Raw genomic sequence first — 72,089 nt, forward strand, 5'->3', positions numbered from 1 at the left:
TAATTACAGCTTATTTATGAATGTATACATATATACATACATACACACAATATGTAGGCGTGCGTGTTTCTCTCTGGTACGCGTGCATGCTGCTCTGGGAAATTTGTCAATAAAATCCTGAGGAGGCAGGACAGCAGAAATGAGGGACAGATGCCTGCTCCAGGACAGGAACAGCAATATGGGATTAGTGAAGCCATCCAGCGATGGCGGCAGAAGGTTCCTCAGAAGGAGATGGAGGAAAACTCATAGTACAGCATGTCATCAGGAGGGCAAAGTTATTTCATGTGTTGAACCTTACACTTTTTGCTTAAAAAGAATCACTGTTACCACTTTGACTACGCTCTTCACACATGAAAATGAAAAATAATGACGCAGCTCAGCACCTTTCCCAGGTGTGTGAGCTGACATGGCAAACTCTGCTCCGATAGATCAGTCTGGAAAAGCAAGACCAACTTCATGCTGTTTTCCATGACCTGAAGAATTCAGTTTTAGGCAGTTAATCCAGAGGCGACTTTTGCAGTCACACTAACAGGATGGTTTGGAGCACAGCAGCATCCAAGGAAACATTCAGAGGCAGAGAGTACCCTCCTGCTCCTTCCAGAACATTACACATAGAAACTTGGGGGTTTTACTCAGACTTTTCCTATCCTGCTTAGTTTTAGATGTTTTTTAAAAAGTTTGCCTTTTTTCTCATGAAAGAAACCAGCAAAATGAGAAACTATTTTTTCCTTTAAAAGGCATGATTCTGTTTAAATAGCTTTTTGAATAGAAAATTCTTTCGGCTTTACTAAGTTTCTATATTGAGTCAGTTCTAATTTCTGTCTAAATGGCAACACTTCAGTGTTTTTTCAGAGTCCCTCCACTGTTTCCTGAGACCTTCGGGCAAATGCAAGGTGAAAGGCCTTGTCCCATTGACTGCGCAGTTCGCTGGGAGAAGTGGGAAGAGCCATCCCTGCTACACCGTTGGGCTGGTGGCTAGCTCTGCGGCCCGGCTGGCCACCAGGACCCCCTGCACCCAAGTGCCATTTTGGTGATGGTCCCCTAGCCCAAACACCACGTGTACCAGGCGGCCGTCTCCTACGAACTTTGTTTCCGTGTCCAGTTCTGGGCTCCCCAGTTCAAGGGGGACAGGGAACTGCTGGAGAGGGTGCAGCAGAGAGCTACCAAGATGATCAGGGGACTGGAACACCTCTCTTAAGAAGAAACACTGAGGAATTTGGGTCTCTTCAGTCTGGAAAAAAGACGACTGAGTGGGGACCTTAGCAACACTTATAAATACTTAAAGGGTGGGTGTCAGGAGGATGGGGCCAGGCTCTTTTCAGTGGTGCCCAGTGACAGGACAAGAGGTAACGGGCACAAACTTGAACATAGGAAGTTCCACCTAAACGTGAGGAGAAACTTCTTTACTTTGAGAGTGGCAGAGCACTGGCACAGGCTGCCCAGAGAGGTGGTGGAGTCTCCAACTCTGGAGACATTCAAAACCCACCTGGACGCGTTCCTGTGCCACCTGCTCTAGGTGACCCTGCTCTGGCAGGGGGGTTGGACTAGATGATCTCCAGAGGTCCCTGCCAACCCTATGGTTCTATGATTCTTCCCGCATGTCTGCAGTGACGCTTTTGCGGCTTGTGGCGGTCGCCGGGTTGCGGATGCGGGGTGGCCACCGGGCGAGGGGCAGGGACACGCGGCACCTCGTGCAGGGGCCATGGCGACCCTCTTCCCGTGACAGAGGAGCTGTGTATGTCGCCCAGCGTGACCCGCTTCTCGGCCGTACCCCCGCGGGGGCGGGCGGCCACCCGGAGCCCGGGGGAGCGGGGGGCCGGCTACGGACCCCACCGCCGCCCCCCGCAGCGGGGGCAGGAGCGCGCCCGGAGGCGTTCCCCACCCCCGAGCTCCTCGCATGCCCTGCGCGGCCCGCCCCGCCCCGCGCCCCCCTCCCGCCGCCCCCGCCGCCGCCGGGGCCGCCCCGCGGCAGAGGGCGGGAGCGGCCGGAGCGGCGGCGGTAGCGGGAGGAGGTGCGGACGGAGGCGCGGCGCGGCGCGGCGCGGTGCGGGGAGCATGGCCCCGTCGGGGCGGCTGTGCGCTGCGCTGCTCTGCGGCGCCCTCAGCCTCTGCAGCCTGCGGGCCGCCCCCCGGCAGCCCGACACCCTCTACATGTGGATCGACGCCCAGCAAGCCCGGGTCCTCATCGGTAAGCGGGGGTCGCTCCCCCCGGGCCGGCTGCCGCGGCGGCGGGTGGGCGTCCGGAGCGGATCCCGGCGGGGCTGCCGCCCAGCTCTCTCCCCCCACCACACACACCCCCCCTTTGCCTTTCGCAGGCTTCGAGGAGGATATTCTGATCGTGTCCGAGGGGAAGATGGCCCCGTTCACCCACGACTTCAGGAAAGCCCAGCAGAGGATGCCCGCCATCCCCGTCAGCATCCACGCCATGAACTTCACCTGGCAGGCGACGGGACGGGTAGGTGCGGAGACGGGGGAGGGGGCCGCTCTTTAAACCCAGGCAGGTGGTTTGGTTTTGGAATAGCTGAGGGAACCCTCTCCGGGGCGTGCCGGGTGTGGGGCGCTGTGTGGGGCGCCTGCCATCGTGCCCCTCGCCCCCCGGGCGGCAGGGAGCAGCCAGAAGCACGGCCGGATCGCTGGGGAAGTGCGTTGGAAGGTGGGATTGTTGAGTGCGTGGGAGAGACGGGTGTCTCGGGCACTGGTGGGGCATGAGCAGATAGCCAGAGTTAACGAGGGAGACACCAGTTGCCTTTACTTTTAATAAAATTTTACCTGACAGTAGTTGGATGCAGTTTTCCCTCAACTTTCTTTAGCTTACGGACATATACTACAGGTTATTCATCGATCTCTATTTACTATATGTGCATGCTTAGCACATAGTTCTGGTAAACAACAATTCTCTTCTGTAGGCTTAATTTTACCAAGTTGAATTGCCAAACCCCGTAAATCTGCAGTGTATTGATTCCCTTGGATTCTTTTGTCGAAAAGATAAGAATGCGTGACATATTTTCATGAAGAAACATATGCACGATTTGACACACTGACAACATATGTTGGATTTGCATAAAGCTGAAACACGTTAGCATACGTTATCATGGGTACCAAAAAAAATCACTGTAACATAAAAATGACAGATAAAATGAATTCATTTTTGCAATGCTGAACATTGACTTTGTACAATAAAGAGCTTGGTGAAGATGAAACAATATTTACCTTCAAACAGTCAAGTGAAAATTGGTTGTATAATTCAGCTAATTGCAGCTTCACAAATTCAGTTGTGGTTTTGGTCGTTTTAAAATACACTTTATAACTACAGGACTCATTTGGCTTTGAGGTGTTGTTCTGAGGCCCTTGTAATTTTTGCTGTCCTCATAAAGCCTTTAACTTTAGGAAACACTTTACCTCCTCTTTTAGAGAGGGAGGGGAACGTGGAGAGACTAAAGTTACTCACAAAGGCTAAGTGACTTGCTCAAGATCTTTGGCGTTCCAGTCCAGCTTCACAGAGAAAACAACTTTGTACGTCAAGACTTGGCATTTAAATACCTAGAAATAATTAGTATGTTTTGGGGTTATATTTCCTGCTCCATTTCTCTGCCAGCTTCGGTTGCTGTCCTCTTTTTGGAAATGAGGATGAGATGTCAGGCTGAACTCTATCCCTCTTCTCTTGTCCTTCTTTCTTGTGCTGGCTTCTCCCTCCTTTGCTGCCTGCAGGTAGCTCATTAGGGAAAGATGATTGTAGCACTGATTTCAGTGAGAAGAGTCACAGGCTTAAAGACAGCATAGGCGAGTGTTCCCCTTGATGCAACTTGCAGGACAAAATCCCTTCTGAGCAGGGGCAAAGGTGTTTAACCCATTATTCCTCCTCCTTTTTGCTGAATTCCCGTTAGAGAAAACCTAATTAGTATGTGAAATACCTGAATGGCTAAAGTAACATCATCGCATACTGTGTTCCAAGAACAGCAAGTGTTAACTTTCAGATATTTATGGGTCAAACAAGTGTTAAAACTGAGAGACCCTGCATTTGGAGGTTATAATCCCATCTATCTACTCCTTACAAGTTCACCTGTGTGTACAGTCAACATAAACATTGGCACTCCAGTCTAGTGGCTGTGGATATTTAAGTACTTATGCAGGTCTGCAGATGAAGAGTGGGATTTCAAACAGCAGCCTAAGCTAAAGCAGAAGTTTCAACCCTCTGGTGTTTTAGGAGTTTGGGGGAAAATGGACGTGTTTAACAACCTAGCCAAAATGTCTACTTTTTCGTGGCACAAACAGTCCTGTTGGTTTTTTGCATCTCTCAGAGGTGTTTGAGTAAAGCGGTCTGTTATCCACAGTTCTTGTTATCCTCTGTGGAACCAGGGCACTTACTGTCCCTGTGCCACCCAGACTTTTTCCGGATGAGAAAGGACTGGAAAAAACATGAGTATTTCTTCTGTAGCCCATAGGGCAACAAGATCATTGGAATACCTTTTTAATGGATTTTAACTGAACAATGCCCACAGTAGTGTTGCAAATAGAGTAGGATAAAAGTTATTTGTGGCAAAAGAACGCAGTTTCTTTGTCGCAGAATTTCTGATATTTTATGAGGGGTGGAAATGAGTAAGTTTTAACAGTTTTTTTTCAGTGTTCTGTTTTGGTTTTAAGCATACAGATTCTTAGAAGTTTCCATTGACAAGTCCAGGAAAGTACTAAATACTTCTTGCCTTTAGTCTGGCAGAATACTTTTGTCTGGGAATTTCTTGAGTCAGGGAAGGGGAAAGAGAAGAAGAGGAGGAGGAGGGGAGAAGGAGAAGAAAGGTGAGACAAGAGGAAAGGGGAGAAGAGAGGCAAGAAAGGAAGAGGGAAAGGAAAAGGAAAAAACACTAGCACTCTGTGAAAGAAGAAAGGCATTCAAGATATTGAAGTACTAGACTACTTTCTGTGAAACAACTGTTAACTAGCATACAGTTGTCTCCTGGTTGGATATAACAGAAATAATTTCCTCTGTGAGTCTTGTATCTTGTGTCCTATAGACCTCTTATCCTTGTATCCCACATGAGATCTGAAGATGTTTCTCTAGGGCTGCAATTTTGAGGGGCTGTGAGTAGTATATGGCACAGCCTTTAGCAGTAGCATAGGCTCCTTTTGGGTCTGTAGATATAAGACTTCTGAGCAGATGGAGGAGATCCTGTCTACGTCATTATGTGGTTGCTAGCCCTGATACCAACAAGACAGGAATGAGAGAGCGGCTGGGTGGGTGTCCGGCAGCCAGCCAAGGTCAACCCACCACACCTGGGATCTCCAGCAGGGTAGGGCTAAGTCTCTCCTGCCGTGTTTACACCTGTGGAAAGAGGATATAAATACCCTGTGGGTAGATGCCATCTACCTGCTCCTGGGATAAATAATGATCCAAGTTGTAGGTGAGTAAGTAATCCAGCCCAGGGAGTGGCAGGCTCTGAGGGTTGGCCATAGGCCAAGATTTTTCCGCCCTTGTTTCCAGGGAAATATCCATGGCCTGAGTTTCAACAGTTTACTAGTAAGTTGTTAGGGGGCTCTACTGGATTTTGCAGCTTGTGTGGGCATGGGTTTCTTCCTTTAAACCACCTCTAAAGAAGGAATGGGGGGAAAAATATGGAGAAAAGCCTTAACAAGGAAAGACAGACCAGTGCATTCTTCCTTTAAACCACCTCTACAGAAGGAATTGGGGGAGAATTATGGGGAAAAAACCTTAGCAAGGAAAGACAGGCCAGTGCCTAAATTGCTATTCTGACCCTGCTGTGAGAACGCTTTTGCCACAAACCTCCCAGTAACTCACTGGGATGCCTACTGATCAAATGAGTTCAAGAGTATTTGCCTGTTTATCGAAGGTCTCCTGCACTGGACAGTGCTGGGTTAACGGTTGGACTCAATGATCTTGAAGGTCTTTTCCAACCTAAACGATTCTATGATTCTATGAATACTTCTCAGTCCTGCGCTGCTGCGTATGTCCATATTCCAGTTCAAAAACGTCTGTTGAAAGGAACATTTTAAGGATTCACTTATACCTGTATTCTGTCTAAACTGAAGTGGTAAAAGCCCCCTACATTTAGATGTTACCTTTCTAATACAGTGGCCTTTGTGCCCTGGAGACATTTTCTGTGGAAAAGATTTTGTATAGTAAACATACAATTTAAGCCATTTTCACTAGAAAACATTAAGCAAAGAAAAGCATCAGTTGCTTCTAGTCCTTAGCCCATTAGTCCTAATTAATTATTAGGAGAAACCCCAAATTTAAGGGTCTGAAGGTGCTGAATACTTGCTTTTTCTGGTGAAGTCCAGAAGAGCGAGGATTTACAGGAAGGCTAAAGTACTGCAGAACAGGATTGTTATGTTTTTATGCACCTTATATTTTTACCTATGAATTTAAACTTAAGATTACAGATGTTCTCTGTAGAAAAAAAAGGTGATCTGGGTAAACTGCTGGTTACAAAGATTGCTCCTTGCTTCACAAGGTTTAACAAAGCAAAAATCGGTGGCAATATGTAGCATACAATAGGCATCTGTGTAACCACTAGAACTTACTGGCGTGCTTCTTGTTCTTATTCTGTATGTTTTTTTGCAAAAGAAAGAATAATGGCTTTTGGAGGTCTTGTCCTCTGGGGAAGATTGCACTGAAAGACTTCCCAGTGAGAGAGGAATAGAGCCTATTGCGCTTGCTAATGCTGCAGCATGTTCCACTATGTCCACCAGTGGAAGGTACCAAAGATTGCGGTGATAACATCATCTCTACAGCATTTAGGAACTTATGACAGGTATTTAAGCTCCAAATCCACAAACACCAATACATATGCTTAACTTTCAGCGGGACTTCTGACAGCAATAAAATTAAGTTCACATGTGAGTGAGTATTGGTGGGAGAGAACCATATAAAAAAAAAAATAAATGGTTGACCAGTGCAGAGGAAGCAAGTGCTCAGTGACAGAGCAGCAGCCGGGTTGATTTAGTATGGTTTAGTAGACGGGACATGAAAAAAGAAACCAAAAAGCAAGTTGGAATTTTAGTTCTGCAGCAATCTCTGGTTTGATCCACAAAACCAATCAGTCTGGGCCACAACCTGCCCTGGCTGCTTTCTTCCTTTCACATACCGGGGAAGTACCTGGGGTGAGACGAATTGTTGCAGCAGCTTGCTTCCTACTGCCAACTGTCATGCGTGCCCCACAGGTCCGCTCCTGTTGTACGGTTGAATGTGTGCCCATGGTGTGAGACCTGAATGCTCCGTCCTGTGCTGGTGCACGGATGGGATTTGACCCACGTGACTGGAGGATGCATGTGTATATCTCATGGTGCCCGGATGTTGCACGTAGATTATGTGCCAAAGATGTATCTAGCCTTGTGCTGCTGGATGCATGCCTTCTTGGGATATGACAGTGGTGATCCTGCCCTATGACAGGAGAAGTGCACGTGTGCACAAGGGGATCAAGTGCTGGGGAAAGGTCTCTGGTCTGGGAGTGCTTCTGGTCACAGGAGCACAAGTGTCAGGAGTCAAGGGGGCATCCCAGAATGTAGTCCCTGGGGCCCTTAAAAGAGGCAGTTGGACCCATCCCTACTGGGAAGGCTGGGTTACTTCTGACCAAAGAGCCTACCTCTTAAGAAGAGGGGATATGTGTCATCACTGCATTACCTAGCATCATTTCTATATTCTAAAGTGGAGTTTAGGAATGGTATATAATTACAGCTCCTGGAGGCAGATTCTCATGTGACCATTAACACCAAATAGCTGAGTTGATTTCTCTGGAGTTACCATATATTGCTGAGACGTAGCCTGACCATGAAGATAAAATGGAATATCCAGCTATGCTAGGAGAAGTTTTGTTTCCTTGCCCAGAGGAAAGCTACGAGACTACCAATTTTAAGGCATTATTGATGCAATAGGGTGCTCCGTTCAAACATCGCTATTTCTCTGATGAACTGAACGAAAACAACCCAGTGAATTTCAAAACATATAATTCTTCAAAGGAAACTTTTGTTCAAAGAAACTGCTGAACTTTTTGTAAATATCTTATTCATACCTAGTGATTACAGTGATGCTTTTCAGTTTAAAAAATGTCTCACGTGCACAATTCAATTTTTTTCCCAATAAAAGTATGTCTGTTCTGGAAGTTTGGTCAAGGCAATCGCATAAACTCGCACTCTTGGGATTTACAGTAGTACCTTCACTGCAGTTTCATGTCACCAAACAGAGGAAACACTTTGTTTTCTGACCTCTGTACCAAAATTTCCATGTGGAATGTGAAGATGTTTACATACTGTGAGCATGATTTTTAGACAGGGGGTTCTCATATCGAGAGCACAGCTCCAAACCTTTAATATTTAGGTTCTGCTCAGCTGTGGTATTTTGCGTCTCAGTGTTGTAGACATGCCACCAGGGATCAAAGTAATGCTGTAGAGATCCCACTTTCTTAGTAAAGCAGGCATGTGCCAGCCATCTGTTGTATCTGCTGATAGAAAACAGCAGTAAAGTTTCTCAAAGTTCTGCCAAGAAGAAAAGGGGGGGATTTATTGCTCAGCAGAGATGAGTTACAAGGCACCTTGTAGTGTAAGCTACATCTGGTTTCCATAGTAATTTACATGGAATATGTGTAAACTACACAATTATTCTTTTTACACAGCAGTGTAAAGCTGCGTTAAATAAAGCATTCTTCAAGATTTTCATTGTTTATCCTTTCTATAAATATGCTAATACATTTTTAACAAAAAAAAAGCTTAAGTAATAAAATATTTTCACTGCTTTTACAGTAGTAGCTGCATTGTACAACATAACTGTTGAAAAGCACTGTAACTAACAGGACACCTCAAGCTTCTTGACTGTATTTTGTGAAAATGTACAGATTTCTCTCCTCATGTTTTTCTGAAATACAACATGCAGGCTGTGTTGCTCTCCTCTTCTTTGTGGAAGTGAAAATGTTCTCTGTCAACATCACCTCTTTTTTACAGGCAGTTTCCCAAGTATGTTCTTAGTGGTCTGAAGTTAATGCCATTACAAGTAATGCCATGGGGTAAAAAGTAAGAACTAACCATAACAAGAACTAACTAGAAGAATTTTTAATGTATGTAACTTCTTCTGTTGGCATCATGCTTTCCAAAGAGGTTTTGTTGGGTAGCTAGAAGTATGAATGACTTGCTTCTGGCCAAGTGAATTATGTACATATAAAACAAATGTAAGAAACCACACTTTTCCTAGGGCATGCACATGTGTAAGGAATACGGTGTGACCCAGAGCTTTCAAAACAGTGATCTGTAGTAGGTACTTGCATCACGTAGAACAGAATTTTAAGTATTGTATACCTTAGCTCAGAGCAATGAGTTCTTAATTAGTATTTTTAGGGCTTTCAAGAAAATGCATCTCAACCTTTTTTGTTTCACCTTCCTGTGGCTTGCCAGGGTTTGTTTTTCTTTTTTCTTTTTTCTTTTTTCTTTTTTCTTTTTCCTTTTTCCTTTTTCCTTTTTCCTTTTTCCTTTTTTCCTTTTTTCCTTTTTCCTTTTTTCCTTTTTTCCTTTTTCCTTTTTCCTTTTTCCTTTTTCCTTTTTTCCTTTTTTCCTTTTTCCTTTTTCCTTTTTCCTTTTTCCTTTTTTCCTTTTTTCCTTTTTTCCTTTTTTCCTTTTTTCCTTTTCCTTTTTTTGTACAAGTTCCACCTTTTGAAAGATGCTACCTCACTTCTACTGGTCTCTTTTATTCTGCTATTCATCTGTGTTAGATTTTTTTGTTTTGCTGGGCTTTTTTTGTTTGCTTTGTAGCTGTTTATTTGTGGCCAAACTCTTCACTACATCAGACTGTAGCCCAGACATGGTGGAAAGTGCGGTCACCCGAAATGCACAGCAAAGAACAGACAGTTGCATTGCAATACTTAGTCTTTCCATAACAGAAGACACAGTGTTCTTTGCTGTGAATTATACGTATAAAATGTAGTAGATGTGCTGCAGGTGTATGTTTCAGTAAAGGCAGAAGATAGCTTTATTGGTATTTTCTGTTAAGTAAATGGTTTTTTTTCTTAAATTGTAAATGGAAGCAACACAGAATCAATCACATTTTGGATAGGTTGTTGAATGCACAGTCAATTTTGCATTTTTTCCCTTCTGTTTGGTTTGTGGAAACTGACATTCTGAAATCTTAGCTGTAATAAACTGTGATTGTAATAAAATATATGTAATAATGTATGTAATAATGTAATGAAAGACTGGCTCTTCTTATACAAAATAAAGTTGAGAACCACGTACAAAAAGCACCTGGCGTATCTGTGACACTTTGAGCTGAGCTAATTGTATAAAGTAACAGTAGTCCCGCTCAATGAGTATGCGAGCGCTGAGATTAGATGTGTTTTCCCCTTGGGTAGCACTCTAGCAGATGATGTGTGTGAGCTGACAGTCCTACAGGGCCTCTGCCTGCACCACTGGTTCTCCCAATCCCTAATGAGACCTGTAGAAGAACCTGCAGAAGATTTGTCTTTTCCCTTACACTTACTTCATAGAAGAAAGAGCTAAATAAGGGAAAATAGACATCTCCTCAAACTTCTGTGAGGCATGTTCCCATCCTTTCATGTCCTGGACTTGCTCCAGTCAGTGAGTTCACTTCCCTGGACTCACTCCGGTATGTCCATGTCTCTCTTGCACTGGAAAGCCCAGGACTGGACCCAGCACTCCAGGTGTGTCTCACCAGGGCTGAGCAGAGGAGAAGGATCACCTCCCTCCACCTGCTGGCAGGGCTCTGCCTGATGCAGCTCAGGAGGCTGTTGGCCGCCTTTGCCACAAGGGCACATTGCTGGCTCGTGGTCAACTTGGTGTCCACCAGGACCCCCAGGGACTTTTCTGCCAAGCTGTTTTGCAGTGGCTTGGCCCCCAAAATATACTGCTGCGTGGGGTTGTTCCTCACCAGGTGCAGGACTTTGCACCTCCCCTTGTTGAACTTCATGAAGTTCCTGTCAGCCCGTTCCTCCAGCCTGTTGCGGTCCCTCTGGATGGCAGCACAACCTTCTGGTGTATCAGCCACTCCTCCCAGTCTTGTATCATCTGCAAACTTGCTAAGGGTGCACTCTGTCACAATGTCCAGGTCATTAATGAAGATGTTAAACAGTATGAGACCTAATATCAACCCCTGAGGTACACCACTAGTGACTGGCCTTCCAGCTAGACTTCATGCTGCTGATGATAACCCCCTGAGTCTGGCCGTGCAGCAGTCCAACTCACTTAGGTAAATTCTACTTCCTCTTCTTCCCCCACTTCTTCTGTGGGGATGTCACGGGAGACAGTGCCGAAAGCCTTACTGAAGTCAAGGTAAACAAAATCCACTGCTCTCCTCTCATCCCCCAAGCCAGCCATTAACAAAAAATGGGCCAGGCAGGAACAGAAAACTGAGACTATCTTGTACAACCACAGCGAAGCGGCAAACCAAAATCTACCTCAGAAAAAATAATATAAATAAAGCAAAGACAGTGATACTGTTGTACAGAGGCACTGAGAAGACTTTATCCAGTTATGATATCTGAAATCCACCACAGTATGTGGTTTCATAGTCCGTTCATAGAAGACCCCTCAGCTGCACGAAAATGCTGAGGAGGAGTTACCTGACAAGTCTGTCTGACTTGGAGAAGAGGACGTGTGAACAGAAATGCCTTAGTAAAGGCTTACAAAGATTTGGGGTGGATTTTTTTCAGCCAAACAACAAGAAGACCCCTGGGTTTTTTGCATCTAGTATGAAAGTTTGCTTTGTTTTACAACCAGCTGGTGGAATCCAACTGCTTCGGCACTTGCTGCCATCAGTGCCAAATACGTCAATAAATAACTTGGACACCAAACACCACTTTCAGAGCTGGTCCCACAAATCCTCTGAAGTTACCCCTTAGCCTGGATAAACAGCTAGCGAAACCCAGCCGATCCTAAAGGAAATTAAATATGCCTGAGATCGAACCTGGCAATTTCCCAGCCTCAGGTTTTGGCCCATCACCAGGGAAAACAAACTCCCCAAACAGCAGCCCGCTAATGAGAAGACCTGTCACCAGCTCTGAGCACTGAAGCACAGAAACCGGTAGCGAGAGTAGCAGAGCCAGCCTTCGCAGCGATGGCTGGCCAGCGGAGGAGAGGAGAGGAGGGCAGGCTCTTGGACCATCCTGACCATCAGAGAAAGAGTTCAGAGCTTTCAGTACTGCGATTATGAACCTATTTTTTTCTGAGATCACAAGGAAGACATGGAGAGATCACAAGGAAGACATGGAGAGATCACAACTTGTTGATGAGCAGGAGAAGATGGGCTCTCCCTGCAATGTTTTCTACTTGCTCTCAACTTGCAAATGTGTGAATATTGATATGGTCGATGGGAATCTGAGACTAAAAACCACATAGGCAAATAGTCAAGTCCACTGAACACCTTCAGTAAGGAGTACAAGTACCAGCTTCAGCCTGTTCCTTTTAAACTGCAATAAACACTGCTTTCATTTTTCCACATTTGGGCCTTAGCCAGTTCTCTTTCTTGCAGAGGCTCTGGGAAATAAATTGAACTGTTGAAACACAGTCCATTTGAGTGACCAAGTTGAAACAAATTTATTCTTTCCTTGGGAAGCCACAGATACATCAAATAGAGTCAAGCAGCTACATGCCTGCAGTATTCCATGTGGGACTCCGTTCCATTCAGGGAGAGCAGGCCGGTTGCACAGCAGAGCACACCGGCATCGGCCAGAGAGGGAGGAGAGGCAAAATGCGGTTACCCGGCTCTGTAATCACAAGCAACAGATGAAATACATAGCCATATTAAGAGTTGGGAAATAATTTGCTAGCAGGGCATGTTGTTCATTACCTTGGTTAATTTTTCTTTTGTGTGATTTTTTTTTTTATCTCCTTCCTTCCAGTTTTGCACAGGAACATCTATTCAGATTGTGTAGGCATGATCAGATTTCTGTGTTGGCAAAGGAGCGCAGCTGAAAGCTTCTGACCCAACATGTTGCTCCCCTCCAGTCAGAGCTGTGACATGTCGGTACAGGGTGGAGAAGCTTATATTGTCCCCTACAGACAGAAATTAGAAGCCTTCATCACATCAAGAACGACTTGGGTTTCACATTTTTTCTTGACATGCCAGTAGCTTTCCTTTGATGGGACAAAGTCTGTGCCTTACGCTGCCTACTAATGAAGTTCTCATTTGAATTCTACCAGTGTGAGTACCCTATTTAGTTAATGGACCCTTTTTAATTGTCCTGGCAAACATTTGCAGTCAAGTAGACTTTATAATTTATACAGTTGGTGCCATGATGCCACGGTTACTATGATTTGTTTAGACAGCAATTAATTGAAACCTAACAGTAGAACTACAAGATTTAAAACATTCCTAAGTATGTAACTTACATAAGGCTTTTATTCAACCAAAAGTAAGGTTTTCTCATCCTGTAAAATACAATCAAGCAGTATAAGTGCATTCAATTAAATTAATGGGGAAATATTTAAAAGGATGATGAATCTGAAAGTTTGCTGGCAGGAGGAATGGTTACCTGGAGGTATAGAGCTCGCAGCCTCTGCAAGTACTCGTGAAATCTCTGTTTTTCCTCCTCTCCCCAACCCAAACAACTCCAACAGAAACTTCTGTCTCTAAGTTAGTATATGTTTCTTGTCCTTGGCTGCAAAGATTGAGGTGACTGCAGTAAGGTCTTTTCCCTGCTTCTTGGTTTAGAGCAGGTGATGGAGAATAGCCGGGTTATCCAGGATTTCTTCCTTTCCCCAGGCCAGAGGTCTCATGAAGAGTGGGAAGCAGAAAGCCAGTTTTGTGAGAGATAGAAAGAAAGGGATGGCCATTGCCCTTCTGTGAAAGTGGTATTGTGAGAGTCTTCCCTCTCCGATTCCTTTATAACCACCCCCCGTCAAAACAGAAGAGGATCCCCAAACTAACCCGCTCTGCTCTGAGGAGAGTCGTGCCCGTCTCCTGCTCGGGCTGTGTCTGGTTATTCCACCCATGAGAGGGGAGGGTGAAGGAAGCAGCTGGTCCGCAGGGTCTTCCTTAAGCGTGGTGAGACATAGAAAGGAGGGCTTTTGTTATAACCTGAGCAGAATTTCTTGAAGTCATATTCGATTATGAGAGTTTGTAACACTGTCTCACGCATTATTATTATGCCTTGACAACAAATCTGGTTTTGCTACCCCAGCCACATTCACAGGACAGTTTACTTTAAATGCATAAGCATCTGCTCTGACAATAATGAAGCAGTAGAGACATTTAGGTGAAGCTTACTTTTTATCTCTTTATGATTATAGACTTCCAGGTAAGCCAGATTTAGTGGTGGTATAGTTGAATTATTTCCTGTGGTAAAGTCGAAATTATATTTCTGGCAAGTGCAAGACGAGCTACTGACCACTCTCAATGCATAGAAAATATTTGAAGACATTTCTTTCAAAAATCAAAAATCCTTGGATTAAAATTTGGACAACCTGCATGTTGAAAACTCAACCCTTAACTAAACAAACCTTTCAGGACATCATGGAAAATTAACCTTCTAACTGAGGTGCGTTGTTCACCTGTTATCCTTTAGGAGTATGTTTATAGCCTACAGATAAATCATATTTTTTCTGAAAACAGATTTCTACTGCTTTAAAAATCTGCATTTGAAAATATACGTGGATATTTGCATATGACCAACATGGTTTGGGCTTCCAAGTTTTTTCCATACATATTTCCCCAAAAAAGATTTCTAATGAATCTTGTGGTCAGCAAGTTGTGGCGTTCCGGTTTCTGCCACCCCTAATTCATACGCATCTCAGTTTTTTAAATGCAATTGAAAGGTTACAGCAACAAACTGTTACATTAAGGTAGCTGGCCTTCATGTGCAAGCATATTTTCCCTAGACCTCTGCATGTCTTGTACTGCGCAGCTTGCAGCTCTGTGGTTTACTGTGTATCTGCATATTAATGTGTCCAGTTCACTTAATGGGACAGATTTTCGAAGGCTACTCAGCGTTTGTGACAGCCATTGACCCTGAGGAAACCCGCAGGACCTCAGCACCAGTTCTTTGGTTGTGTCAGATTCACAGTTACAGAAGCAGCTGAATGATGTTATGTCTGGTAGATGAGAATTAGTGTGGGCTCATATTCTTGATGAGGTTTTAATGTCCTGTAAAAACCGAGACAGAGTTAAGTCTGCCCATACAGCATTATTCACTGGTATTTCCTGATTTTTGACTGCTTAACTGGATACCATAAGGCTTCTTGAAACTTTTTTTTGTTAACGCAAGTGAATTTTGTATAGCATTTCCTCTGTTTCCTTAAAAAAAAAAAAAAAGATTGTAAGGTAGAAAGAATTAGGAAAAAACCCCACTTTGTTCCTTCAGAGATTTAAAAGTTTGAAAATAGTTTCCATGTTGCAGAAACCTAATCCCATTGTCTAGACAGCAGTGTGTCTCTTCACTCTGAGCGGAGCAGGGACGGGATCTCCTTCCTCGCACGCCGTGGAGGGTGTGGGACAGTCCCTCTTCCGAGCAGAGCCGAAGGGAGCAGGTTGTGCGGTGTCTTCCTCAGCTGTGCTTGCTCCAGAGCTGTGCTTGCATGGTCCTTCTCTGGTACATCTTAGGAGATCCACAGGAGGGAGCCCATATGCTGTGTGCACCACCGCAGCGGCAGAGGCTGTTGGCAGAGCGTCAGACTGACTTGATTCAGGAGTGCACATGTTCCGGGCTGGTTTTCCTGAGCACCTCATGGGCAAAAGGAGCAGATCGTGGGCCTCACCTCTGCGCCAGAACTGCATCATCCTTGGCTGAGACAGGTCATACCCTGACCAGTGGGTTTCCTCAGTGGCAAACCATACGTGTGGCTAGTGTGATCACAAAAGCCTCCTGGTGCAGCATCCTTGTCCCACCTGTTCTGTAAGACCCTGTACAACATTTTCCTAAGACGTTCAGCTGCACAGCACACCTCAGTGGCACGCCACAGTCAGAAAGGCATCACTTGGCACGTCTCGCACTTTCCTGAGAGATGCGTCATGCTCCATCTAAAGAGTAGAGCTCCCTGGTCACGTTTCGGAAACGTGTTTGTAATCTGGTGTTGCTCCAAAGAAACCTGTTAACATGAACTGCCTCAAGCTTAAAAACATGACAAACCTGAGTCAACTTGAATTATTCCCAGTGTATAACCTTAATGAACAATAGCCAGATACTTCTGAGGCATCACGTGTTTGGATTTTTCATTTTTCTCAGAGATGAAAAGCGTTGTGTCCACATGACGGCTCTGGCAGTGCCATTGGGAATGTGTGTGCCCTATCTGGGTGCAGGTTCTGTTGGTTTCAGCAGTGCATCGGAGGAACTGTCTTCTCGCTGACGATTCTCAGCTTAGCTGCTTCTCCACATGAGGATAATGAAATTTGGTGTCTGCCAATGCCCCACTTCCAGTGCCGTTCCACAACAGCTTCAGCCAGGCTAGCAGCTGACACTGTCCCATCTTCCTTCCCATCCCTGGTCACACGTTTCCATTCTCTTTCCAGTGCCAGTGCTGATGTGGCCGCTCAGGGAGCTGCTCTGGCTGAAAATTATCCCTGCAGAAAGAAGGGATTAATTTTTAACTTGATCTGCTGTCTTGGTTAGCTCATCACACGGCCACGGCTGAAGAGGGTAGGACTGCGACAGCACAGTCTCAGGCTGCCTTGATGCAGTCCCAGTACTGCGAGCTACAGAAAATGTGGCAAATCGAATCAAAACAGAGAAACAACTCCCAAACCCTGGTAGAAATTCAAGCAGAACCGAACAAAATTGACTCAGCTGACTGGTATCACAGCGAGTACCGCTGCAGGCGACAAGGAGGGTTTGACCCAGAGGCTGCTGTGCTGAGCACTGCGTTTCTGTGCCCCGTGGTGATGCAGAGAGCAGACCTGACAGCTCAGCAAAGTCTGCAGTGCGGGATGTCGTTCTGCTCCAGTATTTCCTTCTTCCTGAAAATACCGTGGACCACACTCAGCCCAGAGCTACTCACTTCATTTAGTTTGGGGGATTTGGAGAACCTCCAGCAGCCTTTGACTCCAGCAGAAGTTAGGGATTGTCAGCACATCTGGGATGTATTGAGTGACAAAAAGGACAATTTGGCCTCCGTCTGCAAGAGCAGAGCAGACTTACCGTAGCTGTGCGTCAAGGAATAAATTACATCTCTGATTTTAGCACAAGTCTTTAATCCCAAAGGGGGCAGTTGTCTCAAAGCAGAGTATAGACTTCTGCTGTCCTCAGGCTCCCGCTCTTTTTTCATCAGAGGTAAATTTGGTCTTGGGGAGGTCCACACATTCATGTCTGAAGCTGAACTGCCCCACTGGCATTTTCTCTAATAAAGATGAGATTAGAGTCTCTGCAAAACATTCTTCTGGGGAACTTCCAGCTGCTGTCCCGCCCTGTCAGGATTTATACTAACAGATGGTAAGTCACATTATCCAGAGTAAAAAAAACCCAAAACAACAGAAGGATGTAGCTTTCCCAAAATAAACTTCATACCTTTCTGCGTAGGACTCATTCCTACAAGTGTGTGCAAAGGGTTTGTCTGGAAGGTCAACCTGACCCTGATTGTCTTAAGTCTTCCTAATTTCTTTCATCTTCCTCGAATAGAGGATTGCCCTGGTCGTGCCAGCACTGCCTGTATCAGAACACTACTTTTGTCTTTGTCTAAGTTCATCTGCGCAACGCTTTTAACCTAGAAAGTGCCAGGACTATTTCTTAACCCCATTGAAGAAACGGACCATAGCAGAAGGAGAAAAAACGAAAACCAGGATGGCTGTTTGTCATGTTCATCATCTGAATCCCCTCTAAAGAAAGACTCTGAGAAGAAGAAGGGAATGGCAAAAAGGACAGGCCTTGAAGAGTAGGAAGGGATTGGTACACTAGCAGTGGCTAGGGGCAGAATGAAGACATTTTTGGTGAGCGGATTGCTTAAACTAGGTGAGAGGATTGCTAAAACTCAGTGAAATGATGCCAAGTGCAGAGAACTGTCTGTGTTCTGCAGTGCAGCCCATGAGCTGCAGTGGCATTCAGGACTTGCCACCTCTCTGAGATGTGATTTGGACCTGTTGGAGTGAGTCCAGAGGAGGGCCATGAAGATGACCAGAGGGCTGGGGCACCTTTCCTATGAAGACAGGCTGAGAGAGTTGGGGTTGTTCAACCTAGAGAAGAGAAGGCTCCAGGGAGACCTTATAGCAGCTTTCCAGTATCTGAAGGTCACCTACAAGAAAGCTGGAGAGGGACTTTTTACAAGGGCATGTGGTGATAGGATGAGGGGTGATTGCTTCATACTGGAAGAGGGTAGACTTAGATTGGATATCAGGAAGAAATTTTTCACTATGAGGGTGGTGAGGCACAGGCACATGTCGCCCAGAGAAGTTGTGGTTGCCCCATCCCTGGAGGTGTTCCAGACCAGGCTGGATGGGGCTTTGAGCAGCCTGGTCTAGTGGAAGGCGTCCCACTAGACTGGTTGGAACTAGACGGTCTTTAAGGTCCCTTCCAACCCAAACCATTCTATGATTCTATGACTTTGCTAGCAAACCAAACCAGCGCAGAGAAAGTCAACAGAGTCCAGGCCACGTGAAGATGCCAACACTGCGAATACACTCCATCTGCACCCAGGGAGAGTGAGAAAGGCAGCTCAAGACAGCAGGTAAATCAGACTCTGGCTGGGCTGAATTTTCTTCTGCAAGTGCTGGTCTCTCTCCTCTGAGTGTGCAGGAAGTCGAGGACGAGCTGGGTTTAAAGAAGATACTTCCTTTAAATGCTGGGAAATACACTGGACCGTTCTGGACCTTAACTGAAAAGACTGGACCCCGTGAGACTGGTACCGTAACCCAGGGATGAAGCTGTGCAGACCCTGCCTATGCAAACAGCCGGAAAAACAGAAAAGTTGTTGGTAGAAACTGTTCAGTTTCTCATCAGAAACTGGGGATGAGGTAATACTTCCTTGCTTTACTGTGAACATAAGTCCATCTTGCTTTGAAAAATTCAAAGGGTAGTTACCTAGGACATAATGATATGGAGGCCTGTGTGGTAAGTGGAAATATTACAGTAATATGTGTCCATATACCGGGGTCTTGTCTCAGTAGACAAATCAGTGTAATTTCAGGTACAACCACAAACACACAAATTTCTTTTCAGATACACTGATCAAACATTCTATTTAAATAAGAAATTTAGTCCTTCTTTCACGGTCACATCTAGAATTTGCTGTGGTCAATGTCAACCTGTAAAACAAGAACAAAATTACTCTGGATAGTCACAAAAAATGGCATTTGAAAAATCCGTGCAGCAGATGTTAAAAAGAGAGCAGTGTTAAGAAAGTCTTTGTAACAACTAGTCAGGAAAGAGTTGATTTTTTTTCAAAGCCTTTTCACCACAACTTTTAAACACTCTTTTGCTTGGAATACAAGACTAAAGACCATTATCTGCTTGTAAATAAAAAGCAGTAAATAAAGAAACTCTCACTCAGAGGCGTGCTGCAAACTTTCTGTCACTTGGGTATACAAAAATGGAAGCATCCCCCTTTTGAGACCCTAGAGGGACTCCAGTCTGACAGAAGCTGCTGTGAGGTTTCATAACTTTTGAGAAAGTGCATTGCTTACATTTTAGGGAGAGATATTTATTATACGGGAGTGCCAGTTAAAGCCAAGAGTGAAACACATGGACTCAATAAAGGCCCAATTACGTGACCTTTGCCGTTTGCCACGCTTTTAACTTGTGTAAGTTATTGATTACACTTTCATGAGATCATAATCAGAAGGTTGTTCTTTGGTAATGGTGTGCTAGAGGAGCTTTATCCTCAACTTCAAAGCTGTCCTGTGAGGCTTAAGAACAAAGGGTTGGAAGTTTGAAGCACGGCCAAAATGAATCTGTGTGCATTATCCATGTTTACCACCATGCAAGAGGTGGATTAGCTTATTCTTCGGCTGTGAACTTTCTCTCGTCACGTCAGATGAGCCACCATCTCTAAGGTTTACATTTGTGCTTTTAAAAGTATTCTGTTTAATTAAACGTAGTGTCTCCTCAGACCTCCATCATACTGGTCTAAATGCTTGTTAGTGCAATCATTTCCCTAATTGTAAGGGTTTTATTGAAATTATTTGACATTCTCTGAAAAGAATTTTCAGGCTACCTTATTAATTACAAATAAATCTATCCAGATCCTGAAAGTGCAAACAGTCCGTCTCTGTACAGACTGTACAAACTGTATCAGTCTTAATCTGTGTAAAGCTGCACTCCCAGGACCAGCCAGCCAAGGTTTTCACTTATTTTACAAGATGTGAGGGGAAGCAAATAACCTTGCAGTTTATTCTCAACGTAGATAGAGCCACATAAATGTGTTGCAGGTGCTGGTAGTAGACCTGTACAGCATTGTTTTGTTAGGAACTAACCTGATGAGACAGTATTTTAGGTTTTTTCTCTAAGGTGCAGTAACAGTTTCCCCCTTTTTTGTTAGCCTTAGGAAATTGGCATTTTGAACATCCCTGATTATGAAATCTCCACTGGAGAGAGCACTGATCTTTTGCTGAGTGACAAAAGAATGAATTAGCCCTTCCTGTGGCGGAACAAGAAATAACTTTTCAAGAGAATCGCTTTTACCAAGTCTCAGGATACCAGAACAATATATTTCATTAAATATTTGAAGATAATGAAGGCTTCTGTATCTTCTGCTTTTTTTTAAATCTGAACTCTTAATGCTATTTCTCTTTTTGGTGTATTGCTTGTTTCTCTTCCCTTCCCTAAGGCAGAGTTATCTAATTTTCATCTGCAAGAAAGCAATTTAAAGGAAACTTGTGCACCGCATATACATTCCAGCCCGGTTCATGCTGAGAAATATAATTTCTTGCTAGAGATTTTCAAGATGTAATTAAACGTGCATAGTTGTCAAAACCCTAATGATTTTGTCCCTTTTTAGCTTAATTTTCTCAAAAGTAACTCTAGTGAAGCAGTAATAAAATATGTTACAAAAAATCTGTTAAACAAGAAAATGTCTAAATATGGGGAGTTGTGTGCTCTTGCTTCCTCTTTTGTTTCCGAATAAAGGAAGGTAGAGAAGGAGTGGGAAACTCCAAGACTTTCCTCAATGAGGGGCTGTGATTTTGTTGTGACTGTTTTTGAAGAAATCCTGCATGCCACATGCCTTTGTGTCGGTGTGCTTGTACTTACCTGGAAATAGCTGTGGATCTGTTTGCCCGTATGCTGCTTTCCAAGGCTTTAGCCTTGTGGAATGGCCCCGCCGCCCCCATTGCAGGTACCTACTGCATCAAGGGATTGACCTCTGATCTAAACCCAAATTGTATTTTCATTAGCAGGCTGACAATGGAGAGGAATGTGCAATAGGCAGTTATTTCGCCCTCTGTTTCAGGTAGCCTGCTTTTCCTGCATGTGAGGAAGAGTTTCAAACTTAACACTCTGCTGGCATACTTGGATTTTTCTTTTTCACTGGTATCCCTCTCAAACCCCACTCTTTCTGCCAAGCCCTTCAGCTTCCAGTCTTGAGTCGGTTTCAAATGTCCTCTTCAAATGCTAGAGTGCTTCCAGTGCTCAAGGTCCAGTTAAGAGAAAATATCAGCTCAAAATGACCAAGTAGCCGGCCTGTTTCCCATGTCTCCCAAAGAGCTGACAACTGCCAGAAACTCAGTTGCTAAATGTAATCTAAATCTTATACTTTCTGGCCTCACCAAGCTTCCTGACAGTGATTTCTTTGTATTACTTATTTTCACAGAAATTCTTTTCTCATTACTTGGAGGAAAAGCTAATGTATTCTGCAACGATTTCTGTCCATCTCTCCTGTGCAAAGCATTCTTGGAAGCCTGCAGCGTCACCTTTCAAAATCCGAGGCTCCTTTTCATAGCAACCAAGAAATTTCTGTTTTCTACCTTTCTAAATCGTTCTGTTGGAGAATCTGATCTGCCATCCACAGTCATATGCCACAGGAGACATTAAGCACCAGTTAGTCATCTTCCATTGATAAAATCAGAGAGTTTTTGTAGCATTCTTATTATAAAACCATTAAAACCACAAGTGGTTATTGTTGAAAGTTGCATGCAGGGATTCACTCCATTGTTAAAAAAGTCTTCTTCCTCGTGCATGGATTTTGTTCAGTGCCACAGGTTTCTTAACGTGAAGAAAGCAGACATAAAGTGGAGTTGTGTGTATTTCTCCACAGCATTGTGTAATTAACACTGTCACATAATACATTTTTCTTTGAAATGGCTCATTTCGCTGAATTCTAATTTGGGCCCTTCTTTTTAGGAACACCAAAATATCTCTATTTTTCCTTTTGCGTTAATCCTGCTGCTTCAGTTCATTCCCATACCCTTAGCAGCTGCTACTGGAAAACGGGCAGGTTATCCTCTCTTCTGCCTAAGTTGGTTTTCTCAGAGCATGTTTCTGTATCACTGCGTATTGTTAAGCCTCCCACTTTGGGACTGCCTCATGGGACTGATGGCAAGTCTCCTGGAGTGTCACGCTAAGGGGCAAAAAATGGCTTACCCACAGTTTATTATCTGCTTGTCTAAGGAGGCATCATTATGTTGTTCATTATAGACTGCGCTGTAGTAACAAAACGTGCTGCTGACAAACATTCTCATACTTTGGCCAGACTCCTTCGACAGCCTGGTACGCGCAGTGCGGCTGCGGCCTCCCCTTTTTGTTGAAATGCATCTCGTTTTGCTTCATGCTTCGTCTTGGAACATAGATGGACCAACTTCTCTGACCTAATGCAGTTAATATCTTGGAGAAGCAATGGTCCATGCTGTAAACACCTAACGAACGCATACATTGCCTCCTTTTGTGATTTTATTTGTGACATATGCAGCTGTGAGCATCTGCTATGGATAATGCATACTAGAATCTTCCAGTGCGTGCATAGCCAGAAATATCCATGGATCTGGGATAAAAGGGAACTTTTTTGATGAGTTTCTTTCTTTAAAAGTAAAAAAATGGCATTAGGGTGTATTTTTCATTTAACTGATAGCAGAATAGAACATTCAGCGCTGATCTCTTTAAAATAATGAAAAGAAAATATAGTTAATTTCTTACATCTACTTGCAAATCTAACACACGTTCTCTTTTCTTTGTTAGAAAGGCTGCAGATTTCATTAGGTTATTGAGCTGTGACATACAACAGTTTAAGCTACTCTGCTTTGCTTCAGGTATTACCATTACCTCTAACCCTACACCTTTCCTGTAAAATGAAGAAAACTTAAAGCACATTCCTGTGAATGCTTTGATTAAATATGAAACAAAAACAAGGTAGGCACAACATGGCATCTGAGTGATAAGAAAACTCTAACACAGTAGATCTTGTACTGAGGATTGGAGTTCTGTAGGAATTTTAAGTGTATATAATTTAAAACCAAACTGCCGACAGATGTTTGCTACAATACTTGTTACAGGGCTTCGTTATTTTTATAACCTTTTAAATTCCTCTGATTTATAGAAAACAGCCATTTAAAGTCCATAAAAGTTAATCCCGACCATGGAATTATTTGCCTAAAACGAAATTTCCTCCCTTTGCTGAGGGCTTTGCCTACATGGGGAACTGTTAAAGGGCAGCTGCATGGGGCTACCTGCTGCCTGAAGGCAATGAGTCCCCATACTGTTCACACAAGGTCTGCAGGGGCCCTTGCCTCGGTTTCTGAGGGTCTCTAACAAAGTCTTTACACAAAAACAAAGCAAATTCTTCCTTGGGTGCTTCCTGAAGTCAAGCCAAAACCAGAAAGTCTTCCATACGGGCAGAATGTGCAAAAGTCAAAGATCAACGATTTATCTCAAACCCTGTTTCCTCCATTACCTCTGATAATACCATTTCTCCAAGACTCATCTTAACTACTGAAGTTTGCCCCTCACATACCAGACAATTCGTAGGCTGGTTTAAAAAAAAAACAGTCATAAGAATGTTTTTATGATGGAAAAGGGATTATAGATTATGGGGATTTTGCCTGTATCTCTCAACAATATCCAAGGAAATGTTGTTCTCACTACCAGGTCACTCACAATGACCACTCACAGCACACATTATGGTAGTATGGTAGTCGCTAAACAATATTTTAATTGCACAGACCTATCTCTTCAATCAACCATCATGACTAAATTTCATGCTAGGCTGGAGCGTGGTAAATATTTGCTGAGAGCGTGTTGTTTGCTTTTCAGTCATGATGATTAATGCAAGTTAATTGGCAATCAACTCAAATTACAGCAGGACAATGCTGGATATTGGATGTAGGGATTGTGTCAAGACAGATTTTTTCCAAACAGATAGGATTTATGGCAGCCAAATCTTGCTACAGATTCACAGGTTTGAGGAATTAAACTACTCTGCTAGACTGTGGTTTTTGTATCTAACTTTGATATCAAAATTTAACCAACTCAGTCCAGCACACATGATTTGCAAACATACTCTGCAGCACATGCTTCATAACTTTGAAGTCATGCTAGCTGGATCTACATGGGGTGTTTCAGGTCTTTGTAGATACTATCGTCTCAAGCAGCCCAGCTTTTGTCAACTCAGCAGGTGTACGAACCTTTGTACAGAAATGGTGAGAGCAGGTATCTCCCCCGGTGCAATGTGTGGCTTTCCTCCGGAGCAGCCTGTTGCTTGGGCAATGATGTCTCTTCCCATCTTTTGAAGGTGTGAGCAGAACGTATTCCTGCCTCAGGCACTAATCACTGCTACGCCTCTACTCTGGTTAGAGGAATTCCTTCCTTGGAAGGCAGTGAGGATCGTGGCTTATGCAGCAATCGGTCCCCTTTCCCACAGCGAACCTTCTTTTTTGTCATTGTCCTTAAGGCATTGTTTTGACTCTAGAAAATGGGATTCCAGTTCCTTTCCTGCAAATCAGGGCTCTGGCTCACAAGCTGACCTGCTACAACAGTGTGGATGGAATGGAAATAAGGGAGTGGAGCTATTTGGTCTAGTTACCAGTTGTTTACTAGAATAGTAAGAACATAATGTTTTAATATCTCAACCCATTATGACCTGGTTTAGATATAACCAAACATCAAAGCTAACCAATGAGAAACAGACAGTATGGCATTGACTCACTCACTGTACTATTCTATAGATGTGTGGAGACATATAATTATTTTTCTGAACCAAAGTTTTATTTGAAAACAAAAATGTTCACAATCTGACTTTATGGCTTGTTTTCATATTTTGGCATGGTATATTGTATTGGAAAAAAATATCTTTAATTAAGAGCAGGCTTTTGAACATTACCCCAGACTTCAATTTTCGTCTCCTTTACTGCTTCTCTCCACGTCCCCTCTCCCTCTCACATATACTCCATGTGTTTAACCCACCCTTAAAAACTTTCATCGCTTCCCTCCCTATTGTTTTGTGAGTCCTCCTCTGAGGTCTCCGTGCCTGCACAACACCTTCTGAAGCCTGTCTGTGTGGAGTGTAGCCCCTGCATGCTGTTTGGGCTCTCCTTGCCGTCCCCACGAGTGGATGTGCTGCCAGGGCTGATCAGGAATTTCATAACGACCTTTCTACCCAGCTCATGAGTGCTTTGCTGGTGCCACCAGGAGCTAAAGGCAGATGGGCTCTCACACGCTGCTGGGGCTTCTGCTCAAGTTAGCAGAGCACAGCGTCACAGAAGGGATGAGGCTGATCCTAGACCAGACAGCCTGGTCTCGAGATGATCTGCTCCACCTCTCTGCTGAAGCAGGGTCACCTAGAGCTGCTTGCCCAGGACTGTGTTGAGTTGGGTTTTGAACAGCTTCACAGATGGAAGCTCCACAACCTCTCTGGGCAACCTGTGCCAGCGCTCAGTTACCCACTCAGTAAAAAGGTGTTTTCTCAGGTTTAGAGGGAGTTTTCTGTATTGTGCCCATTGCCTCCTGACTTGTCACTGGGCAGCGCCGAGCAGACCCTGGCTTCATCTTCTTTACAACCCCTATCAGCTATTTATATACATTGATTAGATTGCCCCTCAGCCTTCTTGAGGCTGAAGTGTCCCAGCTCGCACCAGTCCCTTGATGATCTTTGTGTCCCTTCACTGGTGTCACTCCAATAAGTCCACGTCTTCCTCGTACTAGGGAGCTAGAATATCACAGAAGAAAAAGGACAGTTGTCTGGCTAAGGACATTGACTGCCATCTTGTAGACCTAAATTAACTACCATTTATCAGCCCAAAGTTGATAAGTGATAAACCCAAAGTGATAAATTTTGGCTTTAATCTCACTTTGTTTCACTGTTTTAGCTAAAAAGCAGACGTAACAACACTGTCTACTATTAGTGAGTTGCTGGATGAAGAAACATTTTTGCCAGTGCCCATGCTAAGGTCTCAAGTGCTTTTCTGAGAGCAGCAGGTACAATTACCTGTGATCCCTCATAAGCTTTAGAGTAAATGGAAGCCAGACTTTAGGGAAAAGGCTCATTTCCACTTGCTCTGCACACCTGCAGCCATGCCATTGACAGTAGTGGAAGTCTCCAGTGACTTGCTAAGATGCATACATCTCAGCTGTACGTGGTGTGTACAGCTACGCTGCAGACACATGACGTCACTTTGCATCAAATATGAAGAAATATTGAACAGATGACTTAACAGAGAGGCCAGGATCCCATGGAAGAAAGTACCAAAGCCTACGATGTGTGCCACAATGCAGGTGCATATTGGGAGAAGGATGAAGGTAGTGGAAAGTAGTTTTTTAATCATGCCAACGCCTTTTGGGGATCACCAAAACAGATCACTTACGTTGCGGTAAATAATGAGTGACATGAAGCCAACTCTGTAGGAAAGTTCTCAGCTCCACCCTTGGAACAATCTAATGAGCTGAGGTTGAACAAGGCAATGTCAGAGCTGTAAGCAAGATGTGTGTCCTGGCCTAGCACTCCAGTAACGTGGCTATTCGTTGCCTGGCACTGTTTCCCTGAGGCAATGTACCGTGCTGTGCAGATAAACCAAGAGCGAGCTGAGATAGTCTCATGCCACATTGGTGTCACACGTGTGAGTATGTCCTTTAAGCTGCGCTTGTGGTGCGGGCGGGTCATCCAGGCTCACCAGTCAGTTCCAGGAGGATTCTGCCCAAAAAACAGCTTTAAGAATTATTTTACTGTTCATACAATTTTTGTGGTCTGCCAGATGAAAGGTGTGGGTTGTAAAAAATGTCTTCTCTGTATAGCATTTGTTCACTGTATGCATGCCGTTTTCCTGGCTGTTATGCTGCGTCCTGATTACTGTACGGTCACTTGCAATCTCTGAAATAAGAGGAAATTATCTGAAAATTATGCTTAGGTGAAGAAGCACTCAGGGAAATAATAGAAACAAATCCAGTGAACAGCACAATGAAAAGTGTTGTATTTTTCTGCTGTAGTTTGTATGTTAATAGTTTGCTTCTGTGAATGCAATTAAAATCCATATCAATTTTTAATTTATTTCATCATAGGCTGAGTACTTCTACGAGTTCCTGTCTTTGCGCTCTTTGGATAAAGGCATAATGGCTGATCCAACTGTAAATATCCCTCTGCTTGGAACAGTTCCTCATAAAGCATCAGGTTTGTGCTGTTGATATTATGAATTGTGTTCCTGTAAAAAATATTCCACGGCCAGTAAAGTCTAAATATTTTATTATGAGTTGCAGTTCTGAAGTTTATTGCTGAAGAAATGCTTGCCACGGTGCTTGACACTGAACAGTTTGTGAGAGCCTTGCCTGACTGCAGCAGCAGATTTGTCTGAGCCAAGTCACATACAGCTTTTATGTGTAGATAAACCAGCAGAAACTTGTGCAAAATTGTTGCATAAAATTCCTGTGCATGAATATTATTGCTTAAATTGTGCAACTTTATAAAAACAAAATCTTTGATCGCTATAGGGAATGGTTATCAAATTATTCTGTTTCTCAGAGGCTGCAGTTTGTGGACGTTTTACTTTCAGTTGGGGTCAGCTGTTGTCATCAGGTGTTCAGCTCAGACACAAGTTCTCATTTAGGATATCGTCATTTACCACTTTTCCCTTAGTTGTGCATTCTTAGTCCTTCGCTGGGGCTGATAGCTCCACAGCAGAGGCTGAGCCCCAGCCAACATGAGTGCCCCAGAAGCACCTCGGTGCATAGTGAGCCGGGTGGAATAAAAAAGCTTTCCATCAGAGGTTATTGAATCCGCTTTGCTCTGAAGGGGATGAATAACAGACTACGTGATCTGTTCCAGGGCTAATACGTGATAGTCTCTTGCAGAAAGGGAGAAATGCACACTTGGTGATATAGTAGTGACTTAAGTGGTGTAAGTAGTGACTTAGAGATGGTGGTTTCATGATCAGCCTTAGCCACCCTAAGACCAAGTGGGATAAAATGGGAAGGAAATGAGAAATGGAACAGGAGGGTGGGACTGCAAGTGGAGCACCGATACACAGGTTTACATCTATGACCAATCTTTCTTTCTCTTCTCTTTTTCAATGTATAAATTCAGAAAGTTTGTGTTTGATATCCTCCATTTTCGGCTTGTAGTAGAATGGCATTGAAGTAATGTTGCAGCACAGCTTTTAGCTGTGGCACCTAGAATTTAACGTTAATAATTGGTCTCTCCATTCAGTGTGGATTGAATGAGTGGTATTGGGAATGGATTTGGGTGAAGAGTGCTGTAATATTTGTACCATAATTGCTGCAATTTAATTGCTTGCAAGCCCGATAAATTGTCAAGTAAAGACATTTTAAAATAACTAAAAAGCCACAAAGGCAAAGTTCTTGTTAAGCATTTATTTCCATCTCCATACAAAGCAGGTGAGATATGTGGGAAGCTCTGCACTCGGCATCTTCTAATAAAAGCTAGTTTCGCCTTTTATTTTTAACTATCTAGAAAGGCTGGACCAAAATGACCCCCTTCTGGCTGTGTTTAGGAAAACATAATCTACAAGTGCAGGGAGGCCGGAGATGAGGTCTCATCATTCCAGCAGAAGGTCTGTTAACCATCATGATGGGAGGTCTGATTAAAGCCAAAAAGGACTTACCCTGTTTGCAGCACTGGTGCCTCCGTTCCAGGACTAATACGGGCATGTCCATGGTGTTTCCTTACGTGGATCATGTGCAGCGCACCACCGCACTTAGTATATATAAGCTGTATTTAAATCCTGTTTGGCATTATAGTGAGTTCGGTGTTTAACAGCAGCTGATAATGAGTACACGTACAGTATTTGAAGCATGTAGACTATTTAGCAGTGAGCTGCTAGCATGGTGATGGGTTTTTTACATTGCCTGCTAGCTGGCCAAAATTATCTAAGTAGCCTTAAGTGAATACATGCTATAAAAGTAGTGAATGTTTGCTACTTTGTAGTTATAATTTATATGTTCATAAAACAGTTCTGACAAACCTAGTCTAGTTTGCCTGGATCTATTGCATTACCAAATAATTTTTTTACATATATGCATGTCAGAAGAAATTCAATCACAAGCTCGTATTTAGTAACAAAACAACAGTAGCAAGTTATTTCTTGAAAAAACATTTTAGCTCAAAAGATTACACTAAAGACAAGTAAGGAGGAATAAAAGAGGAAAGACAGCTGTATTTAACATGAGAGTGGGAAACATGAATGAGGATTAACTGTTAGATATCTTACTCAAAGGTAGTTTAATGCAGTGGTCTTGTCAAAATCAGTGGACTTTTAAACGTTTTTGCGGATATTTGCCTACCACCAATAAAGCATAAGGATGGCTTTATTGCTTTGGGTCCTACTTAGCCTGTATTTTGTCTTATGGCCAACAGTGGCCATAAGAAGACCTCTGGAAGAGCAAAAGGAGGGCAAGCATAGGTGATACTTCTGTTTACCCTCCAGCTCTGACTAGCTTCAGGTTGGAGGATTTCCTGAGTCTTAGGAGATTTATCATTTTTATAACCCCACATGGGTTACAGATCTCTCTCTCCAGTACTCATCCATCCAGGCTCTCTTTGAGTCCATATTATCTTCTGGTATCTCCAATTGCTTTGGCAAGGAGTTCACTGCCATTGCATCAAGATCCCGTCCTGTTGTTTCGAGTCTGGCTGCGACAACTTCGTCTGATGGGAACTAGTCCTAATTTTTCTCTTTGCCAGGCAGAAAAGTCACAACCTCCTCAATTACTCCTCATTGGATGCAACCTTGTTGTCCTTCTCTCAACTTTCTCTAATCCAGTATATCCTTAATGAGATGAGGCATCAAATTCTCCTCACATTTAAATCAGATTTAAACCACTTAGGTTCCTTAGACTCATTTGGAAATCCCGTTTCCAAATCCCAGGACTGCTACCCGATTCAGTGCTCACAACACAGGTATTGTTACAACTGGACATGTGGTAAGATGTTAAGAAGGCTGGAGAAGATGCATTTAAGTGAGAGCTTAAAGAGCTAAGACCATTCAGCTTGTCCAAAAGAAGATGTTTCAGAAAAGTGTGGGTACCTGTCGGATGAGAAGAGTCTGGCTGCTCATTTCACAGGGTAAAACCTACCAAGATCTGGTGGTTCAAACTGAGGTCAGCAAGTTCAAAATGAAGTCAGGCATTGTTGGTAGTGCCAGTGATTAACGTCTTGAACATCACACTGAGGAAAGTAAACCCAGCTATTGGTCTGTGCCCAGAAGGAATGTAGTGGCCTGTGACTGAGAAGGAGCTGGCCCCATAAGCAACCTGAGATGGCCCCTCCTGTCCCTGTCTGCACCAGCCAGCGCGGCGCTGTGCCGGTGCCACCGGCGCAAGCTGGCATGCCAGGGCTGCTGACACAGCACTGCCTTGTGTGGGTCACACAGTCCCCAGCCCACTGGCCAGGCTCAGGACACCTCCTCTCCCTGCCCACTGCTGGTGTTGACACATCAAAATGTACGTGCTGAGCAACCAAAGGTGCTGAAACTCTCTCCAGGCTCAGTTGGAGAAACAGGTGCCTTCTCCGGTTGCAACAGCACCCCGGCTCACCCTGCCACGTTGATAGAGAGGGACAGTGGGCTGCAGGGCTCTGCATGGACTTCCACTGGGGCTGGTAATTCAGAGATGTCCCTGAAGCAATCCCACACCTGAGACGGTAGGTGGCTCTGGGTGGTGGCTTTTGTGCATTAGACAGGTGGGTAAAGCATTTGCCTGCAGTGGTGAAGGCCTGTGCAAATGCACAGGAGATACTCTCATCCTGCCTCTGCTGGAGACAGTTCCGTGAACCTTGTTTTCCTGAACAGAAGGAAAAGGCATTGGCTCCCAGGCAAAAGGGATTAGACCTGCATTCTCCACATCCCAGGAGAGCTTTCTAATTGCCAGCTAAAATTCATTTGGATATAAATCACTAGGTTTCCTTAGGTTCCTTTTCAAATTAGTTAAATTTTCCTCACTCCGGCTGGAGCCCTCTGCTCTGCAGCCCTGGGAGCAAGCACTCCAGCGGATGCAGAAGCATAAATGTGCAAAAGAGGCAATTCTGTGGCTGATGGGATGATGGCTAGCTGTGTAAAGCCCTGAGCCGTGATACCCTCTCCTTGTTTTTAGCCAGCGATGGGCAAATGTAAATTGCATCTCCAATTTGGGAAGCAGGGTCCAGACCTGAGGTTTGCCCTGGTGCAGCCCTGCTCAGTGCTTCGGGAGCCCACGGGAGCTCATGGCTGTGGTTCTGGATGAAAAGGACTTTTGCTCTGTGCTTTTTGACTGTAGTGCTGTCGCTGCATGCTTAGCACCGTTCAAACAGGCATAAAAAAGCAGGGATTTGGGCAGAGTTTAGGGACTTTATTTCGTGTCTGAACCACCACAGAGCTCAGCCAGGATCCAGGTGCTTGTTGCTCATAGGAAGGCCCTTTACTTCATTTCCGTGTGCCTAGGAGTTCGGACATATAGAGAGTTCAAAAATTCAGGTGCTTCCAGGGTGGGGAGTGCTGGAATAAGGGGTTTCTGACTTGCCCGCCTCGGACTTTAGCCCTAAGAGATGCATGCCTGGTCTTTGCCTTAGGCATTCAAACCCACAGCCAGATCTCAGGGGAAATCAGGAGTTTGCCACCGATTCAGTGAAGTCTAGATATGACCATCGTGCCACCATTAAATATCTGCCATATCTTCCCGTAGCAATTTGCTCGGCAAAGCGACACACATCTGAATACAAGCACCGATTTCCTGCAGTCGTGCTGTAAGAAGGTTACTACAGTTTAAGACGTTCACTGCATTAAAACTGCATTTAATCCACTGTAAGAGTTTCCTTCTTGCCACACGGTTACATGGTTTTTGTAATGGTCTTTTAAAAGATTGGTGTAAAAGTGCTTGAACAGTGAAATTGCTTTATAACGAAAGCTGCAACAGACCTTTCCATCTGTAGGACTTACCAGAAGCTGAATGTGTTTCAGCAATAAATTATTCTGTATTATACCAAGGCAACAAATAACAAAAATGGCCCAATTATGACTTGCATAATATTTTATAACAAGCAATTTAAAACAAACCAAATGTAGGGCTGTTAGCTCAATATTCAATTCTGAAATCTCAGGCCAGCTTCAGAAGAAATGAATAAACAATTTCTGTTAGCTGGATCTAACTTATAAAGCAGCTAGGAAGAGCCAATTTTGAAGAAAAGAGATAAAATCGTTTCATCTGAAGATTATTTAAGTTCACTTGTGACAATCACAGAGGAGCATTCCATAGCTCTGAGGTATCGGGCTTGCTTCCTCATTGAAATACTCCAGATTTACTGGCCTTAATTATTTACTTGAACTCTTTGTAGTTCAAAAGTGTTTGAATATTTTTCCTGGAAAGAGAGTCTCCAAATGTCACTACACTTAACAAGTTCTGTCAGAGTGACGTGTCTCTGTCTTCTTTTTAAATATTTGTACCCATGATCTTATTTATCAGGTGTACCATCTTGCCAGCACTTTATGGAGTAAGTTTTGATTAAATCAGTATCTCATTTAAGTGTTCATAGCAATATCCAAACCAGCAAAACATACCTAAAGTAACTTTTTTTTCCAAAATGTGTAAGGTGTTTTTGCAGAAGGCGTATGAGGGCCTGCAAAATTTACACACAGAAGTGATCAACCCAGCTTTGAAAATTAAACGTAGGCTTCCAGCTTGTTTTGGTGTGTCCTTAGATACGTCCACATGAATAATCGCCTCATCTAGAAGCAAAAGTATGTTTGTGTAAAGATCGTTGTCTGTGCTGCAGGCTGTTGGGGTTATGTCAGGAAACGAGCACAGGCTCATCTGTGCTGCTGTACTTCCAGTCCTGGAGCCGCCTATGAATAAGGTGATCTATGTATCTCTGTGTTGCAGGTTTTCATCAATGGCATTACTCTGAGGCTTAAATATAAATATTACGTACATATTTTAGTATTTCAATGTATGATTTATATGTATATAGATATATACGCATGTAAATACCAATATTATTATTACTATTCTCCTTTAAGTTGTTCAGGTTGGATTTCCTTGCCTTGGAAAACAAGATGGGGTCGCCGCATTTGAAGTGAATGTGATCATAATGAATTCAGAAGGCAATATTATTCTCCAGACCCCACAGAACGCCATCTTCTTTAAAACCTGTCAGCAAGGTAACGTTAAAGAGAGGACATGCTGAAGTACTGTTAGACCTGGTCACCTAACTTTCTGATGTTTCATTCAGGATAGTGACTAGAGAAGACGGAAGTGAAGTGGTCACACAATGTGTAGCAATGGTGGTGAATGCCAGGCTCTTCTGGCTCTGTCTGTGGATCTGCTGTATATTTACCACATGCTTACTAACCTTTTTCTTACTGTCATCTACTGCTCCCTTAGCAGACTGGTTTGGAGGTATTTCTCCTCCTGTTCATAGCTCATCACATCAAGGACATTAATAGAAATGTATCATACAGGAAGCACCTGTTAGCAAATTATGTGAGGTGCTCGGAGGAGAGCTAGTCCCGTGAAAACAAGCTGAAGCTAACATTTCCAGAAATGGCACATAATTTGGAGAACTGAAATTCTGGGATCTGCAGTGGGGACACTGTCTTAAATTAATACTGGTTGGAGCCTTAGTTCAACGGTTGCTTAAATCTCAACTTGCACATCCAAACCAAATGTGAAAATCCTAAATCAGAACATTTTTGCGTAACATTTTACCTTCTGCAGAGCTCAGATGGCAACCTCTTGGTTTTGGATACAGGTAACGTGGTGGAAGCTGGTCCTCAATACTTGCGGTCATCAAGCAATACACAGGATCCACTGGTAAAAGAAGGGCAGCATGAAGTTATTGCGGTGATTACTTGGAAAGGAGGGAATCTGTTTAATCAACCAGTCTACAAAGCATAAACACTATGTAATAAGACTTTCTGGATTAATTTGATACGCTACATGCAACTATAATTATCACATTGAACTGAGGCTGTGGATATTGAAAAATCAGTATCTCAGATAAGGCAGTTCTCCCATGTTGTGTGCAATAGTATCAAATTAAGCCATGACAGGACTGATGTACAAAGAGAGAGTTTTTTATTCTTTGCCTATTAGATCTTCATTCCCATCCCCACGCTTTCTTCTCTGCACTCTTTTCTCTGAGCTAATAGGTGGTGGTGGGGCTTCAGAGATCAAGCAGCAGGAGCCGGAGCTGTTTATTCTTTGAAACCTCACTACACCTAAATAGCAAAGCTGCTTGTCTCCTTTGAAGCCTTGCTGCTGCCAATTAGCCCGGGGAACGTGGAGGAGGGGGAGAAGTGGGCAGAGAAACAGGAAGGAAAATGGGGGCTTAGTGGAAGTAAAATCAATCAGATCTCGTGTACCAAGTTGGGTGTCTGATGTAAATACAACACAGAACATTTGCTATCTTTTTTATTTTCAGTTCAGTTCAAAGATACTGAAATTAATAAACTTTGGAAATAGTGTTGGGGTAATCTAACAGAGAAAGCAGAGTTACAGGTCTGTATTGTGGAGAAATGTGGCTTAAACACAGCTCCAAACTCAGTTTAGTAGTAGCACTCATCCACGTTATTGTTTCTGCGCTATTAGTCATCGTTACTGTTGTTACTGTTTTGATATGAGATGTAACATTTAACAATTTAGCAGTATTGCATCATATGGCCTCTCAGGAAAGCTGGGGGTGATTATTGTCCCGGTGCTTTGTGCCTGGAGCCAGCTGAGAGAGGCAAGGAAGATTTCCCAAACTCTAGAGCTGGGCGGAGGAGATATTTTCTCACCTCATCTCTTCCAGCTTGTACTGGGATAACTCCCACTCTTGCCCTCTCTCCGGAGAGGTGGACACCACAGTGTCTTGGGACAGATGCTGAGGAAGATGAGAATGTCCTTACTGGTTGGTGTTAGAGTAAGGGTGAGTTTCCGTCCTCTGGAACATGTTGTTCATGGCAAGGAGCTCCGATTCCTCCTGCTGGGGCCCTGGTCACTGTTTCCAGTCATTCATGGCCATCCAGAAAGTCCCCCACCAGAGGAAGTGAAGGGAGCGAGGGAGCAATTTTGTGGGAGAGGAGAGGCTTTCTTGTGGCTTAGAGGTGGCCACATGAAAAATTATGTTTTCCTGTTTTTCTGTTTGAAATGGTGTGTATTTAAGTGTACATTTTCTGTAATGAATAGCAGCTCTGCATTTGGGTACAAAGCGAGAAACATTTCCAGAAAGAGTCCTAGAGTACAGTGTTGGAACACAGTAAGACCAGAAAGCATTTACTGCTATTGCTAATGCTGCAAACAGCTTTACTTTCAAAGCAACAATTTTTGATTCATGTATCTATGGCCTTGGATAGAAGAGCATTTTAAAATTACATCTTTCGTCCTCCCTCCTTCCTGTTTGTTTGTCAGTTGTACACAATATCCAGCCACCTGCCCAAGTACATCATATATTCTTTCCTTTTGTTTAATCTCGGAGTTGCCCTTCATATTCCACTGAGTAGAGAGTGCAGCAGAACACTGCGCATACTTACAGCAGCCATCATGTCCTGTGGCTCTAATCAGCTGTTAGATAAATTTTAAAAAACAAAAGTTTATTTGTGTATGAGCCTAATTAACAGATATGCCATCTGCCTCAAATATTAGAAGAAGGGAGAATCATTCCATTTTTTTGAGTCCAGGTTTATGTTTTCCTCTGTGTGAATAGGAGATACAGTTTAAAGAATCTCTGTGGGCTGCAAAAATGTCTCAGGAACCTGGCCCATTTGGGTTTATAGACAGCCTGCTTCTCCTTGCCAATTTAAACAATGCACCTTAAAGGTTCAAACTGCTTCAGTTTGAACTCAGGTATTATTCAGTCGGGAATCGGTGTGAATTCCTGGTATATCTTTACAGCCCAGGTCTGGCGGGTGCCAGCACTTCCTGATGAGGCAATGGAAAAGAGGTAAGGATGCTGTTGGCAGGTGTTGGCAGTCGCATATGTTTACAGCACTGTTATACTAAAGGAAAATAAAAAGACATGATGCCAACGTTACAGCCATTTGCTGTCTAACAGGTGGCCTTTGAGTTTGGGTTAAGACATATTGGTCTACCTCAGAGTTTTTGAACCTTGTCACTTGGAGTGTCATCCAGCGTAGCATCAAGATGAGAAGGTCATGCCTACTCTGCTAAAGCTGCCCTGAGGCCCTGGTGCCACTGATCCCAAGTGATGTTCACTTTTTCTAATGGGAGTAGGCAGCCTCTCCTGCCTGTCGTCTTCTCTGTGAGAGGTCCAGGAAGGTATTTTTGATCCATTGTTTTTCTAGCCAGCAGTCTTGTTTTCATGGGGTTCCATAGGGTTCAATTTGTTTTGCTTCTTCTTTGATGGACTCTGGTGTTTTGAGGATGGTGATGGTACAGAGAGGTATTTTTCATCCTTGCATAATGCAACCAGTGTTGCCAAATGCTTTAACCAGTGTTTGATTGGTAGTTGAGGTGTGCATGAGTTGGATGATGATATAGGACCACTGTGCAGGAGTGCTTTCATCTTCCCTTCTGACCTTCTTTCGTCTAGCCTTGAAGCTGACTCTGTCATTTGAATACAGATTTCATCACTTTGTCACCTCAGGAGTAACAGATGTAGTTATTAATTCAATGCAAGTTGCAGTGCAGTCTAATTAAGGCTGAAGAAATTGAAACTGGTCCTGCATATTAAGGGCAGGTCTAACCAGCAATGCAAGTCCAGCATTGGCTTCCTGCTTGTTTCCACACAGAGGAGAAAGTGCTGGATTGTGCAGAGCATCCACGTTGCTCATGCACTTGCAGAAGAGCAGAGCAATGGAAATGCACGATCTGTCATCAAGTACATCGTCCATTTGTATAAATGCGTGATGAAACCTCTATTTGTAGACTAACAAAAAATAAACTCATTTCTCTTGAGGAGGTCTTAGCTGAACTTCCATTCCTGTCAGCATATGCCTGTCTGTCAGCAAATATTTTTACTGTTGTGTCAAAGAAATATATTGATCCTACCAAAAGTTGGCTGACAGTTGAAGTATGTAGTACCCAATTAAGATTGTTGTTATATTTTATGAAGCGGAGTGTCCAGGAGGATGCAGAAATGGAGGTTTTTGCAACGAAAGACATGTCTGTGAATGTCCAGATGGATTTTACGGGCCTCACTGTGAGAAAGGTAATTTTAAAAAAATCTACTCAGATGTCTTCTTTACCATAATCTCAACAAAACTGTAGCTACTGCACCGTAGCCTCTCCTAAAAGAATGGCCTATTCCAAAGATTTCATATATTCTGAGTCCACACATGTAAGAGAATTAATGTCATCATCCGTGATCAACATGAACTGCTTACAAGAAAGATGTTTTCTCTCTAAGAGATTGCTTTTAACAAAAACTGACACAATAGTTAAGTGATCCTTAATCACAGGGAATCCATCTGGCAAAAAGATTAAATAAAATTCTTCTACTAATGGGAAACAAAGTACGGGACTTTTGTTGTTCAGCATTTGTTTATTTGGAGATAAGATCTAATTTGGAGGCAGGCTGACAACAAAGATGTGGAAGATGAAGGAAAGAGTCTCCTTTTCCTTTCCATTAGTGATTAAGAGCCCCAAACGACATTTCCAGGAGTGAGGGACCAAGAAATTGAGTGACTTGGCAACAGAATTAGCTCTTCCTCCTGTCTCTTCCTCACCTCCCCCAGTGGGAGACCCTCCGGGGGGTGACTTGAGATGGAGCAAACCATCCCCATGGGCATCCTATTCCAATGGCATCCTTCACAGAGCTCCCAGATGCTCTGGCTACATCCAAAATACTAAGTCCAAAGGATGAGTTCTCTGGCCTGGAGGCCAACTGGGATGGTGCAGTTTGCATGCATATGTTTAATAAACTCTCTCACCTTCCAAAAAAAACACCCTCCAAACTCCCTGCTGGGAGGAGCCCATGGCCTCTGCTCGCCAAGGGGCTGTGCCCACGAGGGTTTGCTGGTTGGCCAGGGACAAAGCCATACCAGGAATGGCTCCAACTATTTCACAAGATGGATGATCCTGTGCCCCTGCTTGGCCCCATTCCTGGGTGCTGTTTAACTCACTAGTACGGCCCCAGCCTCACTCCGTGTACCAGTTGTGAGTAACCACGGAACGAAACATTGCCGCCTGATGTGCCTCCCTGGAAGAGCCTGATGGGGGTGGCCACAACTTCAGAGAAGGCTTGGGAGAGCAGACGAGCTCTGGAGAGCGTTCACAGGGAGTGTGCATAACAGTTTGGCCACCAAACCAGGCCACGTGACAGTCTCCCCTAGCCTAAATTAGGTATCCATGATTATGCTCGGGTATGCAGAGGGAGAAGGGAGGGTTCAATGTAAAGACGTCCTGGGAACCCCACTGAATTGCTGACACCTCTGAGCGCAGAGAGTTATAGAGAGAAAGGGACTTCAGATATCCAGAGGGTGTAGGTGGGCACTTTGCTCTTCCCAGTTTGGAATTAAATGGTACAAGAGGCAATTTCTGCTTGCATAGAGAATTTGAACATATGTAAGCGGATTTGAACATAATTGAATCTTCACTTTTTTAGTAAAGCTATATACAAATTGCCAGATACAAACCAGAGATGTAATTGATTTAACCCACTTACAAAGATGCTTTACAAAAATGAGTCGTTACATTCAGTAGAAGGAAAAGTAGCTTAAGGGGGCAATGTGCTGTGTACTCAAATAGACAATTGCTATCACACCGGTGATGTTTTTTCTGTTCCTCCTGCTCCTCAGCGCTGTGTGCTCCTCGCTGCATGAACGGTGGGCTCTGCATTACACCTGGCCTCTGCATCTGCCCCCCGGGGTTCTACGGCATCAACTGCGACAAAGGTAACCACCATCTAACTCCACCCCAGGCTCCATATCCATCAACATCTCTTTATTCCCCTGTGTTAGTTTCCTTCTAGGACCGGATTTTGGAAAGTCAGGCAAGTGATGAATTAAGTAAGTTTTGAAACACGTCGTTTTGTGATTTCTCAAATAGATGCTTTGGCACAACCTGGGAGCTGCTGGAAGTGCTTTCACAGCTGGATGTGCCGGCATCCATATACACTAGCTCAGTGAAGGGTAATTTAGGTAATCTCTTTAGTTGATCCATTGAAAGCTGTGCGACCTGCCACTAAATTCACTTATATTTCTGGCCTGGGAAAAACAGTCATCACTATTTGAACTCTAGTTTCATGGAGTAAAATTAGTTTTACTAATTAGTTAGTCCATTAATTTGCTGCATCTGGACACATGAATAAATATGTGCTGTGTTCATTTTCGTTGCATTGAGGCACAGGAAGGATAAAAAGGAAGAATCAGTTGTTTAGAACAGTAATTTGGAACAGTCCCTGCTACCATGTATTAAAAAACAAGTAGTTTCCTGTAGAACTATAACTGGCCTGCTCATGGCAGAGAAGATTACAGAACATCATGTTGCATTTACTGTTGCAGAACTGTATGAAGTAATGACAAAATGCAAAAGTTCCTTGTGGACTTACCAGCAAAATAATGGGAACCTCCCTAGGCCTTTAGGTATGCTTGCACAAATGGTTGTGGTCAAAGTCCTTCTGACTTGTATCTAGTCCTTGATGAGACCTTTACTGTATTTAAAAACTGTTTCCAAAATGCACTTTAATGAAATTCTCCCAATGTCTTGAAAGATAGTGAATTGTAAGATTAATGTGAATCCCAGCGGTTTGGCAAAAAGTCATGTCTAATACAATGTAAGTAATTTGGCAGGTGAGACACAGCATTTGCGTCTGTGTCACCACACAGCACAAACTTACAAGTGTTTCTTTCTAGTTAAACCTCAAATATCCCAAGGCACTAATTAAGAAGCGTTAATGAAGTGTCCTCTCGTAGAAGTTACTCCCAGTCCTAGGTTGTGCTCCTTTTATCAGACACTGGCAGTTTCACTAGCGATAGCGACTTGGTCCTTCAACGGGCTTTATATGTGAGGTTTGATAAAGATGTAACACGATCTGTCCTCGGGGATCTCATTGCTGTATTGTTCACTTGTCTCTTTCTATATTGACTTGTGTGCGTGCCCACGTAAAACAATCTGTAGGAAAAAAAAGCCCCACGTTTCAGTCTTCCTTTCTAAACCAGATGAAAAGATGTTAATGCAACTTTTTTAAACCTACTCCATGCTTATTTATGATGAGCAGCAGAAAACATTACAGCCAAGTCGGACTGAGCTCATATTAGTGACTTAGTTCATTCCTATTTTGTTTCAGCAAACTGTACAACAACCTGTTTCAACGGAGGAACGTGTTTCTACCTGGGAAAATGCATCTGTCCTTCGGGCTACGAAGGAGACCAATGCGAAATTAGTGAGTATCATCTCCCTGTGCTTGCTTTCCCTAACATCGACTCATTCTAGTGCCAGTGTCTGAAGGATGAAGCGCCCCCTGCTTCTGCTGGGCTCACAGCGAGGGTCCCACAGGGCAGGTTGGGGCCCTCGGAGTCAGATGCCGCATGACTCCAAACGCGTTTCTTACTGATAAATTTGACACCTTGCTAGGCCATCTCATCCCATACCTTGTTTTGTTTTTACTAGTTACTGGGCTTGGTAACAACCCTCAAGCCATAAGTATGCAAGCAATGCCCTGCGGCAGACAGATGTGCTGCTGTGCCAAGCCCATGTGGAGCCGCTATTTTCAAACATTAACGGCAATTCGCACTTGGGCACAGCAGATTAGGTTTGAGCCCGCACCTTTGAAAGGGCTGCTATAATCTGGGAATGGAAGGGTTTTGGGGCAAAGGGAGGACTGAACCGTAAGAGCTGGGAGCTTTCACTTCACGTATTAAGTTGCATTCACATGGCGACTTGAAAATCCGTGTCGCAAACATCAAAAGACTTGCCATTTTCAGAAGTTTAGCATCAAAGAGATTCAAAATATTTTAGCTCATGGCTGATCTAAGTGTGCTGTGTAAAGCTGGGGGCGGAGATATGGCCAGGCTGGAACAGACCTGGGAGGTCAGCTGTCAAGTATTTGATCTCACTAAAAGAAGAGTTTTCTCACAGCTCTGTTAAATTGGATTAATTCTATAGTTCCCCACACTTAAATAGAGTATGAGCATTTCGGTTTTGAGAACATACACCCAGGCTGTTCTTTCTGGGCTTAGAGCTTCTAAGAGGACACTGTGCAAGGAGCTTCCCCTGCTGTAAATAATCTCACTGATGTTCCCCAGCGCCTTCACAGGAGCATGGAGATCTCCATTTGGCCTGGGGTACGTAAGAGCTGATTTCTTAATATTTATCACTAGAGACAGGCTCCTCTCATGGTTATGAAATCTGTATCATCAAATACTTTGGAAACACATGGAAATAAACTCCAATGCGCTGTCAGTCAGTACAGGACAATAAATTAATTACTGTGCAAAGGAAGAACATAGATACCATAAGACCTGGGTTTTGCTCAGTATTTATGTTTAGATAAACAGTAGATGTATGTAAATGTTTCACCATATTTCTGTACATTACAAGGCATTTTGCAACTCCTTTTACCTAATCAAAACTGGAGCCAAAAGGAAGCTTTATTGTTATTAAATTAATAAAGATGAGATGTCAGCAAGAACAACAGCGTGGGTTTCCACTGAATTTACCTTTGCTTACATCAAATTCAAATTTTACAGTCTGACAGAATCTCATTTCTTTCTTCAGTCCCCAAGAAGTCAACTGCTGATACTTCTCAGATAATGAATACGGCTTGGTTCAAAGTTTGAGAAGCATGTATTTTATGTCAATGGTGGTTTTTTGAAGACAATTCTTAGAACTGGTATTACAGCACGTATAATTAAGGGTGCTGCACTTAACTGGCCTGTCCCAGGGGCTCTTAAGCTCATTGTTGTCTACTGCGAGTTGGGATAGGTACAACTGACTTTGGCTTCTTGCAAAGGCTTACCTGTGCAACTCAAGTTAAATTAATTAAAGCACTTGCATTAAACTAGTTTCTGTACAAAGGAAAGGAAAAAAAAAATCAGCTAAGAGCTAAACTGGGATCATGTTGATGGGAGCAAGGAAAGCTATGCACTTGCCTTGGCTTTTGTGAAGCTGGGACAGTAATTGTTAGACCATGATTGATGGCTGCTACCACCTCTGGGCACAGCACCAGTGCCAGCACAACAGTGGAAGACTGCAAGAAATGCTAGACAAGGCTTAGAAACACCAGAGGAGAAACACAACTCAGTCTGATTTCTTAGATCCAGGGCCAGCTACATTCAGTCATGGGGGTCTTGAAATAACAAGGGGAGAAAACCTTTCGGCAGGCAGAAAGCCATCTTCTGAAAATGGCAAAGTTGTTTTTTTGGGTTTTTTTTTAATATTGCTCAAAGATATTGAGTGGTTGTCTAATAGTTGAATCACTCTCTAAGACTCCTGGGAAATGGACTGGATCCAGTCTACTACACTAACAAGCCTTCACAGTCTTCCAGATTTTTTCTAGCTATAGTTATGCATTGTCTCTAATTAGTGTTTCGGTTTGAGTCCAGAGAGTTTTGCTTTGTTTTGGATTCCTCCCCCACTTGTCTGTTTTGTTGCTTTTCCCATTTCTTAGTCAATACTAGAGAGAGTTATTACTCTTTCCCTCATTCTGTGGAAATATCTTAGTCCAAAGTTAATTGAGCTGTTTTGAGCCAAACACTTGCCTAATGCAACTCAGTCGAAGTTGGTATCACACCCCTTGACCCATATTCTCCGGATCTACTTCAAGAACGAGGAAAATTCCTGGATTTCCTTAGCATTGCTCTTTTGGGTTGTTAATTACTTGGGGTCCAAATGCTTGCAAATTAGAATACCTAAAGGTTCCCTCTCCAGAGTCTCCTGCGGGGAAATTGTGCTTTTGCAGAAACTCTCCTTAGCACGTTTGTTGTGTTGTTTGGTTATGAAGCTTATTTCAGGGCTATTAAAATAATTATGCACATTAGGAACAAATGTTTCTTTTATATTGACAATACACACATGCATGGCAGAAGCCTGCCGGCATTGAGAGCTGAGCAAGCACTACCTGGGGTACTGAGGTCCCAGGGGGGCAGGTCATGAGATGAGTGCATGTGCCAAGGTTTTCAGCACAGCAAGCCAGTGTTGATGCTTAAATTATCATGTGCAAGTCTCAGTTAACATCCTTTTTTTAAAAAAAAAGGTAAGGAAAAGAAGCAGTTTGCTGCTCCAGGTTCTAGTTTTTGATTGCTCACAGATTCAGGTAAATATTAGTGCTAAATCTAGGAAGGGCTTTTTTCGTCTTTTCTGAAGAATCTAGAAAACGTTTTGGGATTGGAAAAGATGAAAAAAGGTTTTGGATGACAGTGAGAAAAGCTGCACTAATACATATGGCCACTGAGGAGGCAAGAGGCTGAGGGTGTAGTTCCTGATGGCCCAAGAGTGTCCAGGGATGTGTCAGTGAGTGTCCCTTGGCCTGGGGGTGACCTAGCTCATGGGCACTGTGCTCACCCTTCCTAGACATGAGTGAAGATTTAATTAATTCAATAATGCAGATTATAAGAAGGGATTGACAGTCTGGTGATGGGAGACTTGATGTTAAGTTTGAGGAAGGCCCTTGGTGTGAGTCAGGCCCAGCAGAAACTTGAGTGTGGATCTCCTCCACCAACACGGACATCCTCCCTCTCAGGCGAGCCAGGGCCAAACAGCGGTGTCAGACCCAGCCTCTTCCTTTGGCAAAGTGTGAATGTGAGGGAAAACAATTTCCAGACCAAAAGCCTTGAAAAATTTCTGCCAGTTCTAATTACTGTTAGCAAAGACGCTCTGTTCTTTGCAAACAGGAAAGAAGGGCGTGCTTTTTTGGTGCGCCTTTAGTTTCTGAGCTGTGGTGTGGAAGAGCCCTCATTGCACCACCCACAGCATTGTGGTGCTCCACAGCCACAAGCTGATGGTCCCAGACAATCGAGTTATTGCCTGCAAGGAGCTGCCATACCTGCTGGTTCCTGAGCATCCTGTTGCTTAAAATCTCTCTTGGACACCAACATGTTTTCTTCTGCTTGTGCTCCCTGGGTGTGGATCCCACTCTTTGTAAAAACGGAGTCTGGACACTGCTGCCTCCCCAACAAAGAGTGAGGAGAGCAGGAGGCAATACTGACCGGTGGCACAGGGGACTCTGCGGAGCCCGAGTGGCACAAATCCAGGCAAGAGCTGCACAGACACATGGGCTTTGGCCACATCAAACTATTGTCATATTTTCAAAGCAGGAGAATGCATATAAGCTGGAAGCACAGACCTGTAGCAGAGTCTTCCTGATGGATCATAGAATCATAGAATCTTCATGGTTGGAAAGGACCTTTGAGATCATCAAGTCCAACCATACACACACAAAGAAACAACCTACAATCTCTGCCACTAGAGCATGCCCTGAAGTGCCACATCTAGACGTTTCTTAAACACCTCTAGGGATGGTGACTCAACCACCTCCCTGGGCAGGCTGTTCCAGTGCCTGACCACTCTTTCAGTAAAGTAATTCTTCCTAATATCTAATCTAAACCTCCCCTGCCCCAACTTCAGACCATTTCCTCTGGTCCTGTCATTATTCACCTGGGAGAAGAGGCCAACACCCACCTCTCTCCAACCTCCTTTCAGGTAGTTGTAGAGGGCAGTGAGGTCTCCCCTCAGCCTCCTCTTCTCCAAGCTAAACATGCCCAGCTCCCTCAGCCTCTCCTCATATGACCTGGTCTCCAGACCTCTCACCAGCCTGGTAGCTCTCCTCTGGACACACTCCAGGACTTCAATGTCCCTCTTGTACAGAGGGGCCCAGAAATGAACACAGCACTCGAGGTGAGGCCTCACCAGTGCCGAGTACAGAGGCACCATCACTTCCCTGCTTCTGCTGGCCACGCTATTCCTGATACAAGCCAGAATGCTGTTGGCCTTCTTGGCCACCTGGGCACACTGCTGGCTCACGTTAAGCTGGCCGTCCACCAGCACCCCCAGGTCCTTTTCTGCTGGGCAGCTTTCCAGCCACTCTTCCCCAAGCCTGTAGCATTGCTTGGGGTTGTTGTGACCGAAATGCAGGACCCGGCACTTGGCCTTATTAAACCTCATACAGTTGGCCTTGGCCCATCGATCCAGCCTGTCCAGGTCCCTCTGTAGAGCCTTCCTGCCCTCAAGCAGTTCAACACTCCCACCTAGTTTGGTGTCATCTGCAAACTTACTGAGGGTGCACTCAATCCCCTCATCCAGATCGTTGATAAAGATATTAAACAAAACTGATCCATAGTGCACACTCTTACACCGGCATCTGAGGAGGTTTTGGGGCACAAGGCAGGCTTCTCAGACACTTGTCTGCGGTAGGTGCAGGGGACTGAGACCATTGTTTTTGACTTATAGGTAAATGCCATCAGCCCTGTCGAAATGGAGGCAAATGTACCGGTAAGAATAAATGCAAGTGCTCCAAAGGCTACCAGGGAGACCTGTGTTCAAAGCGTAAGTACCAGAGAGCCACTCCGTCAGTCCTTGTTGAAGGAGCATCAGGCTGTCTGTACAGTATCTTTCTACATAATGTCATCACTAATTGTTTGTTGTCAAAGTATTTCAGATTAATTTACTTTCTGGACGTACAGCATACATCAGACTTAAGGGAATTATGAGAACAGAAACGTTTTTTCACAAAAGCCTCCCCACAGTCTCTTCTGTAGTCTGACTTTCTATGAAACAGCAATGTTTCGGCTCAGTAATAGCAGTTTAGTAATAGAGAAATGCTTAATAAAATGTCCATGCATTGACACATTAAAATCCAATGGGAGAACTTGTGAGAGGGATGCTGGGGGCTTCCCTCCTTCTCCCACCAATTCTGGTGTACGCTCAGCTCTGCTGTTCTGCCTGCTTCTCTCTGCCAGAGACTGAGCCAGACCTTGCAGGGGAACTGGGGGGGTGAGATGTTCTGGGGCTCTGCACACGCTCAATGCAAAGTCACAGATTTACTGTGAGAGCCCCCGCCCATGCCAGGACCAACCCACGTTGAGGAGCAACAGCAGGGAAAGAAAATATGCAAATATTTGCAAATATGCAACTCTGCCTCTGGATGAAATGTCAAGAGGTCAGGCGTATGCCCTCGCTTTCTTACAGCTGTCTGCGAACCCGGCTGTGGCCTCTACGGCACCTGCACTGAGCCCAACAAATGCCAGTGCAAAGAAGGCTGGCACGGGAGACACTGCAATAAAAGTAAGTGATAAACAAACCCCGAGAGCCCTAATCGGGGTCTTACACATCTGATGTTATACAGAAATAACCGCTTCAAGAGCCTTTCCAGCATCATTAACGATACCGCACTCCATTTTTTCTAATCTTTAATCCAAATAATAAAATGAAGATTTTCAAGATTCCGTAACTTTACCTACTTAAAAAAACCTCAGAATCATTTAAAAGTGTTTTACCAAGATCACCCTTGTATTAGAAATTCCAGAATCTGGTATTAACCAGATTTCTAGATGACCTCATGTGTCTTCCACCCATGGTTTGTGAGGGATTTAAAGTCCTTCAGTACTCCTCAGTAATGTCAGCTGGCTTTAAAATGTTGGGTAGGCATTTTTAGAAATAAAACTCTGTCAGGCTTTAAAGCTGATTGATTAAAACTTAGAAAAAATGAAATGTCCTTCAGAAACTTTGGGGAAAACTTGAAGAGTTACACAAGATTATGCTTCCTGACTTCAGCATTTTCTCCTCCCCTTCCCCACCCATCCTCCACAGACCACAAAAGGTATTGTCCCAAAGCAAAGTCAAAGTCCTTAAAATTGATTTCTGTTGTGCTTATTGACCCATTTGACACCCAGTGAGGCAACTGATCATTTCACTGGATTTAGAGTAGCACGATAAAATTATGTGAAAGGCAATTGGGTATATCCAGTAAGAACTTCGGATTTAATTTTATATTTCACGTGCAATGCTGCTGTAGCAGCAGACCTTCAAGAGACATTCTGTGCCTTTTTTCATGAAGTATTAATGTTTATCTTAAACACTGTTAGCTAATGATTCACATTTAATGTTTTAAGTATCAATAATAATAAAAAAGTTAAAAACACTTGCAGCTATAAAATCCACGAATTAGCCATAAGAAACATGAATCTTACATTGCAGCATCAACTGAATAATCATTTTTATTAAATGCTGGTGATGCCTGTGATTTGTATCACATTAAAATATGTTAGAATAAATATAGTTGTTTCATTAAAAAATCAGTATTATCTAACTAAAATGGATTATGCTGTGAAAATTAGGTTTGGGGGGTCCACTTTTCTGCTGTTGGCTAGTGGACCTGTATATAAGTATTAAGTATTTATGTCATTCCCTGAAGGAGAAATACCATTAATATAAGTTATGGTTAGAAAAAATGGATCTTCTTGTAATACGCTTCTCATAAAGAACTGAGATAGCAAGTGAAAAAAATATGTACTATGGATGAAAATCGCCGAAGAAGTAATTACCAGTACAACAAAACCAAAACTCGTGACTGCCGTGTTATGAGGAATCAATAGCCACACTTCATTGTCAGCTCCGAGGTTTTCCATCTTCAATTACTTGACATTTGGGTACAGTCCCACTGTGTTTAACACTGCAAAAGTCTCTTTGTATTCAGCAAAGAAACTGAGAACAGGCCGTTTGGGTAAAATTCACCCCCATTTTAAGTGCCAATGTAGGGCTTAAATTGCTCATGCAAGTCTTCGTGCAGTGCAATTCACTCTTTTCAGCTAAAACCAAACATCTCCTGATCTTGGGAGGAGATTTATAGTTAATTTAAGAGGCTTGCTCCATACTCCATCAAATGAATGGCTCTGTGGTAAAGCTGCTTTCTTAAAAAGAAGTGGATAAAAAAAATTGAACGTGGTACTCAGGTTTTCAAAGTAATTTCCATGAGCTTTAAGTAATGAGATGGGTAAGTGAAACTATAAATAATTACAACATAATACTTGGGATTCCGTTTTTATTGTTTGTTTTCATTTTCCACAACAAAGCAGCTCTGCTAAGCCTGTTTCAGACTGCTTTTTTTCCCCCTGTAGGTGTTTATTGTCGATGCTGTTCTTTCTCCTTGCATTCAGCCATAAACTGAAGCCAAGCTCAGGTAGCTGGCGCAGATTGTCCCGGGGGGGATTCTTATGCCCCTCTTTAGAGCCCGTCGCCGGCAGATCAGTGTGACTGTCACCCACTGACGTGGACTGTGCATGTGTGAACCCAGGGCTGAGTGACAGCCTGGGCACGCTGATGGTCCCCTGGGCTCCCTGGCGAGGCGAGAGCATCTCTACATCTGGCAGCACCTCGTCCATCCCGGGGGGCGCAGAGAGGGGCGAGCACTTGCGTAAGGCAAAGTAGCAAAATCCTTTGTTTGAACTGGGGGGGGGGGAGTGTTTCCACTTGAAATATTAGCGGTGGATCACAATCCTGCTTCTGTGGTTTCTTTTCTCTTGAACTGGATAATTTTCCAGGGTACGGAGCCAGCGGTCTGAGCGCCCTGAGGCCAGCAGGCAGCAAGCACAGGCAGCACACGCCTTCGCCGAAAAAGGCCGAGGAGAGGCATGTTCCACCCGAATCCAATTATATCTGGTGAACTCCAACATCTGAAACGGTTCGAGTTACACAAAGTTCATAGCCTTCATTAACCTCTCATGGATTGAATGTTAAAACGCTGTTCATTACAGTTAAGATTACCGGCTGGAATTTTATTAGCTTCATTATAAACCACTGAGCTGATATTTACTATTCCTTTTAAGTTTTATAAATACTTCTATAGCATGATTATATAGGCTTCTTCTTTCAGTGCTTTCAATGGTGTTTTGTACTATACTTCAGTTATGTTTAAACTTCCTTTTTTGATTATATAGCTGCAAATATTTTCCAAAAATTAAGTAACAATATTCAAGCAGAAAGCTTCATAGATGCTAACCTGAATCATTTCAATGACTACAGATTTAATTTGCCTAAGACAAAAGAAAGGTGCTTTTTACATTTTTGCTATTGTGTATTTAGACTTTTCCCTAAGAAAAATAAATAAAATAAATAAGTTACCTAATTTAAAAACTGAATAACTCAATTCAATGTTATTTTTGGCCTTGCAGTTTTGCAAAGTACTGTGTACTAAAATACACCATGGTGGTGCCATTTAAGCAACATAATATATTGTAAACAAAGTAGAACTATAATGTATGAACTTTCTGTATCAGCTTGAAGCAATATAATATATTGTAAACAAAACAGCTCTTATGTAACAAACTTTTTATACTGATGGTTATGTGTAAAATAAAGAAGCTGCTTTAGTTTTTTGAGTACTGCTCTGTGTGGCCTGCTCCGGGCTCACTGGCACTGGGTTGGAACGATGGCTTCTCTAGAGCACCCTCATAAAATAGTGGCAGAGCTGTATAGAATCGTAGCATTGTCCCGGTTGAAAGCGACCTTTAAGATCATTGAGTCCAACCATCAGCCTAACACTGCCAAGTCCACCACTAAACTACGTCCCTCAGCACTACATCTACTTGTCTTTTAAATACCTCCAGGGATGGTGACTCAACCACTTCCCTGGGCAGCTTGTTCCAATGCTTCACAACCCTTTTGGTGAAGAATTTTTTCCCTAATATCCAATCTAAACCTCCCCTGGCACAACTTGAGGCCGTTTCCTCTTCTATCACTTGTTACTTGGGAGAAGAGACCGACCCCCACCTCGCTACAGCCTCCTTTCAGGTAGTTGTAGAGAGCGATAAGGTCTCCTCTCAGCCTGCTTTTCTCCAGGCTAAACAACCCCAGCGCCCTCAGCTGCTCCTCATAAGACTTGTGCTTGAAACCTTTTATCAGTTTTGTTGCCCTTCCCTGGACCCGCTCCAGCACCTCAATGTCTTTCTTGTAGTGAGGGTTTCCTTCTTCTTTGTTGTAGTATTGGTTTCCTTGTCTATATTTTTACCTCCACAGCTCTTAAAAATATTTCAGAAGAGCAGCTACTTCTTGTGCCTTTGCAAAGGAGGGGATAGCGCCGAGGGCAGGTGTTTCTCTCCCTGTGTTTGCCCTCCACCACATCCTCCGTCCCCTCCTGCACTGCCAGCCAGCCCTGCCAAGCTGATGCCCAGGCTCTTCTCCTCAGAACGTCTGTCCAAGCAGCTAATAGTCCAGCCCTGGTGATGTTTCCTGCTCAAGGGCGTTGCTCCCACGTCATGTTGTGTTCAGACTGTGTAAGATTTGGGTGCTGCCTCTCGCGACAGTCAAGGGCCACACAGTTTGTAACGTGCTGTGGCTAGGAAGCAATGAAAGTTGTTTCTGTTTGCACTGAAGATCACCAAATGATTACTGACCCTTGTTATACTGCAGTTCTAGGAACCTTATTATCTAGGAGATAAATAAATAAATAAATACATAATGCTTAATTTGGGGCATAAAATTAACCTAAATGAGTGAGAGGTTTTGAGTTACAAAGGAAAAAGTCTAGCTTATTAACCTGACCTTGCTGGTCTTATTTAGTTAATGGACCCATGGTCCAAGTGAAAAGACTTGCTTAGGCCAGAGAGCAGCTCTGGGACAGCTCTCTAAGGATCCATTTTTACGTTGTCCTTCATGCTGTGGGACTGTAGATGCTGCCCAGCAAGCCTGGTCTGACAGGAGACCAACATCCTCCATCGTCACGCATGGCGGCAGCCCTCCAGGTCCGGTGCAGGGAGAAAAGCGGCTGGGAAGGAGGGGCAGGGCCAGGCCAGCCCCTCGTTACACCCCAGGCGATAACGAGAAACAGCCCAAACAAGGTGATTTGTCCGCTAGCCTGATATCCTTCCCCAAGATGGCAGTAAAACAACTCAGGTTTGCTGAAGAAGGAGCTTTCTTAGCGTGGATGTGTGTAACAGCTATGGCTGGTGGGCTCCAAAGTGGTGGTCCCCCAGTCCCCAGGCTCACGCTTTCCTTGGGACCCCCAGCATCTCCCCAACCTCCTAGGGGGACTGGGGGCAGCCTGGGACACGGGGCATTCGCATTCAGGTGGCAACACAGGGCAGGGTTTGACCTGCAGCCAGCTTGCCTCTGGGCTTGCTGCATCGCTGCGCTACGGGGCATTTTGGAGCAAACCTCAGTCCTCAGGGCAGCCCCCCTACTCTTACCTATGTCCTGGCAACCTGTGGATCTCTCCCTCACATCAAGGCCGACGCTGATCATGGTGAAATCAGCTTTCCTTTAAAAGGGATAATCTGCTGTATCTACAGGCAAGAAGGCAAAATACCAGCTGTGGGTGGGAGCTGGGCTTTTCCCTTTGCTGGGGCCAGCAAAGGGGGTGGTGGGGCAGGAAAGGAGCTCAGCCCCTGCCCTGTCACTGCGCTCCCAAAAGCACCCTCTTCAAGTCAAAAGAGGATGGGAAACAGGGAGCCTGAGGCACGGGAGAAGACACTTGGGTGATGAAAACCCGGGGGAGGTGTTGAGGATGGAAACGTTGAGGTTTTCCTTAAAAGCAATGAAAGAAGGAGATTAATATTAGGCTGAGGTTAAATGTCTAAGTGCTCTGTGTCTCCAGGGATGCCCCAGGAGCTGTTTATAAACAGGGATGTCACATGTGCTAGCTTTTTGCTCTTTCTGTAACAAAGATTGGCTGAAGCCATTGGTCACACGCCACAGTAAAAAGCACAGAAATTTCTTACTTAAAATTCCTCAGATATTTTGGCTGAACTTTTTCTGCTCCTGTCAATTTCTTAGAAAGTGCTTCCTTAAAAATAACAAGTGTATTCTTTTATATGGAGTAATTTATTTTGCTACTTGTTCCAAAGACACTAAATGCTGCTGCTTTGTTTTCTGAGTTTCCCCACTGACTTTGGGAAAGATCATTAATCATGAGTAGAATATAGTCAGAAGGGATACAAAAGGAAAAAAATATTCCTCAAAGTGCACGCTGTAACACAACTCTTTTTCTTAAGTAATATCAACTTTCTACACGCAAATTTTCCATCACTTTGCCTTCAATGCCAGTGTGAGCACAAAGCTTCCTGGGTAGAAAGGGCAGTCCACCCTGTCAGAGAAGTTTTAAGTCAAAGTTTGTGATATCTGACAATGCTAAAACAAGACATTAATTCCTCAGAAAAAGTCCAGTAGAAAGTTGGGAGCAATTTTGCCATTAAAAAATGAACTACAGAATTTATCCCACCCTCTCACTGGACAGAGCATACATATGGGAAAAGCACATGTATGTGGCATAGATGAAAACCAATTAAAGAAAAATAACAAGAAAAGTCAAAACACCAATCTATTACAACAGATCAGACAGAAACTGCCTTTCTAATGTTTGGAAAATTTGCAGTTAGAGAGAGATGCCAGATGTTGCACTTGTGAGCAGCAGCTATGAGATAATCAAAACTGGTAAAACAATATAAATAGTTAAATCACTATAGCTCTAGCCCAAAGATCCCAATTTAAGCAACCGACAAAATTATAGCTTTATAAAGTGCTTCTAATAGCGCTCGATAATTTGGATATCTAATATGAGCATCCTGCTACGTCCAGGTGCGCACAACAGTTCAAAGGACAAATACATAAGGCACAGAAAGAAAGCAGAGACAGAAGCCCTGAGGGCAAACTGCCATTAGCGACCCCATGCGCATGGGTTTTTTTGGTAATTTACAGTTTAGGTTAGTATCCCCTTAACTCCAGCTATGCTGCTTGATTTAAAATATATCACTTTTCATGCCTCTTCACTTGACTTTTGGGGAACCGAAGAGAATTTGGGCCTTTTCTTGTTTGTGCTCTGCATGAATTAGCAGCGTAACTCCATCACCGCCTGCATAGCAAGCCCCGTGGCCGTGCCGCTGCGGGGGCAGGGAGCCAGCACCTCGGTCCAGACTGGGCGATGCTCATGGGGTCTCTCTGGCTGGATGGTAGCACCGGCTGCTGGCACCCAGCACAGCTTCCCCATATGGTGTGAATGCATGGTCCAGTTGTGCTTCTTCCAGCTTCAGCTGCATTTCAAGGAATATTAAAGTGAAAAAAATGATATAGAAAAAAATTCAAAGCTGTTCCAGATGACTTGCTGCCTGTAAAGTTCAAACTCCAAAAGCCAGGCTCAAAGCTTTGGCCTTTTGCTGTTAGTTCAGACACTGCAGCTTTATTCCAGTTTTGTTACCTTTCCCTCACACTCGCTTCTCTGCATCACCTGTTCTACTGAGTTTGCCCAGGATGGAAAAAATTCCTACTTGCAGATACTAAGGGGAGATCTGGCAGATCGGGAGCTGCCTGAAACGGCCTGAAGTTATGCGCCAGGGTTTCTCCAGTGCCTGCCTTGCCCATGGTAGTACATTGTGGGGTGTGAAGGCATCGCTTGGAGCCATGGATTCACGGCAGCCCCGGCTCTTGCAGTCGTTTCAGCTCAAGCCTAGAAGAAACTGCATCAGCCAAAAGTGCTCTCGTCCATAACAGGGATTAAATTCTACTAAATCCCCCAGCTCTTGCAGTGTGAATATGGCTTCATGTTTGGTGAGGTGACGAGGTGCTATGACTAGCCAGGCCATACCCAAACCTTATGATCACGGTTAGACCAGCAACAGCCTCTCCAGCTCTGAACTGTGCCAGCAAGATTTGCTCACGTGGTGCTCCCAACCAAAAAAGCAATTAGTTAAAAAGAAAAAGAATCTCAAGTGAAATGAGTCCCAGTTGTTGTTTTTTTTTCCTTGCAGCTCTCCTATGGGCTGAGCCAGCGGCCAGTCCTTCCTGCATGGATGCCAGCACCCAGCTCCTGCTGGGGCACGGGGAATTGCAGATTCCTCGGTGCCTGGCTGGAGGTGGCTGCCCCAGCCCGGCCCTGCAAGTTCACCGACACTCAAAAACGATGCAAAGCTGAACAGGGCACAAAACAAACAGGTTAGGAGAATGGCAGGGCTTGGAAAATGCATGGCATGCATGCAGATGTGAGCAGATGTATTGCTCTGTGGCTTTCTAAAGTTCGCAACATTCAGACTATTAACTTACATGGGCCATTGCAATTTGAAGTTAGAAAAAACCCTACTCTATATTTTGGGCTTAGAACAGAGTATTTTATTATTGATACTAGTTACAGAAATTGCATTTTAATCCCTTTCCACAAAGCCCATCAGAGGACAGGAACAGTCTTCTTGCACAAATCTTTCCACGGAAATGTGAATTTTTCAGAGGTTTAGCACACATACCCTGCCTGGCCAAGCCACAGCTCATAAGCAGTTCAGATGCTTACGAGGGACATCCTGACACGTTCTTTCTAACACTTTCTTTCCTGGTGTATTCTTGGAGGATCTTGGGGCTTGGGAGGAAGGAGAGGTCAGCCCGTGCCTTAAGCACATCCTTTGCAGAAGGGACCTCTCTCCTCCAACCTGGTCTACAGGGAGAAGCTCAAATGTCACACTTGGTGACCAGCTGCTTCTGGGCACATGTGCCCCAAAATGACAGAGAAGCTGTGAAAAGTGGCACTGGCTTCAGTACCTGGCCTTCCTGGTGCTACCTGGGTCAGCCTGGGCAGAGGAAGCAGCACAGCCAGCAGCAAATGGGGCCCTGCAGCACCCAAAAAGAGAAACCAAGGAGAAACTCCTCTTTAAAAGCTTGCTTATCTTTAGAATCATTTAAATATCTGTCAGGGTGTCTAAATCAAAAGCCTAAATGTCCCAGGAGAAGGGGAAAAGTCTGTGCTCAAGACCAGCAGTGCTTCCAAAACGTGTTTCGGCTATTTGAAGTCCAAGTAGATTTTATTGGGTGAATGAGGTGCTGGCTTGAACTTGCAGTGACACCATTCACACTGTCCGTTGTCTCAACACACCCCACTGTGCCTGAAAAGCAGAACACGAAACCGGCATGTCATGCGAATAGCAGCTCCAGTGAGCGCACCACCTCATAAACCCGCTCAGCAGAATGAGGGGGTTTCAGATACCTTCCTTCTGGGTCCCAGTTTCTGCAGATCCGGACATGTAACGGACATGATGGGGGAGAAGCCCACCGACTGCTTGTGCTGAAGAGCTAAATGGCTGCAAAATCGAACTACAGGACAATGTTTCTTGTACCGCTGGGTTTGTCAAAGGATGTATTTGATTTGAGTCTCAACCCCGTCTTTGCCTTCTCCTGCTCTGCCCAATGTGGCATCCTATCAGCCTGCGCTTCCAGAAACAAACCCTGCAGCATCTGCAGCACAATCCTCGAGTGAGTTTCCTAATTAATACACTCCATCCATTGCATCTGCAGGTTTAAAGATAGAGATCCAGAGCCACTGCACCCGGGCACCGCTCTTCCCTGGGCTCCCTCTAGCCATGTCCACTCTACGTGTGCAGAACGCCCACTTTTGGAGTGGCACCTTTGGCTTGCAAGAAAGATACTTCTACCCATGTTGAATCGTCCTGTACCCTGTGTTACAACTTTACATGCAATTATGCATATCCTCATTTCTATTATGCATAAAACCTTGCACTGACAGAAGATAATTTACATTGTAAAGTCAAACACCCAGAGCAGTCAGAGCCAGCTGGGTCTCTAAATGCTATGCAGCTCCCTCCAGCAGGCAGGTATATGCCCCAATGGTGTCCCAACTATGTGAAGACCCTTGTGTCCCTGAAGGCTGCCAGCCTCTGCCCTTGCACACAGTGACAGTGCAGCTCCTCAGGCTTTTCCATGGTCTTCTGTGTGTAGACTCCCTGGGCTTCCCAGTGTGTGCCCACACTTCCCTCTCTGCTCTCCTGGCGTGTTCACCACCACACTAGGACAAATGGAAACATATTGATCTCCTCCCATATTCCCGATCAGTTTCATGAGTGGCTGTCTCTTTTACAAAGAGCGGCTGTCAATGGGTCCATGTCCAAGTGGAGGCCAGTGACAAGTGGAGTCCCTCAAGGATCAGTACTGGGACCAGTCTTGTTTAACATCTTCGTCAGTGACATGGACAGTGGCATAGAGTGCACTCTCAGCAAGTTTGACGATGACACCAAGCTGTGTGGGGCAGTTGACAAGCTGGAGGGAAGAGATGCCATCCAGAGGGACCTTGACAGGCTGGAGAGGTGGGCCCATGCCAACCTCATGAAGTTCAACAAGACCAAGTGCAAGGTCCTCCATCTGGGTCGGGGCAATCCCAAGCACCAAAATAGGCTGGGCAGTGACTGGCTTGAGAGCAGCCCTGAAGAAAAGGACTTGGGGGTGCTGGTGGACGAGAGGCTCAACATGAGCCATCAGTGTGCACTAGCAGCCCAGAAAGCCAATTGTATCCTGGGCTGCATCAGGAGAAGCAGGTCGAGGTCCCAGGTCAAGGGAGGTGATTCTCCCCCTCTACTCCACTCTCATGAGACCCCACCTGGAGTACTGCATCCAATTCTGGAGCCCCTACTACAAGAGAGATATGGACGTGCTGGAACGTGTCCAGAGAAGGTCCACGAGGATGGTCAGAGGGCTGGAGCACCTCTCCTATGAGGACAGACTGAGGAAGTTGGGGTTGTTCAGTCTGGAGAAGAGAAGGCTCCAAGGAGACCTTATAGTGGCCTACCAGTATCTTAAGGGGGCCTACAAGAAAGCTTGTGAGGGACTTTGTAGGATGTCGGGTAATGGTAGGACCAGAGGGAATGGATTAAAACTAGAGATGGGACGATTCAGACTGGACGTTAGGAAGTTCTTCACCATGAGGGTGGTGAGACACTGGAACAGGTTACCCAGAGAGGTGGTGGAAGCCCCGTCCCTGGACATTTTTAAGGCCAGGGTGGATGGGGCTCTGAGCAACCTGATCTAGTGGGAGGTGTCCCTACCCATGGCAGAGGGGTTGGAACTAGATTATCTTTAAGATCCCTTCCAACACTAACAATTCTCTGATTCTATGATTCATGAGAATCATCTCATTAAACTGATAAGGGTCTATAAAAGAATTGAGGACATTGATGAATGCCGAATTGTTCACTGTTCCTGATTTACCATCCGCAACAACACACCCAGTTTCTTCCTTTCACGTCACATTTTCTATTTCCCATTCCGTTACACTCACCAGCTCTTCCTACCAGCAGTTCCAATAAAAGTCCAAAACTTGCTCATGACATAGGAAGTGCTTGGTGTACTGTTTCTAAGCCAGTCACGTGCTGATACACATCCCTTAATTAGCACGTTCCAGTTGTGCTGCTGCCTGCCTGCCCTGTGACCCCAGTGGTCCTCACACATAGGGGAGGGCCAGCGGGGGTCCATTAATTCTCCATCAGACAGCATTTGGAAAGGCCACCCCATACTGTTTATACCTCATGCATCGCGTTTCTGTGTTATCCATCTCACACAGCTCACAGGAGCTTTGCCCAAACAGAGCCCGTCATGACCCTGGCCTGGCATTTTCCCCAGTCCTCATACTACTGATTACCAGACTTTGTTGGACAAACTTGTCTAGTATGTGAATTCCTTGTTTGCTGGATTCTGGCTTGCTTCAAATTAGGCTAATCCAGCTGGAAGTCAGAACTGTCAATTAAAGTCTTGGCTATTTTCAGCCACACAATTCAACCCTTCAACAAGAGGGTGGTCGCTGTGGGTACCACCTCTCCTCTGTCTGTCTGGAGGATGACTGCCCCACCTATACACTTCCCAGCTGATGCCGCTATTAAAAAAGTTAAGTGAATGCTCAGCACGATTCAAGTCAATTTTTAAAACCACTTTATTATGTAAAGGAGTAAAGATTTCTCCCCTTTTACAGTTACAGCCACAATAAAGAAGGTATTTTCTGAACCAGAAACTTTTTATTGACTGTACTACTTCACTTTATTTATCACATTTAAGACAGTGATTCAGTAGCGATAGTTCCACCTCCAAGGCTTATTCGTGAAAGGAATCAGCTGTGTTTGAAATGCAGCTGAAATGCTGATCTAGTTTAAGACTTTCTCCCACCTCAAAAATTACCAGATCTCCCGAGTATTTCAGATGTCACTAGTTACACCGATCCACATCAGCAATGAAGTGTGAGAGTTTTCCCAGGAGAGGTGGGTTTGGATTTTTTTATTCATTTCTGTGTACCTTTGAGATCAGTGTGAGTAGGAACTTCCCCAAGCCCAGTGAAGCCCCACCAGTCGATGTTTGGGTAAGGGCAGCAACCCCAGGTGAGGTGGGTGCACTGACCTGGAAGCAAATGCATCTTTGTTGCCACCAAGGAGCTGAAATTGGGATTGCCGTAAGCCCTGTGGTTCTCTGCAGCTGTTCCTGAACTTCTTTGCAATGTATGTTTGAGTAATATAAAATCAGAGAGTCACAGAATGGTTTGAGTTGGAAGGGAACTTTAAAGATCATCCAGTTCCAACCCCCCTGCCATGGGCAGGGACACCTCCCACTAGACCAGGCTGCTCAAAGCCCCATCCAGCCTGGCCTTGAACACTTCCAGGAATGGGGCATCCACAACTTCTCTGGGCAACCTGTTCCAGTGCTTCACCACCTTCATTGTAGCAGATTTCTTTTTTATGTCCAATCTAAACCTACCCTCTTACTGTTTAAAACCGTTGTCCTTTGTCCTGTCACTACACGCCCTGGTAATAAGTTTCTCTCCGTCTTTCTTATAAGCCCTCTTCATATATTGAAAGGTCACTGTAAGGTCTCCCCGGAGCCTTCTCTTCTCCAGGCTGAACAGCCCCAGCTCTCTCAGCCTTTCATCAAATAGTTGATTTAGATTTTTCCCCTCTACTAGTAGACCCTTTTTTGGGTTGAGTTAAAACTCAGTAACTTCAAATAAACAAACAAACTAAAAAGTCAAATAGATCCCAAGTGAATTGAAAATCCACGAGAATTACATTTGTTCAGAATTGCCACTTCTGGCCTATTTGGAGGAGCCACTCAATACTGCCGTGACAGCGTGTTTAACTCTGCACTCGTCCCCGGCAGTACAATAGTACCACAAAGTTTTGGAACACCTTGTGGGCCACCCACAAGCAAGAGGAGCAGCAACGATGCGGCCAGCAGAATGCCTTGGATGTGACGTTTCTGTGGGGATTTAGAGGACAATAAGAAAATATTTTGTTGGTTTGTATCTTGACTGAAATAGGGTTTGATCACTCAGACGAGTTTGTTCTGCTTGAGAGAGAGCAGTCTTCTCTGAAGCAAAGGAGTAACACAAACACCTAGAGTAAAACGAGTGAGCTGCTACGTACAGAAAGTACCTGAAAAGAGCCATGAGGGTAGTTAAGCATTTAGATTCCTGCTCGCTTTTTAAGTGGATTTGACATATCCTCATGCAACAGCTCTGACTACGCTGCAGTACTCTCATATCCATCGCAAAGGTTGTTCTGGAAGAGTTTAAGATAAAAGAAAAAGATGTGCTAAACACAACATCTTGATGGAAAGAGGAATGCAAAATCCTGCATTTCTTTTTAACTCTGCTTGCTCTCCTGGCAAAAACCATTCCTTTTGTATGTGTCCCCTTTAGCATCCCAGAAAATAGAGAGGGAATAATTACAAGGAAAAAAGTGGCTAATTGGGAGGCATCCTTTGTCCATCATACCCAGCAAAACAAGTAAGGTTCCAAAAAGACAAGCCAATGAAAGTCCCTTTGAAATGAAGAGGGAGGGGAGAGAATCTTTTAAAAAACCTCGAAAGCAATTTACAGTAATTATAACTTCATCCGTTATTAATGCTACCTTCCTATCCATTGTGTAACACTCCACTCGGGCTTCCTCCTATTATAAGCAGACAGTGATACAACAGTGCTTTTTCACATCTCTGAAGTTGTTATTAGAGGCAATTTTGCCGTGAAACTGGAGCGCGGCTATAAAACTGCTGCCTCGGATCTGAAAACACAGCTGCGTGGCACAAACTTAATTTGGCTCTTTCACGGGACGTACTTGGAGCCTAGAAGTAACTTCAACTTCTGCTGAACGCATGGAGGTTTGTTTGACTTTCAGGCCATTCTGGGTCAGCTGAGTTAGCCAAGCCCTGGAGATTGTCCCAGACTCAGGGGCATCTCGAGCCGTTTGATCCTGCCCGCTTTTCCCAGTTTAGCAGAGCTCTCCCAGCTGAGTTACCCATCAAAGTACAGAGGGAAGCAGCAACCAGGAGCTGACAGTGGCTCGCTTCCCTTTCAGGCAGGACTGAATCATCACTCACATGAAAGGGCAAGAGAGGACCTCGCAGTGATGTTGATGTAATTCTCTTTGACAGACAGAATTGAAGATCTTAACCAGATGTTGTTATTAAAGAGGTGTAGCACTAGTTCCAGAAAAAAAAAAAAAAAAGTCTGCTTCCAGTATCCGTATTTCAAAAGAGATCTTGGAAAATTTATGAGAATTGAGAAGAAAGTGGCAAGAGCTACGCAGACTCGTGGAAAAGTGTGCCACGGAGTGAGAGACTTTGAACACGATTCAGGAGGCCTCTCTGAGCTGCCCGAATCGCTCCCTGCTGCTAGAAGAGAGGTCTTTCCTTTACCCCCCCCGCACCGTCCTCACCAGAAAAAAAGCAGTTTTCTGCTGGATACGTGAGTTCAAACAACTCTCCAGCAGACCAGCAGAAGGGAGGAGATCTTCAAAAGGTATCCCAGCCACAGTCTTCAGATACTTGCAGACCCAAATCCCTTTTACAAAAAAGCCCAAAAATGGGGCTGAAAAATTGAATCTAAAGAAATTTCAGACTGGATCCAGGGTACCCGTTATTAACAGTGCATTAAGTAACTGTTAGGTTTTACCTGGGACTGCAGCAGATTCTTCACCACCTGAGTCTCAAAAGCAGGACCTTCTAAAAGATAACGCTATTAGCTAAAAACGAAGTCACAGGCTTCACGTAGAAATGACAAGACAAGGTTCTGATTCCTTCCACACTGTGATCACCTAGTCCAAGCTTTTGTCTGATAGCCTTTTCTGGTCTTAAACATATAAAATAGTGAATATCCCCAGAGCTAAAGCCAAATCCTAATGCAGGTATTGCATTCCTGAGTGTCTCTCTACAGTTTCACTCCAGAGGTGGATGAAGTTTATTAGTGACAGAAGTCATGTGTTGTTCGTACACCAATATTTGGTCCGTAAGAGGCACATTACGACTTTAGCTTGTGACAAAGCAAAGAACTCAAGGCCACATCAAACCCTGAAATAGATAATTTCTGAACAGCTGTGGCTTTTTTATTTCCTTCCTTGCTCCTGAAGTACATTTTTCACTGTCCTGTGGCAACTGTTTCTCCTCACCCTGTTGTTACGTGAGAACTGGGATTTTTGAAAGCTACTGTGAAGGCGTTTTGAGAAAAACTTCAAAAATTCACACCATTTAAGGATCAGGAACAGAGAAAAGTTCATAAGAAGGACAGAGAATAGCAGCATGCCTGTGAAACCAGCCTTTGGAGAGGCAGCTACTCACAAAAGCCCCGCAGCAGAATGGATGTCTCAGTATATTTCAAATGAAGTGTTTTTACAGGTACGATCACAGTCGTGTGGCCTTCAGTTTTCTGGGTACCAAGTGTGGGTCACAATGGGTTACATGATTGCTCCTGCGTGTCTTGGCACGTTGGGTTTTCCAGCCCTGGACAAACTCCATCCTGGACAAATGTTGCCTTCATTTGCTGGCAGATCCTTCAAGGGATCTTTTTGTGCGAGTGACAGCTGAAAGGCATTAAATTGTACAGTAAATCATTTAACTGGAGCTTAGAATGTGTGAACACCGAACCACAAGCTCTGACAGAAGAAAATCAGAATTTATTTTGTGTTTTTAACAGTTTTAACATTAATGGTCCAGTTTAACCACATGTAGCAAGCATAATCTGTTTAGTTTTCAGCAAGGTCTTCAACGGGATATGGTATACCTCTGTGGTGGTTTCCTCTAATTATTTGAGGTTTCTTACTTGGGAATTTTGTTGTTAACATGAATTTTATTCCTGTGAAAGGTGACAGAATGCTAGCTGGGGAAGACAAAGCCTGTTCACACCACAGTTCAGCAGGGCCAGTAGCAAACCTCACACACTTTCCCCAATTCCACCATACAGGAATGAAGGATGAAGAGAGACAATCTGGGATGAACAGCAAAAACCCAATGACACTCTTCACAATTATCCTTGAATTCTCCAGATCTTGGGCAGGGTCTGTTTTTATTCTTCTGGGTTTCAAGTGCTTCCTTTTGACAGTTTTATTTAAATAAAAATACATTCTTGAGGGGGGGGAAAGATGATTTTGACAAATCAGCATTTTCTACAAGAGCCATTTCATCGAAAACTCCAAAGTCGCTCTATTCAGGAAGTATCCTCATCCAGTACCCAGGCAACTCAACAGTTACTTTGGCCTAGTAACTCAAAAATGTAAGCCATATTCTGAAGTCAGAGGGGACCAAGTCAAGGAGAAAGCCAAAGGCTGAAGGAAAGCGAGCCCTGGGAAGGCAGAAGACGGCTGTTAAAGGGAGACCTCTGGGGCCATCCTGGGAGCTGCAAGTAGATGCCACTGCTGGCAGGAGGGACAACAGGCACTTACTGATTTACCCTGGCATTAAACTGACAATTATTTGTTACAGTCGCTAACAGTTTTGCACCCAAATTCACTCCAGCTTTTCACTTGCACAGCCACCTGAGAGAACACCTTGGTTTGTGGGGACATTGGTGTGCTGTAGCCAGCCTAGGGTTTGGAAAGAGGTGAAGGCATTGATGCTGGAGCACTGGCCCACCAAGTTGGACTCCCCAAGACTTCCTGCCACAGGAGGAGACACTGCAATCACAAATGGTCAGCGTGCAGAGGTATCACTTTCGGTCCAGGAAAGGTGCTCATAGTCACCAAGCTGCCTGTCTCCTCGGCTGGCCTTGTTCTCTCCATCCATCCATCCAATCCATCCATCCATCCATCCATCCATCCATCCATCCATCTATTTCTTGGCTGCAGCTTCCTTGTAGGCAGAGCCCATTCGCAGTCACCAGGATACCAAACTGCTGGGCTCAGTGACAACACAAACCAACTCCCAAACTACAAGAAAACCCACAGAAAGCATATGTTCTCAAGACACCACCTGAGGAGAGAGTCTCATGGGCACAACAGTGCCAATGTAACCCTCCTCCGGGGACCCCGAGTCTCTGCTGTCACCTTCACCTACTCCACCTTCTTGCAGCTGGACCCGTTAATACAGCATAGTAGTCTGAGGCCTTGGTTCCACATTACCACTCATTTCACTGGGAGCCAGGGCACGTGTATTGCTGTCGTTCCTTCCCGCAGCTACTCTGTGACAGACAGACGGAGTCCCACTGCGTTCCCAACGCTCCCCAGGTGATGGCTGCAGCAGCACCATCCTCAGCACCCTGCCACCACCCTGCTGGGCTCCCAGCAGTCCCGACCCCCAGGAAAGACGCTCCGAGTGCTGCCACACTGCAGGGCAGGAGAGCAGAAGGACTCGGTGTGTGTGCATCTTTGGTCCTGCGAGGCACTGCCAGGGGCTGCCGCGGTGGTGGAGTTTCAGCCTTTTCAACTTCCAGCAGTTTGGATGCCTCCTGTGTTTGAAGCTGCTGGAACCACATCAAACGGCCAAGAGCAAAGAATGCTGTCGAAGGATTTATTCAGCCTGGATATGAGTGTTGCTGATGGGAGAGAAGGCAACAACAAAGATTTCTCAGCCACCATTGTGATCCACCCATTTAAAAATACATAAAAAAAAAAAAAAAAAAAGAAAGGTTCCTTTTACTATCAAAACCATTTGGCTGAGCATTTTACTGCAGACCCTGAGCAAGTTCCAAATTCCCTGGCTTACATAAATACCTCTACCACCAGTGGGCCTATGCAGAAGGAAAATGTTTATAATTGAGTAGTAAACCTTAACAAGCAACAATCATGAGATACAATAAATTTTTTAAAAGCCAAGTGTCAGACTTTTGAACTGAAAACCTACAACTGGAAATACTAACTTCCAAAACAATAAGTAGATTAAAAAATTAGTTTCACATTGGTACAGTAATGTGTTGTCCTGGTTTGAGGTAAAACAGAACCAATTTTCTGTTTTGTAATTTTACTTTTTAGCTGGGCCTCTTCTAACTGACTAAACTCGGAAATTAACAGCCCAGTCCGCCAGCACATTTGCACTAACTAAATATACCCACTTTAAAAACTAGTTTGCGCATTAAACCAGTGCAACTTCCCCGCTTCCCTCTCCCGATCCAATCTCAGTTACATCTCTTTAAACGGGCATTTCCACTGCCGTCTCATGCTGGTCTTTTACAAGATCAGGAGCCATTCAGCGTGATCTGGACCCCTCTACAGGACTTTCCACAGTCCTGGGTACTGCCCCTGCTTTAGCGCTGTGTCCCATTACCAGGTTTAAGCAACACGCAGCGTTTTCCCTTCCTTGTTTTTGTTCTTCCTTCTTTGCTGCCATCACAACAGGTGCACCTAAAGAGAAGGTGTGGAGAAGATGGAGTTAGACTCTTCCAGGAGGCGCACAGTGACGCCAAAGGATGCAGCAGAAATAAGATGCAACAAAGGATATTCCAATTCAGTAAAAGGGGAAAAAAGAATTTACTGTGGTGATGGTACCAGATGCCCAGAGGGGGTATGGAGTTTCCATCCTTGGGGGTGTTCACAGTTGCCCAGACAGAGCCCTGTGCAGCCTGATGCAGCTCCCGGCAAGCCCTGGGAGCAGGGGGGGCAAGCTCGGAGCAGGGGTTTGGACCAGATGATCACCCGAGGTGCCTCCCAACCTGAATTACCCTACGATTCTGTAATGGCCCTTAATGAAGGGACACAGACAGGTATGTCTGGGATCTGTAATAAGATCACAGACAGGTATGCACTGTACCCACTGTCTGTGTGCTAGTTCCACACACCATGGGAAGATAAGGTTTGAGACAACAGATAAAACTAACCATGTCAGACAAGTCCAACAGGAGCGATTCGCTCAGACCTGTTTTGTTTTTTAAAGATACATCACAGCTCTATTCGGTTCTTGGGATGCACAAGCATGTCCTATAGTGCTCAGACAAAAACTTTCTCTCCGTATCCGTACCTGAAGATATCTAGAATTGGAAACAAGGATGTGCATGTCCAAAAGACATCCTTTATCGAATACCTTTGCACTCATAAACAGCAGTGTATGTTTAAGGCACAATTTGACCATGATTTGCCGTGCTCTGCAATAATCATAATCTCACCTGTCATACACAGCCATACTTTGCAACAACCATAATCTTTGGGACTGCAGAGTTCCCCCAGGGTTTGTTGCCATCTTCCCTGCTGGACACTGGCTCAGAGCAGGAAAAGGGGGAAAATGGATGGAGAAAAGACCAAGATGAGATAGTAAGGTAAAAAAAAAAAATTACCCGCCAAAATGTCTAACACTAAACTTTTGTTTAAAAAAGGGACTGGTGAAATGAAAGGTTTGCTGGCTTGGCATTCTTTTCGCCTCAGGACCAAAAGAAATGTCCAAGCAGGACTGTCCTCGGAAGGGGAAGAGCAGCAACAAATTCATGAGAAGACAGACAGGAACCCGAAATACCACCCCAAACCCTCCTGCCTTTCCCTCTGACTGGTGGCCACTTACCTCTCATTTCCCCGCGCAGCACACAAGGCAAATAACCTCTCCTTGCAGTGCTTTCTTTCCGCCTGGTGAGAGCCACAGTACTAAAATACCTAAGTTTCAGTTAGTATTTCATGCTAGTTTGGAAATATGTCAGGGTTTTTTGTGTGTATAATATAAATACCTCCCACTGCAATTAGTCTCTGCTACCGGGAGAGGAACAGACTGCATCAACATTGCTTTTCTGCTAAAGTGCTGCTGTAGTTTCAGTTCATCCTACAAATGGGGCATTGTCTCCTAAAATTACATTACTAATTACAGCTAATACACTCAAGCCCAGATGAATGTAACTTTGATCTGAGTAGCACCCCTACGCAATCCCTCTGGCATGCAAATGGCAATTACACAACAGGGCTCAAATACAGCTTGAAAGCAAGGATGTAAGGCCAATTTATTTAGTGCCCCTAGACTAAACAAGGTGCTTATTCCAGTGCCAGATTATGATTGACTGAGATTTACTCACAAAACATTTCCCACTGAGAATGTGGGACAAACTGCAATTATTACTAGTCCAGTTGGTTTAAAAGGAAGGGGAAAAAAAAAGAAAAAAAGTCCATCTTTAGCTGCAATTTTTGGCTGGGTTGCCTGACAGAAATCGACTGCCAGCTACAGCAGCAGAGCAGGCTGGAGGGAGTAGGTGTGGGGGTACGAAAACCAGAACAAGACAGGTTTGGGGGATGGCAAGGAACAACAGGAAGGAAAGAGAGAGAGGAGAGACAGGGAGGGAGAAGGTAGTTGAAAGGGACAAGGGAATAAAAGAGAAAATAAGAGAGGTTAAAGGAATATAAGGACAGGGAAATCAAGCACAGAAAAGAGAAAAACAGATGTGAGAAAATGAAGGAAATTGAGGAAGAAAAGAGAGTAGACAGGTCAAAAAATAAAACAGAAGGACTAGCCAAAGACAGTTCCCTTGAACACTTGCCACAGACTAGCTCACTAGGGCAAGAGCAGGACCACGTGCTTTCAGCTTTTGGAATGAGCCAGTTTAGGCTTCTCCTGCCGCAATCAAGCACGTGAAATCCCCATTTCTCATATTAAACATCTACAGGCATGAGCTCAAGAGCAGAGCTCTCCTCAGCAGAGCTCGGAGAAAAAGCACTTGCCACGTGGCACCTAGTCCCAGACGCTTTGCATGCAAGCTCTGCCACAAAAACATGACTGAAAAAAAGAGCTTGTTTAGGAAAAAAGAAATGCATGGTCGGCAATTTAGCAGTACACTGTGACAGCACTAGAAAGCTGCAAAACAGACATACCTATTTGATTAACAAGTATGTAGCGGTTATACTCTGGGGGGGGAAAAATCAAAGAAACAGAACTTTTTCACTGCACAAAACCGGAGATAAGCTTTTCTGCACACTTCAGAGTTACAAGAGAAGGTCACAAGCCAAAACAAAAGGTTCCTTTTTATTGTCAACAAGGACATCCCAGACCTTTGGGTGATATATCAGAATAGAGTTGAAACGGATAAGAATAATTGACATTTAATTGCAACAAAAAGCGAAGTAATCTGAAACCATTTACAAACTCTTACCCCCCCCAAAAAAATGGATTTAGAAGATACAAATGCGGTCTTGCATCTTCTTAAGGAAAAAAACAGACAACAAAAAAAACAAAGAGCAATTACGGCAGAAAGACTGAAGTGAACAAAATAGACACATAAGTTCTGTGTGCTTTAACATGGACAGTGATGCAAAGCCAGCACCTTACTTTTTAATTATGATTTACTCCTTTTAATTCAAATCTTATTTCTGTGATTTAACATCCATATTTAAACACACCAAGCTAAAGTCTGTGGCTCTCAAACAAAATACAGCCTTAACCTATGCAAATAGAAGAGTTATTCAAACATTGATTGAAAGGCGTATAAAATTGTCATTTGCAGTAAGAAAAATCATGCAGGTAGCACAAAAATCTTGATGAAATTCAAGCCAAGCAGAAGACATTTCAGTAGCAACCAAGTGACGTTTTGAAGCAGGAGTTAACGACTGAACTTTGCAGGAGTATAAAATCCTTCAGATGACTCACCCTAAGCTTATCTACTGGAACCCTGCATAAATATTCAAGGTAATTACTACATAATCACTAAGTCATGCTGGCATGTGGGCCTAATTTGTTTTAAGAGAGATGAAAAATGTGAATTGTCTCCTCAAGCAAGAGATCAGGGCAGGAAACCCTAGGGGAAGGAGTTCAGGTTCTTATTTGCGTGCATCGTTGTTTTCAAGTTAAATCAGTCAAGTTAAGCTCGCAGAGCAGGTCTGACTGCACAATAATCTGGCTTCTTTCAGTTCTTTGGAGCAGTAAGCAGGGTTTCTATCCATTTCAATCCTCACTCAGAACATCCTTTTCTTATAATTGATTTTAAAAAAAGCCTCAAACAAACCAAAACAACAAACAGGAAATAATTTGAATACCTTGATAAAAGAATTCCTGAAGTCAAAGGTTTCCTTCTATAAATTATGTTGAATTTACAAGATCAAAGAAACCATATACCTTTAAGCCATAATCTTATAAGGCACCCTTTACAACTGTGGGTCCAGGCTCGGCAGGGCTGTGCTAGTATTAACTACTTTTAAGGCATCCACCACAGACAGAACGTAAGTGTGTACATCAAACTTTGCCAGATGGGTCTCACCTATAGGATTTAAATCCCCTCCCCCTCCCCATCGCCATGCTGTTCTAAAAAAACTTGCTAAAAAGAACATCATAGGCTTTTAGCTCGCTTTTTCCCCTGAATGAAGGAAGAGCCACCACAGGAGTTAATGTACTAACCGGAGTCCCTTATCAAAACCAAGCAATCCCGTGCTGCACGTGTTGACTTCGCCAGGCACTGAAATTTTAATAAGAACAGGATGACTGTGGTGATGGCGCTGAACTGAAGAGCACTGGGTCCGGGTCTGTGCTCTCATGCAAACCTGGATAGTGAGCTTGGGCGAGGAACTTAATAAATCTCCATAGGAGGGTAATAGTTGATTTAGATTTGTCCGTTCAGGTCTTGAACAAGCGAAGCCTCAAAGCCTGTCACGTTCTGCGTGCAGGCAGTCATGAAGACACTAGGTACCTGGAAGGTCGGAGTTTGACTGAAAACTGTTTTGAGAATCATCTCTCTTCTGGAGTAAGGCACCCAGGACAACAGGACTACAATGTCAATAACAAACACTGCATTCTGTGGTCTTTTCCTGAGCCAAAGGAAAATGTTCCTGCAAAATATGCAATTAACGAGATGCTAAAATTGTTCTGCGGCTATGAAAGTGCTCAGAAACATTCATTTTTAGCTCTCAAATTATTTGGGTAGACCTTTCAAGGGACTGCATAAACACAGTCATTGTCAGCTTCAGACTGGTGTGCCACCTTATTTCTGCGGCTATAAATCTTTCAAATTCCCTCTTGTTAGCACTGGCAAAGCAGTCAAGATATTGTTCACCAGATACAGCTTCACAGCTGCACAGAGCTCCCAGATCCAGCCAAAGCCCAGGAAGTTTAAAAGGGGCCGGGTAGGGGGGGTGGGTGCCCAGGCTGCTGCAGGGGTGCCCTGGAATGGGTGCTGGTGGCTGCTCAGTGCCATACAAACAGCTGTGGGACCAGAGATTACGGGACAAGGCACTTCATTTCAGCTGCTGAGGAAGGAGTTAAGTGAGCGCCTAAATTTGGGGTTAAAAGCTAGATGCATAACAGATTTAGGGTGGGATCTGTGAAGTGAATATAGTGCTTGGCACCCAAGAGTCAAGCAGCTTCCTAACTGAGTAGGATCCACAGACATCGATGTATCCCTCCTGAGCCTAAAACTCAAAGTAGCTCAGGATGTCAGAAAGATGAAGGGAGATGCTTTACCCAGGTAAATCAATCCTAAGTGCTTGAAAAAGCACTTGGATTGTTTTTATGGATTTCACCTGCAAGCATTCAGTCCAGGAGCTTGCAGCCACCCAAGCCGCAGCCTTCAGCAGGCTGCACCAGGTGTTCGTGCCTTCTGTGGGGGAGCTGGGCTCCAGCTCTGTGGCTAACACAGACACCTGCGGATGCCTGTTCCAGTGCCTTTTCTAAGGACTCCTGTCCAATAAATGTTTCACATAAAATACAGGACTGGGGTCAGGAACAGTAAGCAAACCCTGGGACTGTCTCCTCCCGGTAAGGCCTAGGTCACCAGCCCTCCCACTTTTTTCCTACGTCACTGTATCTTGAATTTCTTGTTGTGTCATGATCTGGCTTCACATATGCATCTCTAATCTCTCAGGTGAGCACTCTAACCACCACGTTTTATAACAATGAGGAAGGACAGTAGCAAGCGTTTTTTTAAAACCATGGGTTTAAGTAGCTCTGGCACCTCAACTGAAAGCAATGGCTTTTTGCCCTGTGTGAATGAAGCTACCGCTCAAAACCCTAACCGATGAGGAGGTTTATGTTTGCTGCATTTAGCTTCCTGGCCAGCATGGTCACTAATGTAGCTCTTCTTCTGAGGGTGCCGGACGTCTTCTTAGATGTTTAGATCAAAGCTTAGCTTTGTTCATGGATGTAGTCATACACCCAGAACTGCCTGGTGCCAGGCTGGAAGTCCCAGCAGGTTCTCAGGGAACGATCCAATGCGAAGTCCTGCTGAGCCGTACATAAACTCCTTTTAAAACCCAGCTATTGTTCCAGCACATAATTAATCTTTTGCCACCCCTTTTTGTGTCTATCTGGGGACTCCTGAGAATAATGCTTCTAGAAAAGAAAGAGCAGAAGCTCCAAATTTTCTCAAGTCCCTGGGAATTTCTCCTGTAATTTAGTTCTTCCTCTAGGGTTAGAAGTCCCTCTCTACTCATATGTGCACATGATAAACATATGGATGGCTAGGGAAAAAGGCTTAGCTTTCTTTCCTCTTAAATCACTTTTTCAGTGATCTTTTCACAGACCATAAAGAAGTTTATTTTTATCTCCCCTTTAAAATTCAAATCCAGCAGGACATCATGCAAGACGCAGCTTTGCTAAAACTTTGGTGGAAAGAGTTTCTCTCTGGAGACATCTGTCCCCGACCCCTTCCAATGTATATCAATTGTACAGTCCCGGAAAACACCAGGACTTTTACTTGGTTGTTCTTGCTTCCCGCTTGATCCGGGTCCTGTCAGCTATTTCCTGACGACTGCCTTGCAAAGGGCCACCTGGCCCAGCTGTGACCAATCTGACAACTAATAACCAGCCAAAAGAGTTAGAGCAGCTTGATGAGAATCGTTCATGACTGCTATGCTCTACAACAGACCCAGCAGCACCCGGGGTTCACTGGAGCCCCCTCTCCTGCGGCAAGAGTGTTTTAGACTAAGGCCATTCAAAAATAAATGAGTGATCCCTTCGGCACAAAAGCTGTAGAGCGGATTCTGCCCTCCGCTGCCTGCGAGGGTTTTGGGTAAAAGACTTCCTGCTGGCTCCCTGCGACCATTTTGAGTCAGTGGCATCAGCTGAGGCCGGATGCATTTCCCAACAGGGAAAGGGCAGAAGAAATCAGAGGTCTCCAGGTGGTTGTGCCTGGGAGGAGAGGAAGACGGCATTCCTGAAGTACCGTGACAGCAGATTATATACAGTAGGCAAGATATTTTTTTTCCTCTAATAGCTAACTATGTCCAAACTACTTCCATTCTCAGTGGAGACTGTAGCAATAGATACTACAGTATTTTTTTTATGAGAAGAAACAATTCTATAAAAAATTTTCAAACTTCAAAGCCAATGTGCAACAAATCCTGCTTTGACTTTGTGATTAAGACATTGGAGAAACAGGGTGACAGCTAAGAAAGAGAGTGTCTGCAAGGGTAGCCAAGCGACGCTATGCAGATGGCCATGCGGTGGGAATGAGGGAAGTGGCTCCTTGCGAAGGGTTCAGACCTGCTTCGGGACTAGGCAGGAAATATTTTGAGACACCAGCGATTTCAGATCCTTGGTTCATGTTCAAATCACCCCTGATTTTTTAAATTAATTTTGTAATCAGGCTTTTTCAGGCAAGGGAAGGGAAGGGAAAGGGATAGGACCTTGTTAACCTGTGGCAATGGGTCTTGCTGCTAGCGCGCAACAGAGCGAAGACGTGTTCCTTGCCTAGGGCTATAATCAGTTTGAGACATCTTTAGTGGCAGCAGTGTTGCTTTTATAAGTAATGATCAAATTTTGAAGGTGTGGCAGCTCTACCTTTTTGTCAACGATTATGACAAGGTTTTATTTTTCCACCTTTGCAAACCTAGCGTTATTTTTTATAGCTGCAGCTGCTGACTCGGCACAGTAGCTAAGCATTAGTGTCCGGCGGGAGGGCACTGGGAACAAGAAGATGCATCCATTTGGTCTGTTTATTTTGAAAGCTTCCTCATTATTGTTGTTTTTGTGGGTTCAAGTACTGCAGTCCTGTCAGGAGATAAAGAGGCCTTTGCTGGCTGCTGAAGCCAGTCTCCAACGTCTGCCCAGTCCAGA

General features: G+C 44.2%; 1 protein-coding gene across 1 annotated transcript; it reads left to right on the forward strand.

Moving 5' to 3' along the window:
- The first annotated feature begins 2,008 nt into the window (after positions 1-2,008).
- On the forward strand, positions 2,009-49,184 carry WIF1 (WNT inhibitory factor 1). The gene is made up of 10 exons (XM_063324075.1): positions 2,009-2,188; positions 2,316-2,455; positions 27,348-27,456; positions 33,287-33,427; positions 37,321-37,416; positions 39,005-39,100; positions 40,495-40,590; positions 45,594-45,689; positions 46,332-46,427; positions 48,683-49,184. The coding sequence occupies exons 1-10, from the start codon at positions 2,056-2,058 to the stop codon at positions 48,802-48,804; spliced, it is 1,125 nt and encodes a 374-aa protein (XP_063180145.1). The 5' UTR covers positions 2,009-2,055; the 3' UTR covers positions 48,805-49,184.
- Positions 49,185-72,089: the final 22,905 nt, after the last annotated feature.

This window comes from Chroicocephalus ridibundus, chromosome 1 (assembly GCF_963924245.1).
Source record: "Chroicocephalus ridibundus chromosome 1, bChrRid1.1, whole genome shotgun sequence".
Lineage (NCBI taxonomy): Eukaryota > Metazoa > Chordata > Aves > Charadriiformes > Laridae > Chroicocephalus > Chroicocephalus ridibundus.

Excerpts from the sequence above, each read along its gene's own strand:
- WIF1 (XM_063324075.1), top strand. The coding sequence starts at position 2,056 with ATGGCCCCGTCGGGGCGGCTGTGCGCTGCGCTGCTCTGCGGCGCCCTC. Across the intron at positions 33,428-37,320 it reads CTTTAAAACCTGTCAGCAAG|CGGAGTGTCCAGGAGGATGC; the intron begins GTAACGTTAAAG and ends TATTTTATGAAG. Across the intron at positions 39,101-40,494 it reads CGGCATCAACTGCGACAAAG|CAAACTGTACAACAACCTGT; the intron begins GTAACCACCATC and ends ATTTTGTTTCAG.